Source organism: Pelmatolapia mariae, linkage group LG16_19, assembly GCF_036321145.2.
Source record: "Pelmatolapia mariae isolate MD_Pm_ZW linkage group LG16_19, Pm_UMD_F_2, whole genome shotgun sequence".
NCBI classification, from domain to species: Eukaryota; Metazoa; Chordata; class Actinopteri; order Cichliformes; family Cichlidae; genus Pelmatolapia; species Pelmatolapia mariae.
In genome coordinates, this window is record NC_086241.1 from 66165501 (window position 1) to 66237589 (window position 72089).

A 72089-nucleotide genomic window follows, 5' to 3' on the forward strand; every position below is an offset into this window, starting at 1 on the left:
CCAGGTCCTGCAGGACTGTAGTAATGCACAGAAAGTATGATGCCAGAATATAAAATATGCAGAAGTGATGGATATAAAGGCGCATGAATGTGGATTAATCTATTCTGCATGAGCTCCCTTGACTAGGATTCTTTATTAATATGCAGAATGACAGTGTAATGCTTTTGTCAGTGTTTCTTACTCGCTGCCATGTGTTGGTTATATGAACCAGACAAAAATAATCTGAGGGAGGAAAGTATTTCAGCAGAGAAATTGGTGGATTTGATATTGATTTGGGTTTTTCTGGAGTCAGCAGTCATCAGAGGATTTTCCTCCTTAAAGCACTTCTCCACTGGCTCTCGTATTGAGCCTGCTGTTCGATGGGTGTGAATACAATTCCACTTCAGTTGTTTATCATTTATAAAACTCGCCAGTGAAACACTCATGCATCCACAAGACAGGCTGAAGGAGTGGAAAAAGAAGTATGCTGTTATTTAGCGAGTGATTGATGGTTTGGTCTGTGTTTTCATGTGTCAGTGTGTGATTCTGTAGTTTGGTATGTTGGGGGTTTCTAAGAAGGAGAATTCACACATTTCTGGCTCCCTTCACTCTCTGTCTTTAACCCAAACTTTATCTTCTTCCATGAAATGTCACCACTTTGAGGATAGCATGAGCCTCTTTGAGGAAATACAATAAGTTGATGTGCACATCTGGAACCCAGGAATGCATGAAGTCTCTCCTTGCCCATGCCTCTAACGCAGCAGGAATCTAACGCCTAACTTATGACTTAGTCCATCTGCGATGTAATGTGGTTTAATTTTAAGCTGCCAGAGGAAGGAAGTCGATCTCACTGCTAACTCTTCACATACGGACACTTTGTCAGGACACCTTGGTGCCACAGAGTACCCATTTATTTGGTTTAACATTACAAATAGGCATATTCTAAACCTTTACAATATGTTCACTGCCTTGGTTGCATTGCACACCAGCCGTGGCATCACTACAGCCTCATCACTGCTTATAAATGGTGCTTGTAGGAGCGCTAGACTCCACCAGACTGGCAGAGTGCTGCCACTTGCAAATGTTTTCTTCAGAAAATCTTTTCAAGCTGTTCCAGCCTCTCCATCTTTATATGCTGATAGTCTCTGAGATCCTATATCAATATATCATTAAAATGGCAGCAAACAGTGACACATTTCATCGGGTACACTTCACCTAGTGGCACGCACTAGGTTACAAAAATCAAAATGTTCATGACAAGCCGTAATGACACGAAAGAACTGCATTTTAGTTTTATTTATAATGCCCAAGTTCACAACAGTCTTTACAGTATTCAGCTGGCTGAAGACCCTACAGTATCAGAGAGAAATGCCTGATGATCAGATAAGCAAGAACTCCTTATTTACAGGAGGAGGCCTCTGGCAGACCCAGAATTCTGGCTGTGGGAAAGAAACACTTAGAAATAAGTCAATAGTTTCTGATAATAGTTTCTGTGATGAAAGCAACTAGATTTTGTACACATGCTGTGGTCAGCTGACCTGTGCTATATGGCTGATTTCCCACTCCTAGACAGTTTAAAGCTGGTATAAAGGTGGAATTCACTGAGTCAATCGAATCAGCATCATCACATTAAATACAATGTGATATCTGCTGCCCTTGAAGTAACCTCAAACTGACTATGAACACCACAGCTGCTGCGCACCAGTCCAGGATAGTGCATTACTGTATATTTGTCACAGTACTGCAAACAACCCTGAAATGAATGAGGTTTGTCACATGTCACTGAATAAACCTTACCTCTTGTCCACTCTCTTGCTTCTTTCTCCATCTCTGAGTTATCTCACAAATACGCACAAATACACAGAAAAACTGTGTGTGTTTGCAGATATTTGTCAAGCTGTTTGAAATGTAGCATTTGAAATTAGCTGCCACTTACGCACTCCTTTTCAGTGGCACTTGCTAGATGCTAAAATAATGTGACCGCAGCTAATAGACGTCTTGATTTGATGTCTGAAGGCGCGCAGTGACGTGAACTAATAAATCCCCTCAAATGTCTGACCTTAAAGTGATGAGCCTGTTTTAAAATGTGGAGAATGTCGAGTTGTAGATATTTGTGTTAAAATGTAGGGAGTAAAAGTAAAATTTGTCAGACTGATAAATACTGACGTAAAGTGCAGATAACAAAGTATTTGTATACTATATAAAAACAGTGGGTTCACAACACATTCCAGTGAGCACATCAGACACGCTGGAGAGGTGCGTAGGTGGGTGGAGGAAGAGTGTGACAGAAAAATGCAAAAAGAAAGGTCACATTTCACGCCTTCATCCATCATTTTTACGGTTGGGGTTGCAGACTTTGGGTTTTGCACGTTTTTGCAGTGTGGAGTGGGCGCAAGGGGCGGTAGAGGAGCCAGGCGAGCGTGTCGGTGGGGGAGTGTGCACTTTTAAGGTGAACTGGTCTGACGAAAGAGGAGCCCTCGGCCTTGCAGTGGCCCCCATCATCCATCTGGTGATGTCACCTGCAAGCGTCTGTGCCTGCAGTTCGTTGAAATGTAGTCTATTAAGTGACCCTGCAGTAAGGCCTTTGGGGAGAGAGGAGGGTGGTTATGGGTTGTCAGGCTGGAAGGATGATGCTTCTCAGCTCTCCTCGGTCTAAAGTACATTTGTGTGCATATGCGTGTGTGTTTGTTGTAAGTGTATTAAAGCTCTACGCTAAGTTGTACTTTTTTAGAGACTCCACCCATGTTCAGCTGGAACCTGAAACCTCTCAGAACATGGCAGGACGAAAGGAGGGGAAAAGAAGAAAAATACTGAAGTAGACATTTAAAGCCCCAAAGTGCCAGAGGTATCATTACCTTTCCATTTCACTTGATGAAATCCATTTGGCTGGATTAGTTTCACACTCTCAATGGGACCCTGAGGTGAAGGGAGCCTCTGAACAGGATTAGTGAGCTGCAGAGGGCTGCAGATAGCGGGGTGATGAAGAAGAAGGAGAACCTCTGTGCACTGACTTCACCTTCCTCCACAACAAAGAGGCGCCACTTGTTTCAGTACTGGACTGGAGATGATTTATCTGAGTTTCACGAGCGAGACCACACCTTCATACACGCCCCTTCCGGTTCTCTATCTATGTATGACCCCACCGGCTTTAAAGGCTGTTCGTTCTTGTTTTCATGCCCCAGCCTCTTTCCCCTTTTTCAGTTCATTCACTTCTCATTAGTTTAAGGGGATCTTTCCCCTCTGAGGCCTTCCTGAAGCCGCAGCCTCAAATTGTGCTCAAGCTATCTGCCTTTACATACTAGAAATGCGTCAAAACTAAAATGAGGATGCTCTCCCAGCTAGTGCAATGGAGACATGGCTTCATGCTTGGCAAGTGGCATACATTTGTGTACAGTGTGAGAAAGAGTATCTGCAGTGAGAGTCAGCCAAGTTGCCACTCTGAATGAGAATGACGGACGGTGATTGGAGCTGCCAAATTAGAGGGGATATTAAATCTGGGAAGCAAAAACCACTCGATAATGAGATTTTGTAGCAGCGCGTGAAAGCGCAAGTATACGGCATATGCATATGTTTGTGCATAAGTATGAATGAGTGTTTGTGTGTTTGTGTTCACACCTGTGGGCTCTGTCATCTTTGCTCCTAATTATCTGCAGCATAAATCAACAGCGGGAGTGTTGCCATAGCAGCCAGACGTAGGCCGGGTGCCGATAATGGCAGTGGGAGACCGCCAGAGCTATTTCATTAACCTTTAAAGGACTTGGTATTTATTTTCGTAGCAGCACTATGAATATAAATTTGTCATTCCGAAAAGGGAAATGACCAGGTAATAAAACGTCTGAGGATCCGTCTCCTTCTCTCTCTCTCACTCGTATCTCTTTCTTCTCCTCTATCCTTCACTTCTAGTTCCAAGCCAGATATTCTCTATGAAAGGCAACGCTGGGGCAGTGAGTCTACTACTATAGCCCAGACTGAACTATGGCATATTACTATTGAATGGATTTTCAGAAATTCCGTACATTCATTTGTGGTAAATTTTGTACAGACTTAGTAAAAATATTTTAGCAACTACAGGCTGGGTAATGAGGAAAATTTCGTACAGATATTGATTGTATAAGATCGATGAGAAGCAATATTGATGAGAGAATAAATCCTCTGGACATAAACACTCTGGTGATTTCCATCTGGTGCCACATTTTTGTTAAATTTCTAATACGCATCTATTTACTACTTTGATTAGTACAAAACAGTTATGCAGAAACACGTTGACACAGTATTAATCTGAATGTCAGGGACTTCTCTAGAAACGCAGTGAGCTTTCTGATAAAACTGTCAGTCTGTTGTTTAAACACACTTTAATATCGTACAAGACTTTTAATGCTTTGGCTTCTCGTGACATACCTGCAAAATGAAATACATTCTTCAAAAGTGTGTTTAATCTCCACTGTCCTCCATGATAAAATATCCAAACTGAGACAAGCTGCCAGCCTCATACTGTTATGGTTCCACTAGCTTCCTGTGCTGGCTCCTCTTTTCTGTGCTCGCTCTCTCTCTCTTTCTTCACCTCCCCTCTAATGTGAGTGAGTGAGCAGTGCTGGGGGGGGGGGCGTGGCATCCTACCACTGTCTGCTGTCGGTTGACTGGCACACCTGTTTCCCATCACTCATCAGACCTCCTAGTATTTAAGGATTGGGTCTACTGCCACTCATCTGCATGTCTCAGACTCCGTCTTTCAGTATACTGCACAGCTGTTTGTTACAGCTGTGCAGTAACGGTCTAGGCTCAGTGCTCAAGTTTTGTTTGTTTCCAAGTCAGTGTTTCCAATACTTGCCTGCCATGTTTGCTGTCTTACATCCTGTTCACTACCTCCCCCAGTTTTACTTTACCTGGATCAGAACACCGGAGCAACTATTCCCCTGCTTGCTTGACCCCTTACCAAAAGTCTTTCCTACATAATTATTTGGATGAATCCACAGTTCTGGTACAAATATGATGACTTATATACAGTCGTGTGAAAAAAGTCAGTTTTCCAAGGTTTCTAGGCAGTATTGTGAAAAAAAATGCACTTTAATAACTGATCATCAGCAAGTATGAGTATCAAAACCTCTATGATAGCAGAAGTGTTGTCAGCTTGCTGTTCTTAAGCATTCGGGTGTGTGCTAACATAATGCCACAAAATTCCCAGGAGTGGACATTCCAGCAAATTCACCCCAAGGTTAGGCCATACAATGCCCCCCCCCCCCACCGACCTCCATAAGTCTGTACAGGCCTCATTAAGCATGTTAAAGTGCATGACAGTACAATTAGAAAAATACTGAGCAAGTATGTCCGGTTTGGAAAAGTTTGCATAAGAACATGGTAGCAAGGCTTAAATTGACTGAACAACCACCAGGCACGGTGGTGGAGGTGTGATGATTTGGGCTGGCTGGGAGCCGACCATAAACTCCTCTGTATACCAGAGTTTTCTAGAGTCAAATGTGAGGCCATCTGTCCCACAGCTGAAGATTGGCTCAAATTAGTTTACGCAACAGAACAATGATCCCAAGCACAGCAACAAATCTATAACAGCATGGCTGAAAAAGAAAAGACTCAGTGTGCAGCAATGGCCCATTTAAATGCTGTGGTGGAATCTAAGAGAGCTGTGCATAAACAAATGCCCAGAAACTTCAATGAACCGGGGCCCACAATTCCTCCACAACTATCCGAGAGACTGATAAAGTCATACAGAAAACAATTATTTCAAGTTACTGCTGCTGAAGGTGGTTCTATAGACTATTGAATCATGGGGTGTACCTGGTGTTTTTTACAGGACTGCACAGAGTCTTATGAAGACTTCCTTTTCCACATGACTGTATATAATTTAAATGGTAAAGAAAACCAAAGTATACTTGAAAAAAAAAAGGCGTTGATACTTTTCTCCTGACATGAAGACATCAGTTGTTAGTTATATGTACCAGCAGTCAGAGCTGTCTATGAAATCTTTATGGTGGATTCCTTTGGACTGAACATCTACAGCTGTGGATCGAGGCCAGTCAGCAACCGCTACACCCTGTGCTGGAAAGAAAAAGGGGAATAGTCACAGAAAACACAGGCAGGGAGACAGCTGCCCTGTAAAACACACCTGAGATTTATAACTAAAAGTGCAGAAGTGAAAATGTATTATCAGAAAATATATAACACAAGCTGTAACCTATTTTCTGTGCCCTTTGCAGTGTTCTGTTATGCCTGTATTAAATTGCATGTATTAATTTGCAGTAGTGCCTCAGGGCCAACGAGGGCAACAGAGAAGGGTCCCTTTGTGTGCTGGGATCGTGGATGCTTTGGCGGCAATTGGCTGGTTAAAAGGAGCATTCTCCAGATGCCTCAGCAGTAATAGAGGCCTCTGTAAGCAGTGGTAATTCAATTGTACCACATGATTTCTTGGTGAGTAATCTATAAATGGGCACTCAGAGAAAACAGCTTGGCATCGAGACCTAAAGAGCCAGAGGTAATGTAGTGGGGAGAGGGACCGGATGAAGGGGTGTGAACGAAGAGTAAAAATGCGATGTACAGCAAGATAAAAGTCCAGAAAAATATGCAAAGCAGAACAAAAACATCATTCATGCCCGGGGAAGAAACCACAATAATAATAATAATAACAAAAAAACTTAGAGGATAAAACTTTTCCATTGTTTTTGTGATGTGATGCATAGCATTAGCTTTGCAAATCAGAGCGGTCTCACTCACTCACCAGGCATGAGACATTAAAAAGGATGCGTGCACTCACACTGCTTTGCATTGCATTTGCATTGCTCTGACCCCGATCGTGTGTCGAGCCGTAGGGCTCCGACTGTGAGGGTTATGGTTGTGTGGATCTGTATTGTTCCAAGCGAAGTGAAGAAAGCTCGTTCTCAGGCAGCCAAAAGACGCCTCCCACAACCCTCTTTCTCCAGGCACATTCAGAGTTTGACGAGGTTGTTCATTCATACAGCAAAGAGGAAAAACACAAACGGCGGTTGTGGAATTCTTTGCAAGTGAGCTATAGTGATGGCTCTTTGGACTTCCTGCAAGGGGTCTCATAACTGGGACTGTAATACTGATTATGGAACAGGATTTTTTTTCCTACTAAATGAGGCTGGCATATCTAACATTTACAGTATATAACAACTACGGCAACACCAACAGGATTGCAGACTACAGGAGGATGGGTGGTGCTAATTTGCACCCAGTGTTAAACAAAAATGTGCGACTCCAAATGGACCAGGGGAGAGGAAAGAAAGGCACAGTTTCTATAGTAACCATTTTCAGGCAAAGTGGTTGTCTTTTCTTGCTCTCAGTTGTCTCTTGATTTGTTTTCTTTTTTCTCTCTCTCTCAGCTTCCATTTCTGGGGGAAATTAACCACCAACAACTTTAGCAAATAAACAGCACAAAGGTGGACTGCATTTATTAGAATTTAAAAACAGGAGACGAGAGGTTCAGGTGTGAATTTAGATACACACACACACACACACACAATGACACACAAAAATACTGAAAGACTGAGGTGGAGACATGAATAAAAGTGTTTTAATAGCACCATCATGGACGTGGTACAACTAAATCTAGACATGCAGCAGCACAACTATTCCTGCCCTATATTTCATATTTAATCTGCTGTGCTGGCGGATTTCTTGGCCCAGTGCACTGTGTAATCTTGTCGAAGGGCAGATGGCACTCTCACAGTGTCTGTCAGATCCCCTGGATTGGGATTGGGACAGAGGAGGAGGAAGAGGGTCCTCCAGGGGCCACCGGCCGCAGCACTAGGATCAGCAGGTTTGGCGGGCCAGCAGCAGCTTCGGCAGCATGCAAACTGACAGTTTCTCCTCCTTTTTTTAAAAAAAAAAAAAAAAAAATCTTTTTCAAGGCTAAGCCCAGACCTAGAAATGACTTTTGCCACAGGACTTGACATTGGACACAACAGCAGGCTAGGATTAGGATTATCTGAGGATGCTATATAACAGGCTTGTCGTGTTCCTTCTTACTTTACACACAAAAAGCGCATACCTCTGAGATTGTCTCTATTTCTACACATCTCTGCTATTTCCCAAGTGTTAAACTTGCATTTGGTAGCTGTTCACAGGACTTCTCTGTAGGAAGTCCAAAGTTCAAGTCAGTACAAGTGAAAGGCTGAAAACCTAAATAAAGAGCTCAGAGAGACAGAAAGCATGCATGGCTTAGGCACATCAGCTATCTGACATGGAAGACTGTGAGTCCAATAAAATGGATAAGGAACCAAAACATATTGTAAAAGCATCTTTTGTTTTTGCCTTTCTCAAGGCAAAGAAATTGAAAGTATTAAATTTACATTTTAACATTTTTTTACAATATCAAACAGAGCAAGAATTTCCTGTGCATAAATGTTTGTTTGGACTCCTCAAAATGTATCAAGGGTTTTAACCTGTAAGACTAAATCTGAGTAAAACCAGAAGTGGTCAAATCGACAGCAACGTCCATTCTGACCAGCTCAGCAACACCACAAGGCCTGAAAGATCACAGAAGAGAACTAAGGTGCATGACGACAGATGTATTTCCATGGTTAAGCACATTCATTGTCAAGGTCCAACATCAAGAGATGTCTTCATACAGAGGTGACACAGACAAACGAGCCACAGCAGGCGAAACACAAGAGAAACTGATGACAGGCACAAAAGGGATAGGATGGAGTTGATCAGTTTGTTCTGCCTTATTCAGTTACCACACTGCACAAACATTAGTGCTGAGAAACATCACTGACAAATACACAAACTGCATAAAAACGAAAGTGCAAACTGCGGAAGAAACTGTGATCAGCATAAAGTTTCACCCACAAGCTCAGCCCACCCTCACGTTCGCTAAAACCTGGTGAAATGAACAGGTTGGTGTAAATACTTCTAATCTTTTTTTTAATCAAGTGTCACACCTCACAACCGAGAACCAGTGCAGTGTGTTTCTACAAACCAAACCTCTTAAACCTGCAGGAGGGTTTACAACAAGGTGCAAACCCCCGGTTACACACAAGAACGACCATAAAACATCTAACAGTCTGCTCGGCCGTGAAAAACATCCTCTGGACAGAAACAAAACTTGTACCAAGAGAAGGAGCAGCTCATGATCCAGAGCATACCACATAAACTGGCAAACATTGCAGAGGCAATGTTATGGCATGTGCATGTATGGCTGCTAGTGGAACCGGGCCACTGGTGTTTATTGATGATGTGACTGCTGATAGAAGCAGAAGCATGAACTGTGAAGTGTTCAGGGCTGGTCGGATTCAACCAAATCCTGCAAAAATGATTGGCCAGCGCTTCAGAGTGCAAATGGAAAATGACCCAAAGCAAGCTGCGAAAGGAACCCAAGAGTTTCTCGAGGCAGAGAAATGGGAAATTGTTCAATGGCCACCTGACCTGAACCCAACAGAGCAGCTTTTCAAAAACTGAAGGCAGAGGCCCACAAACAAGATGCAACAAAAAGGTGGCTGCACTGAAGGCCTGGCAGAGCATTTCCACGAGGAAACACAGCATTCGGTGATCTCCATGGTTATGGATATCAGGCACTCATAATCACAAAGGATTATTACCCGAGTATTAAAAAGAACTCTTATATTTAGGATTATTTTCGTTTGTCCAGTTACGTTTGAGCCTCTGAAAATGAAGGACTGTGTATAGAAATAGCTGTAATCCTGAAACAGTTAGATTACAGCTGAAAGTTTGCACTTCCATCTTTATTGTTTGATTTAAAATTCACTGTACTGGCAAAATTAGAAAAACTGTTGATTATCCAAAAACTTACAGACTTACTGTAACTGTATGTTTCCTGGTTTTGACACTTCATATGTGCTCATATGAATAGTCTGACTTACCAAACACAAAAAACCTGATTAACCAACCGGTTTCACCGCCTCTAAAGGCATGTTGGTTGAATCTGCAAACAGTAAAGGATAAAAAACATTAATATCACTGTTCTGTTTATTATAAGGGTGAAGTTTAGGACCAGCAGGAGTCCTTATGAGTCCTCAGTTTGTCTTATCTCAAGAGAACACTGTGCACCAGCTTCCCTCCTGGTTTCAGCAATTTACAAGGCAGATTTATGTAACAGCCTAGCTAGTGCCGGCTTATATTCATAGAATAATGGAGACTTCCGTGAAGTTTTGACAGTCTAATTTGCATGGTGCAGACAGTCAAATTCGGCTGCGCCTCAACTCTCCTCCACCACAAAAACAATCTCACCTTCAATTACCAGACATCAGATGAGATGAGGGAGTGTGTGGTCCTGTGATTAGACCAGGGATGGTGGGAGGCAGGGAGGAAAGGAGAGAGACAGTGAGAGAAAGATGAATGGGTCCGTTGGTGTCCCGGAGCAGTGGAGAAGCCTGAGAATAAAACGGATGACTGAATGAATGGGACAGTAATGAAAAGAGGAGGAGGTGGTGGAGGGCAGAATGGAGGGGAAGGAACAGGACATTCAGAGTGGTTGGTCTGGTTGTTAAAAAGAATTGGAGAAGAGGATAAAATGAGCACAGTTGAGTCACAGGTGGAGACTTGTGGGCTATTGTGTCTACCCGGCTCAGCAGGGAACAGATGGGTTTTAAAGGATTTTTAAAACTTTCATAAAAGTCTCACTCTGCTGTAAAATGACTCACACATTATACACTGTGCTCAGTAATCCGTTAAACAAAGAATAGGTTTTTAACTCACCGAGTAGATGACAGTGTAAGAAAAGACTCTGAGAACAGATTATACTGATAAGATATTACTGTGATCATTCAAGCAGGTTCACATGCCCACTCAAAGGGACACGCTAACCTCAGCTTACTTGTCACTGAGATGGACCTGAGGATGGAGAAGAAACAGGAGCGCTGTCAGGTCTGAGAAATAAATCCTCATAGAGTGAAGCAAGAAGTAGTTTGTCTACTGGGTTTTGGTAGATTTCAGAAATTGCACATTTTCTTCTACCAAATACAATATGCATATTTATGTAGTAAAACAATAAAGCAGGCATGGATGTAAGAATCATTTGAGCTGTGAAAGCATTCAGCAGAGTCAGTGGTTCTCCAAACACTTAATTTCCTGTGCTCTGAATATTTCTGAATCAGTCTGTCTCTATTTCTGCATCGTTTTATTATGAAAATGTCTTTATTTGAGGAAAACACACAGAAGGTAAATCAGGCTCCAGTTCAACATTTGCAGGAATATAGTGCAGCGAGGCCCACATTTAAATATTTATTCCCAACCTTGTTTGTAATCTGTGGCTTTCAGAGGCTGGATGATTGTTAACCTTAAAATTCCAAAGAGTTCATGCAGTTCCCCCAGTGTATTTCCCATCTTCCAGCCTTCAAGCTACACTGAGCTAACTCACTGCTGCCTGTAGCTCAGTTTTTGGCATACAGATATGAAGATATCTGCACCAAAACTAAAGAGCCAGTATCCTAAATATCAAACTAATACTGGAAATGAAAATCACCTTTAAAAGGTAAAGGTCTTTTAGAAACCTGAATCCTCTTGAACTGCAAGATTATGTGTGCAGAACTGTGCAGACTCCACATTTAAAAAAAAAAATCATATCCAAATCTGACGTATACTCAGGTTTCAAAGCTCCTGCTCACACAAAGTGTGCAGAATAAAACCTTTACAGGAAAACTGCTGTTAACCTTCCCATATTGTGGCAGAGAGAGGGAGAGAAAGACAGCAGAGGATGTAAAGAATAGCCAGGGGGTTTCGACTAAACATTTGCTTTGGCAGGCCGGGAGAAGAGGGGCGGTGTGCTGCTGGTCCCCTGACATGCATCCAGAGGAGCCCCTCTGTCTTCACCATAAATCTGAATGGAGTGGGAGTTATCATACTTTCCCCCAACTGTCCCCTCCCGGACTAAACACTGCATTCCTCCCAGACACCGCTTTGCACAAACAAAGTAGCCAGTTCCCACCGCTCAGCATTGGGAAAGGCGATGGTTTGTCATGGAAAAATCTAGAGGCATCTCAAGAGTCCTTTAGAAGCCTTTTTTTCTCCTTCTTCTTTTCCCCCCACAAGACTCAGGGATGGATCAGATTTTTGCATGGTGGCTGCATTTTCTCTGTTTTTGGAAGGGAGGAGACTAATGTATGTTAGACATGTAGTTCGCAGAGTTACTGTGAAAGGGAAGGTGAATCACACGTGCATCAAAGCTTATATAACGCTAGTTTTGAACCATAATGGACGTAGAATTTAATCAAACCTTCAAAACACGCACATCCTGCATGACAGCACAAAGATGCAGGGGTGATCGGGTGTGAATCTGGAGGCCGGACGTTATAGAAAACCCTGGTAACACATTCCATATGGCCTCCTCCCTCAAAGGGAGTCTTTTGTGCTTTCTGAAAGGCAGAGGGGGTTACAGGGTTTCTCCCTTTAGGGTGTCGAGAATAATACTCGCTCTCAAGACAATGACCTCACCCTGACTCTCTATGCATTTTTCTGCTGGAGACTCGAGGTCTACGTGCGGGACCCGGTTAGTGTCTATGTGGCCATGGATGGGAGCAAGAGAAAGTCAAAGAGCCAGAAAGAGAAGCAGGAAGAGTTTGGTGAAGGATGGATTACCGGGGGGGAGGCGCTGCAGAGATCCTCAGGAGGGGAATATTTCTTTCTCCACTCTGATTGCCTCCCAACCCCTCTCTCCCCCCCACACTATTAAAATGATCTTTACATGACACTGTTGAAAGGCGGCGTTAATGTAAAGCACACACGCATGCAACTCCAGGCGCAGGGAGCGGTGGGCTTCCACAGGAAATTCTTTTACAGCCTTTCTGCTGACTAAGGCCTCCGAGTGGGAACAGGGTACGAAAGAATGTGATGTATATGGACTCTGTGTTATTTGAGGTCCAGTTAGGGCAGCATATGCACAAACCATTACCACAGTGCTGTGAGTCTGCTGGTTTCAGCATAAAACAGCATTATTATTATTAATAATATAGAAGAAATAGGCAGGTAAACATGTTCAAGTCTTTTAGGTGACTCTGTCCTTGGGAGCCAGCTGTGAGCACCACAAACACACCTCTAGGGTCATTCATGTACGGCCCCTCCTGCTATAAAGAGCTGAATGTGATTTGCCTAATCTTTCTTTATTATATCCATCAACACAGCCGCAGGAGACCAAGGTTCAAGGTTGTGTTTATCCATGCTTAAAATATGAAAATCTGAAATGGAGATTCATCACCAGTCACCCTTCATGACCACACCCACCATACAGACACAGGCAGACAGTAGCCATCTTTTCAGACAGCATCCATGTTGCAGAGGCAGCACGCTGTACAGGTGTCCCTCCACTGTGACCTACATTAGCCCAACAGATGCCACCACAAGCACCCACCAAAGCGTTTCACTGACTGCCCCCTCGGGGCATCCGGGGAGGGGGAGGGTGTTAAATTAGGTGAGACAGTGTGTGAAAAATGCAAGAAGGAAAACTACTAATGCAACTGATGATAAAAACATCGGTGTGTGTCTGAAACGTGGCTGATCCGTGTGTGAGATGGATGCTGCAGCTGAAAGGAGTGGCAGCTTGTGAATAAAACTGTCTAAATGGAGCAACAGCGCCATCAGGTGGCAGGGCTGGTCAGTGCAAACATATGCTCTCGCTGTAGCATATGCCAGAACTGAAGGTTTTCCAACCCTAAAGGCTAAATATGAAATAATTTACCAGCCACATTCAAATTTGTGATCATTTTTCACCCGTTTTCCTCCAAATTTTAGACATCTTTGAGTTCACATTCAGTCATTTGTATTCTTATTTTCACATCATAGCAGCGTCTTCTGTAAAGTCCACAGATGGCTCCGTTATTCCTCAGAGTAAGAACACCTGCTCGAACGTACCTGCAACTCTCAGGTGTTATTAGGAAGCTTTAATTATTTCTCCATTCCTCTGTACGTCTTAATATTACACATTTATTTTAATTACGGCCAAAGAACTTGGAGCAAAAAAGATTAGAAAAAAGTACAGTGAAAGAGGTCAAACCTATCTGCTGATGTGCTGGGATTTTCCCACACAACCAACTCTGGGGTTGGTCTGAAAACAGAGAAAATATCAGAGGTCAGAGGCCTTGAGCTGATAGGAAGGTAACAGTAACTCAAATAACCACTCGTTACACCCAAGGTCTGCATACGAGTATCACTGGTTGCCAGTCCTGTCAGCTCTGAGCAGGAAAGTGACGTTAAAATTCACAGACTCACCAAAACTGGACCACGGATTAGAAAAATGTTGCGTGGTCTGATGAGTCTCAATTTCTGCTGTGAATTTCAGATGGTAGGGTCACAATTTGGTGTAAACGTCCATCCTGCCTGCTATTAACAACTCAGGCTTCTGATGTTGGTTTAACGCTGTAGGGATTTTGGCGCGCTTGGTACCAAACATCATTTGAACACCACAGCCTGCCTCTACCAGCAAAGTGCACCTAATTATGTAGGCAGTGAATGTATGAACAGACGTACATTTAAATCTCTAGAAGTAGTTTCACAGCTTTTCGCATCATTTTTGATTTTTTCATCTTAAATCCAAATTTGTCCTGACAAAGACACTAATATAAGTACTTTTGTAGTAGCCAAGTTTTTACAAATTAAACTGTAAAATTCTAGTGGAAACTTAAAAGTATCTCCACATATTGTGCAGTTTTCTTGTCGTCCTGCAGAACGCCGTTAAGCAAGACACGGAACTCGTTAGCCATGAATCCTTTAATGACAGAGATCACCTGGAAAATAAAGTGAAATAACTGACGTTAAACAAAAAGAAGTCGACAGCTCTGATTAGTTCAACATGTGATTCTGAAGGGAACACGCAGCCGAGAGTTATATACATGCAACACATCGTCAAAACCTGAAGAACAGCCAAAACGAAACTAAACATACAACTCAACAGTGACCATCTGCACAATGTTTTGCATAATGTTATTGCACAGACATGCAATCTAAAGCACATAATACAATAATTAAGCATTTCTTGTAGTATAAATATTACACCTCTAGGCTTATTTTTCCTCAATACGTTACAGATGATGGATAAGGAAATCTGAAAAGCATGGAGCGTGCTCACTTCACCCTTTCTTCTACTTGGCACACTGCCTGCTGAGCCATTTTGTTCTGACGATGGACCAACGAAGACAAATGAAAAAAAAAAGAAAAAAAAAATCATAGGATTGTTGTTCTGACTGAACCTGCGAGCTTTCCTCAAATTCAAACCAAAGCATCTGGAATCACAATACCAGAACCGGGCTGAACTCTCTTTATTGGGTCAACTGTGACTGTTCTCTTAACAAACTCCCTCTATCTACATATGACAAACAGATAAACAACTTATAATTACTTGAAAATGACAGACACCAACACGAATCTTGTATATCTGAATCAATCACGCGACGAGGAGAGAGGGAAGAACGAATAACGACACGTCAGCTGGTTGTGTTTCAGATGGTGTCACAAAAACATTTGGATTACATCGTCACACTACTGTGTGTTTTACAAGGCCGTACAGCAAGCGTCGGGAGTGAATCCAAAATGAAAAGCAATCTGAAGGAAAAGAAAAAAGGCCAAAATATTTTTTTCCATTTTGAAGATTCACTTGCATAAAACAGATGAGAAAGAAAAGTGTCATCATTCATGATCACTCAAACAGGAAAAAAAAAGAAGAAAAAGTCACGTTTAAAGTATTTCATCTTAGAAAGGAGACAAGCAGCATTACAGTTTATGGCTATTTCGCAGCCAGCATTTAAGTCATCGCCTGGAAATACACTCGCAACATATACAAGATGAATTTTATGTGATAAAGACAAAGTAAAGAGAAACAGCTCCTCCCCGGCTGCTGCAGTGAAACCCTTCACATTCCGACTCGCCCTCGAGCTTTAAGGTCAGAATGATTACAACCTGTCCTACGCTAGTGTCATACGCTCTCTAAAGTGAGAAGTTACTCCAAGAAATAGCCAAGAGTCATTTCCCTCGCTAGAGGCCTACAGCTGACAGAGCACTCTAATTCTTATTGCCTTGGTCTTCCCGTTGCGCTTTTCAACAGGTTTACCAATATGGTCCAAACCCGCCAGAAAAAAAAATCCCCCACTGACAATCATGACATGGTGACAGAGTGGACAAAGAGTTAAAACACATTAAGCATGGTCCGTCTGCAGAGAACTAGCTTTAATGGCGGGACGGGGTTCGTGTAGCCGAGGCACTCAGTCCCAGTTCTCCCAGTCTTCATCCAGCTGGAGAGAGGAGGAGGGGAAAAAGTGAGCAGAATGTACACAACATGAATTATTCATATATATCCCCCCATAAAAAAACTCCACAAACCTCTCCAGATGCTTCGATTTTAGAGAGAGCCATCTGGACCTCTTCTTCCGTCATGTCCAGGTCAAAGTCTTTCTCCCAGTCCTCGCTCACATCGGTGCTCGAGCCTGGAGAGGGAGGAGAGAGACACAACAACTTGGGACTTTATGACCTTGACTCTGCGGCTTCTTCTAAGCCTATTAAGTGGAAAACTCATAAACACATCCCTGAACCTAATCCTGTTTCGATTCAACTGGAACAGTAAGACCAACTGCCTCAGGTCATCTCACCTTTCTTGCCGTTCTTGGAGGGCGTAGACTTCCCGCTGTCAGAGTTGAGCTCAAAAACTCTCAGGTCCTGCGGTCCATCTTCTTTTGAGTTTTCCGGTTTTGAGGCCGGGGCTCGCGCTGACACCCCGTCAGCTGTGACCTCGGGCTGGGTAACGGCCTCCACTTGAGCTTCAGGAAGTAAGTCACTGTTTCCGGGCCTCTGCTCGTCTTGCGTCTTGTTTACAACATCCTCCAAGCTGGCCTCTGTCAGTTTCTCTGCCAGCTCTGTGGTTACAGGCTCTGGCCGCACTTCTACCTGAGTTGGCAGACTGACGCTGTCGCTGCTGACCGAGTAGGTGGTTTCACGCTCTTCGCTCGGAGACAGGACGGGACTCAGCACAGCGGCCCCTGTAGGAACTGTTAGGTTGCTGCTGTCCAACGGGGGCGTGAGGTTGAGTTGAGATGACGACGTGGCACCAAGGAAGTCATCTGACAATAAATGCAGGAGCCAGTGTGAGTGAAAGCGTTTCAAAGCAAAGCTGGCAGATAACCATTAAATCTCCCGAACATACCCTCCTCTTCTTCCTCCCAGCCCAGCGTCTCTGTGTGTGCACTTTGCTCTGCTCTCTGCTTCAGCGCCAACCTCCTCGCCTCCTCCTAGATAACACAGAAAAACAAAAGCTTCTATAGTCTCAATATCTGTGAATCATCAACCCATTAAAAATTCAACAAGTCTTTGTATGTCTGTCCCAAGCAGCATCCATCCATCCCGAAAAACAGCCAGTGCCAAGTGCCACCATCTACAGTTCTTCTAATCGCCATCTGAGGCTCCAAAAGTACGTTGGCCCCCGAAGCGTCTCAGCTTTAGAGCATTAAAAAGCAGCATTTAGAGGCTGGCACAAAAAATCGTTTTGGGCCTCTTAAAAGTTCCCTTCATTAAAAAAAAAAGAAAGAACAGAAAAGAAAAGAGGAAAGCCGCTTTGATCGACAGCTAACCCCTAACCCTTTTTAGATCTTTTTAATGGACGTATCTGATTAATCTTACAGCTGTGCAGTTCAGACCATACAAGAAGTTTGTGCTTCAGGTGCTATTTGCTAAGTTAAATTCTAGTAATTACTTAGCGCTAATTAGCCGATATCGGTCTGATGCGACCATTCAGTTTATTAATGCAGCGTAGCTAACTGAGGTTGCTAGCATCAGCTGAGTTTGGGGTTGTTCAGATGAGCAGTTCTCATGTTTCACCATGAGTGACATACACTGAGGACATTCAATCACACGAACACAGCCGAGTACCAGTTCTTTAGTTTAACCTTAAACTCAACTTTAACCTAATAAACCTCAAACAGGACTTTTATTTAGTGTAAAACTGTGACCCAGCTTAAAGTTTGTATTGCTCTGATGATTTTAAACTCACACTGGCTCCTACATAATCAGACATGATTTAATTTTTAATGTACTGATTGTATTTGCCTTCATTTTGCAAATGTCTTCAAATTGATGTGCAATTTTTGAGAAAACTGCAATCAACAATCTGCTCTAATGTTAGTGACTTTCATAAATAAATTACTGTGTTTTATACATAAAAGTACTCTTTACTGCCGCAGCCTTTATTTCCATAATAATGTGTTGAATAACAACTTTAATGGGAACAGGAGAACGTCTTCTCCGTTTGGGGAAAAAAAACATCATAATAGAAATGTACACGGGGTAATTAGGCGTTAAAAGCATAATTCCTATTCCACACTGAGAGCAACGTGCAGAAAGAATACAAAGAGGCACCAACGGGAGTGCTGCTGTTATTCAGTAAATCTCGTCTCCTGTGAGTTAGTGTCAGTGTGAAGAAATCATAATGACAAGAAAACACCACAAATATCCTCCCGCTGAAACACAGACCGTGTTACTGGATTAGCTTTCACATTTGGAAAAGAAAATTTCATTCAATAGTTCTTTGTGTACGTGGCTCATTTTAAGGTTGCCGTTTGAGCACGTTGGTAAACCTCCTAGAAAAGTCTAAAAGCTGGCCAGCAGGTGGCACCCAAGACAAAATATTTAAGTTGCATGAAAGATGTGTATATAGGAAAAAAGAAAATTATATGAAACGGCAGGTTTACCTGATCCAGCTGGAAGACTTTGTAGAAATATCTCTGCCAGAACTCCGAATGTGCTACAGCTGCTGGCACCTGCACAAAACAGACAAAGTTCTTATCTTCTTTATTTATTCAAAAGGAGACGAGGAGCAAATGTTCGAAGAGAGCAACAAGTGATACCATTTTGGTATAAAGCGCTCGTATAGAGGGACTGTTGACCAAAAGCTCAGAGATTTCGCCTTTCTTATCTTCCAGGCTGAAGGTGGACAGCCAGCTCTCAAACTGTTCAGGGGGGCCTGACAAAGAAAAAACAACATTTCATTATTTAGATGATTTTAAGGAGGAGGACTCCAGTAAATCTGATCAAAAGATTGCAATATATGGCCTAAAGATTTTATTGACCCCGCAAAAGGTAAATACAGGTCTCTCAGAGGTATAGGAGAATACAAAACACACATTCAGAGTAACCAAAAGACTACATCAATACGTCTGCCAACAAATAAAACACACTCAGCAGCCAATTTGTTAGGCAAATCTGTTCAAATGCTTCTTACTACAAATATGTAATCAGCCAATGACGTGGATGGGGATCAAAGGTGATTTAAGTGACTTTAAATGTGGCATGTTTGTTGGTGCCAGATGGGCTGGTATAAATATTTCAGAATACGCTGATCTGTGGGGATTTTCCAATCCAACCATCTCTGAAGTTTACAGAGAATGGCCCAAAAAAAGAGAAAAGATCCAATAAGTGTAATTTCTCTGGGAGAGAACGCCCTGTTGATGCCAGGGGTAAGAGAAGAATGGTCAGACTGCTTTGAGCTGATAATAACTCATTACAAAAAAATATCTACAGAACAGCATCTCAGGACCACGCTGATGTGATGCTATTACATCAATATGGACCAAAGCGTCCGAGGAATGTTTACAGCACTTTTTTGAATCTATGCTCCAAAGAGTTCTGAAGGCAAAAGAGGCTCCAACCCAATAGCAAGGTGTACCTAATGAAGTGTTGACTGTAAATGTCTGCAACAGAACACTGGTTGCAGACCTTCACAGATCAACCAGTTGATCATGATTTTTCTTACCATCTGGCTCGTTGCAGTATGTTGCTGGGTCAGCCTGCAAACTGTAGAGACGTGCCTGCAGGAAACAACAAACGCTGAGTGGAGATCGTTTCGTTTCCACATGCACATCATGTGCTCACTTTTGCAGTTTGATAACACAACAAAGACTAAAACTGGAGGCGGACTCTGTACTTGATAAACGCACCGTGAAGCATTTTCTTCAAAGATATTCAGCAAAAAGGTTTTCGCTCTCTCTTCGTCTCACACAAAATTCTGTGCTCCAGCTTTAACAAGTTAATTTACCAGGTCTATCTGTATCATGCAACCTTAGCCTGTCCTTATTCACCACATATGGTAACTTCTATTTCCAAAACAACCCTATGACAGTGACCAAAACATTATCAGGAGCAAAGCTTGTTGCAAAATTTAGAAAAATGTTTTAGAAAATGGGCAAAAGGCAGAGGAGAGGGTGGAAATGTAGATACATAGCAGGAATTGGAAAATGGCAAGAAAGAGGTCAATATTCAGAGGATTTGTTTGAGGCAGAGGATCTCTCCCCTCCACAATCCCTTGAAGGGAATAATATCATGATGGTGTTCCAATCAATTTACGCCACTCTATGCAGCTCCAGTAATACTTGTACCCGGAGCATTTAAGAACAGAGGCAATGCAACTGCAGGAGAGGATTTAGGGAGTCTCTCGGTGTTAATATAATTTAGTCTGAAGGAGAACGACTCAGTCTGTTAGTGATCCGCCATCTGAGCTAGAGACCAAAATTAAGACTACTAAGTTCAGTCTCAGCAAAAACGATAGTGTAAACTCAACTGCACCCACCGCTTGTGGAGCTGGGCCTCCATAAGGATAATTAACAGCTGGGTGAGTCAGGTCAGGATGTTGTCCAAAATCGTTCCTCACATGTATCATGTCCTGTTCTCATTGTTAGATCTTCAAAACCTGTTGTTTTATTCTCAGAGCTAATGTCACAAAAAAGTTTCCTTTGACTGTACTGTGAGCATCAGATTTAGGAAACAATAATGAGGCCCTGTGAAGAACTGAAACTGCAGATTTCAACCGAAATCTCAACTGTTACCGAAACCATTAAACAGCCTTTGATGCTTAGACCTAAACAAGTGAGAAAAGGTGCAAACAGCGTGATGCATTCAGACCTCATGTGTGTTTAGCCATTTTTAACTAATGAATTAACGGGTGTGCTAATACAAACACTTTAATACTCACCTTTGAACTGTCGTAAACTTCTGTGGTTCCTGCTGGTGTTGCCACCAGCGTGATTACATCACAGTCAATAGTTTTATCAGGAGGTGGAGCAAGCGTGTCTGATATTACACCTAAGAAACTAGAGAGGCTTTTCTTCACTTTTTCTGTAGTCTCAGAGGAACTTTCCACCTAAAAAGCAGAATAAATACACAGTGGGATAAATACACAATCGATCTGCATGTAAGCAGGCATTTGGGAGATATTCATAAAAGACACGACGCAGTTAAAGCCTAACACTTACTGCAAGTTTGTTTCTGACGGCAGTGGCCGTAGCTGCAATTGAGCAGGCTGTATCATGCTGCACCACAGTGGAGAACTCAGTCAGGTCTCGCTTTATGAATTCTAAGGCTTCAGATGACTGTAAAGAAAAGGACAAAGATCAAAATCCAGATTCAACCTTATCATATCTCTCAGGAAATTGTTGCTTCAGCCTATCAAAGTCACAAGCAGCGATTCACCAAGACGGTGCCAAAATTCTGAAAAATATGAGTTGGTCTTTTGTTTAATTACTTTAAAGAAATCCTTTATTTGGAACCATTTCATCTTTTGTATCTGAGTTGATCTAAACAGAGTGGTGGTACAATGCTACCGAGTATGAAATTTAAAGTAAAAGATCATATGTTTCTTTCTTCAGCTTTTACAGCAAACATTTTTTATTAAGGAAAAAGGAGAAACTGTTGAAACTGTTGCAGTAAAGTGAGTTTTTAAACGTATACTGATATGACATTCAAATGCTGGCTGACACAACCATGTTGCTTTATATAACTCATTTCTTCTATAAAACCGTGCCCGTCTTCATCTCTCCTCTCACATCCTGTCCAACAGGGAATGTTGACAACAGTTTGGTTTTTTTGTGAAGCACCATAATAAAAGTACTGCTGAGTGTCTCCTTGTCCACTTACAGTACAGATGCTAGAAGGAGCCAAAATGGATGGTTACAGACTGAAAACATGTTACATCCATCGGTGGTTCTGAAACTGTGGAGCACAGAACTACAACTGGTAAAGGTGTGAACAACATCCACTCATGACAGGAATGAATGTCAAGGGAATTTGGGACTTTAATGATTTCTTTGAACTGTTCATTTTCCAGGCTGGAACGATTGTACACCATACAGCTTTAATGACTTTGAATTTATTTTGGGGCTTTCTCTAATCCACACAGGGCCAAAAGTATCCATATAGGCTAAAAGATTTAAGTGACTGTTTGTATATATTTAAATAAATGGTGCCGAAGGTTCTATAATATCTTTAAACTTGACAAGTCCTATGCATGTTTAACTTCATTAGTCATCATTATTGTTTCTCTTTGCCTTCATAAGGATTGTTTGGCAGCTGTCACTGGAAAGGCCAATACTCAGAAGAATGGGAAAGTCCAAAGAACTCAGTGAAGATCTAAGAAGAATTGTAGATTCACACAAATCGGGAAGATCTCTTGGAGACATTTCTAATCAACTGCAGACTCCAAGATCATCAGTTCAAACAACTGTACTTAAGTAAAAGCAATTCCTTTGTGTCCAGAAGACCCAAACTGTCACCTTCAGGTGAGTGAAAATTGATTAGCATATTCAAGAACAACCCAGAACCACCAAGACTCAGATGCTCAAACCTGCCATGAACTGGGAACTGCTGGAACCTCAGTGTCACTGTCCATCGTGAAGCTAGTTTTACATCGCCATAGACTGAGGTACCAAGAAAAGAGCCCCACCTCCAAAACCTATACCTTCAAGCGTGTCAAAACAAAGATTGAGCTGTTCAGTCACAATGACAAGAGGTATGTTTGGAGAAGTAACAATGAGGTATTCAACCGGAACAGCCTGTCAAGCGTGGTGGTAGCATTGCAGATGGAATAATGAAGACGTAGAACTACTTCCAAATTCTCCAAATCAGCAGCTTGATGGTTGAAGCTTGGACACAACTGGTTGTTCCAACAGAAAAAATGATCCAAACACACAACAAAACAGTCTTTGAAATAGCTAAAACAGACTAACTTTGAGCTTCCAAAATTCCTCACCATGTTGAAAATTTGTGGACTGTGGTTAAAAGCCAGATCTACGCCAAGAAACCAACCAATTTACACTAAATCCACCAAGAAGAGTGGTTAAATATCCACCTGGAATTATCACAAGCTTGTTTATGTGTGCCAAAAGCATCTGGTCAAGGTGTAACTTTCTAAGTGACATTTAACCAACTATTGGGTTAAATGTGGATTACAGAAAATCCCAAATAAATTCAAACTTGTGCATCCAACACTTGTTTGCTGTACAATCACTCCACTCCACTCAACAGTTTAAAGAAGTCGTTATAAGCCTAAAATTACCAAAATATTCATGATAAATGGATGGAAATTCTGACCACAACTGTCTATTCTGCTAAAAACTCAACTTTGAATCCTTTTTTATAACAAATAACTGATCATTAAATTGTGAGGCATGACTTTGAATGGGTTTCTGGAGGAGAATTTGCCAGAGAAACTGCAAAAGCAACAGGTTTACACAATTCTTCTGAAAATTGCAGTAGTACTAAGAAACCACATGCTTTGCCCAAAATCTGGTTTAGAGCAGATGCTTGTGACATGCGTATTTCTCTGCCACACAGCTCCACATTTATACCACTGAGATTTATTTTGTGGATCAGCATCCAACCTCAAAACACTTTAAGACTGTGCCCTGTGAAGGCACTAGGAAAGACTGGGAAACAGCTGGCACTGTTACTCAGCAATGACTCTATGAAAATGTGTTGTCTGGTGTATTTTGGCTCTTCCTCTTTATTAAAACCTCAAAGTATTTCATAATATTCCTGAGCATTAACATAAACAAAGGCTTACTAACTGTCATAATGTGGAAGTCTTTTGGTTTGAGATCATTACCTTTTCTTTGACGGCCTGGAAGCTCTGCTGCAGCCAGCCTCCCCACCAGCCTTCTCTGTGACCACGCACATAAATCCAGGAAGAGAAGAGGAAATATTAACAATCAGCACCAAAGCTTTTCATTTACAGTCTGTTCGTAATCGATCAAAGGATCTGAGTTTGAGATTCTCAAGGATTCCAGGAACACACGCAGCTTTGACAGATAACGAGTTAGCTAACGTCAGCTCTGCTAGATTAAATGTTCAAATAAGTCACGAAGTGATTTTCAAAGCTAAATATGATCACCGAGTGTAAAAATGATGAGTCAACACAGTCCGGAGTTTCTCACTGCGTGATATAAAAAGATAAACAGCAAAAGCTAACTAGCATATGCTAACGCTAGCCAGGCTGTGTTTTGGTAAACAAACGCACTTCCTGAAAAGATTCCGGGAGCTTTACATGCTAGAGTTAACGCAAAGTAAACACACTATATCTGGTTAGATACACGACACAATGAGACACAAAACACATGCATGACACCGTCGCTCTTTGTAAGATTAAAGTGTAAAAGTTAAAATAATTTGCGACTTCACTCTCACCCTTCAGCCATCTTCACACGATGACATCATCAGTATTTACTGAACTCTCACCCCGACAGCGTGGCTTAAAAAAAAAAAAAAAAAAAAAAAAAGAGTAGAAGAAAACACAGACTTTAATGACTTATCATCTACAGCATACCAATGTCCAGATCACATTCTCAATTAAATAAACCCATTAAAAACCAATGTTTGGTTTTATAAACAACTATTTTAGTTTCTGTGTCCTGTCTACGGTGGCTGCAGAGGACCAAACAGTTCGGGAGCGCGTATGATCAGTTTCTCTTCGCAGGTTTTTCGGCGTACCCGCATTAATAAGGTAAAAACAGTAGCACAGAATCAAATCACAAGTTGACAGAAACTGTTTAACGTAAATTACCGTTACTATAAATGTTTTGAGCAGTGTTTTACAGTAAAAAGCATCGTCAAATGTTAATTAAACCAAATTATTATTTTCAAAAGTGGAAAGTGCTAATATTGTTGCCAGCACCACGTTTGAAAAAATAAAACAAAAAACAAAACAGGACTAGCACTTCAGAGTTTGGGATTTGAGTAATACAGTTATGTTTCATAAAGTTTGCTGCATTTTTTTAAATTAGATTGTTTTTATTTGCTTCTATGATAGAAGAACAATCATAACAGTTTCTTAAGTAACTTCTGAAATTCTTTGTGGCATCTTGGATAGCATAGTCTGGGCCAAACCCTGATTCATTGAAATCCATTCTTGCCTCATCATTTGATATCACTTCATCACATTTTGTGGGCTACTGTCATTGCCCTGGGTGTTTCCCAGCTTTTTGTGTTTAAATTAATTTCCTGATTATTGGTTATTCATTGTTTTTTTCTCTTGATGTTATTTGTTTTTCTGGTTTCTAGTTTAAGTCACTGTCTTCCTTGTGTCCCATGTGTCATATTCTTTCAGTCTGTCTCTCAGTGTCTAGTCCGCGTCTTTGTGAATTGTCTCTTGTTTCCTGTTTTATTTTGATATTCCCAGTCCTACGTGCAGTGAGTCTCATTTTGCTTCCCCTTGTCTCGTTATGTATAATTTACCCCAGCTGTGTCTCCCTCCTGTTTCTCATTCCCTGATTGCTCCTGTGTGTATATAAGCCCTGTGTTTTCTCCTGCTTGTTACTGGTCCATCTGTGTTCTTCCATGCTATGTTACAGCCCTGAGTTTCTCTCTTTGTGTCCTCCTGGGGATTCAGGTTTCAGTTTTGTTTTATTAGTTTTCCCAGTTTAGAGTCTTTCTTAGTTCTCTTTCTTACTGCCCTCACTCTTGTTTGTATGTCACTCTCCATAATAAAGCTCACTCACATCAGCAGTGCCTGCGTGTTGAGTCCTTATCTTACCTCCACACGGCCTGCCACCGCAGCTGTGACAGCTTCTGCTTGTACACCTGCCTTTCTTTTTTGACTAAACTAAAAACATCCTGAGAGATCAACTTCTTTCAGTTTGGTGACAATTTATGCATTATGAAACATGGTGGATCACCGTGGCACAGGGCAAAAGTAATAATTTGTGACAAGTACATTTTGAAACCGTGGCCAGAAAACTCCCCGGATCTTAATCTGACTGGGAATCTATGCTCAGTCCTTTAAATGCAGGTGGGCAATCAGAAGCCAACAAACTGTGATCAGCCAAGCCTCTTTTACCATGGGCCCACAGTGTTGATGAAATATGCACTTTCCATGGATGGCAGATCACTCAAACCTGTATGTAATGTTCAACATTAATGTGAACAAATGCACCAAAACACCATCATGGATGCTGCTTTTAAACAGTCTTCAAGATTTATTATTCATGATGTACATTCCTGATTTCTGCAATTTAAGTTTGCTGAGAACACTGGACAGATTTCCACTTAATTCATCTTCACTGAGCTTTGGCTTGGACAAGTCTGCTTTGTTTCTGGATCTTTATTTATTTTTATTTTTTTTGCCTTTTTAATATTTTTCCTAACATGGTAAAGTGTTGATGTGCTTTTTTGGATGCTGCAAAAACTTGTATGTTCTTATTGGTGTTCCTGAGCCTATGGAGTGATTTCCAAGTCTGTCTGTCCTTAGTTCACCACCCAAAAGCCAACGCCATTCAGTAGTGGTTATTGCCTTGCCCCTTGCATGCAGGCAAGAGTGCTTAGCTTTCCTCATCTTTACTTCTGGAAATTTCTGCTTTTTTTGGATGGTATTTTTTAAATAATAGCCTAATATCCTACTGACTAGTTTAAAGATGTTCCACCAGTTATTTTCCTAAGTATTAACACAATCTTTCCATTTTAAATTTTCAGATTAAGGGAGGGCTTAATTGACCTACAAATAATTTTTATTGACATTTACATGGTCTCACCACTCATTTTTGGAAACAATATTCTACAGTCTTGCTGTTGTGACCAAAAGCAGCCAACCAATCTTACAGCATAGCTTGGAGAAGTGCATCAGAGAGACAATGAGAAACTATAACCCAGATCTTTCATGGGGGAAAGTAATAATTTAAAAACATGCTGATTTTTCTCTTTTAATTAACACTAATTTAACCAATAAGCTGTTTATGAAACCCATCAAATCCAGACCGGTGCGTTCCTTCTTCAGACATTATGTTGACTAATCAGCATTAAGCAGTTCCAGCCTGAGTCCCCCCATCAATCTCCCTCCTCTGTACATCTGTGTACATACATGTGAGCGTATGTGCACACCATACTGCATATGTGTGTTGACCCCCAGCAGCTGTCCTTTCCCCTCATCAGTATTCTGAGTGAAAAAGGGTGGCGGTGGGGAGCTGGGCTTTACTAAGCATAAAATGTAAAAAGAACAGGCATCAAGCTTCTGGAAGTGTGCTCTCCCCTAATTGAAGTTCTCTTTTATCTAGACTCTGCACAATGTGTGCGTATGTCCTCCAATACATGTCCCCCGTCCGGCCCCTCATTCCTCTTAATTGGGTCTTTCAGTCCCCTAATTAACTCTGTCAGTGCAGGTTGGCCTGAGCCAAGTTGGAATAAGCACTCCACTATTGATCAGTATCTGAAGCGGTTAACTTATCCATCTGTCTACATTTCATCTACAAAAGGTCATGGTGTAATAACATCAGTGCATCCTTTGTGCTGTTAAAAGATATTTCTGTCTTTTGACTTTTTTGACTCCAGCATATGTCTTTGCCAGATTATAAACTGTGCTTATAATCAAAATTTACATTCAGTTCAAGGCTTCCAAAATAGCTTCATGGCTAATATTATATAATAAAATCCAGACATGAGAGTAACTAAATACAGTCACTCGTGTATTGTTCTTAAAAAGTTAATGATGTTTATAAGTCAATTTTTATTGCTCTGCCTCTCTGAATTCATCAGATACATTTAAGTATTCTGTATTTTTCATATAAAGTAAGGATCTTCTTATAGTAGATGTGAAAGAAAATCACCTTATGATCACATTTTATGCCTATAAATGAATCTTTTAAAAAAAAGTACAAATAAAAAGAAAAGCTGGGTACTGACTGATTCTGTTTTTATTCGCCTGTTTTCAGTGCAGTGAGTTTGTTTCAGAGATTTACCTGCTTTGTTCATCTTAAGTGACATGTGCTGTATTTTTAACATTTTCAGTGCAGAGCAGAGTTTACAGCTTCAATTATTGCTTGAAACATCCATTTAAACATTTATTTGGATCAACTACACCAAATAAAATGCATTAACTGGTGTAACAGTCTACAGCTACATCAAAGGATGATGTAATACTTTTGTGTGTTTATTTGTTATATATTTAACAGCTTCAAAATACAAATTAATATCAGTTAGAAGTAATTTAAGTGATGGCACTGAACTGAGGGGAAAAAGTGAAGAGAAATCATTTTATCTTTCTTTCAAAAATAGATGATTATAATTTTTTTCTTATCGGCAGTAATTCTAAGTGTTGTTTTGCAAAATATATTATACAGTTTTGCATCCCTGGAGCAAATTACTTTCTATATCTTAACTTTTTATAGTCTACAAAAAGACAGCTGAGGTCAAATTAGTTGGGGTTGCCAGACTAACAGGGCTCTAATTAAACATTTAAAGGCTGCTGCTCTAAGCACCGTGCCTCGGTTAATTGTTGCTGTAACAGTAATGAAATTAGTGTTCTTGGGCTTGTCCAGAGTGCATGAAAACAATGTTTTTAACCTGGTAGAATAAATAAATGCATGTCAAATACCTTTCTGCCAGTACCTTTTGCTTTCAGCCTCCTAAAATCGTGTCTTTTGGACATATTTGATGCAATATTTTAAGATAGATATCTTTAAAGTTGCTTGGAATAAACCATGCCTTGGGCGATGCACATAAATCAGCAAATGTATGTAAAATGAGAATTAATCGTATATTCTCAGATGTATTCTCAGGGGCATTCAGCAGAGCAGCTACTTTTGTTTAGGCGATATTTTAAATGCATAACTTTCACTCACTGTTGAATATTTTTAGTGCAGAAAATGGACACATAAAGGATTTGAATACTTGTTCCACCCTTGCTAATATAGACCAGCGTGTGTAATTTTCAGAGTTAATTGTGCACAACATTGTGACTGAAACCAGTGCTGCCACTGCTGGTTAGCGTATGCTAAAGAGCACTGTGGTGACAGCAGCGGCTGACCATAATGGTGCACAGAGGACATGTCCATATTGTATGATTTAAGAGGTATATCCATTACACACCGCAGTCATCACACCCACACTTGCACGCACTCTGCAGACCGCTGATGCCGTACTGTGGGTTAACACCATCTGGTGCCAATCAGGAAACACCAGCTTTGCACAAGTCACTGTCTCTAATTATCTACCTAGAGCAAAGGGAGGCCGATCCCCACTAATCTCTACAATGTGTTCTGCTTCCCATTCCCACCTGTGCCCCAATAAAGGGGGGTCTTGTGGGAGGACCAGGGGTCTCTGTGTCAAGGGACTGGGGACCAGGTGACGCTGCAGCGCCAGTCCCCACGACAGAAGCTTCATCGCTTGGTTTGGCTGGCAGCTGCTTCCCCCCACTGAGACATCCCACAGCTGACAATCCCCCAGTACTGACAGGGGCTCTTTACAGTGTCAATAGCCTCATATATTAGAGCTAACCGCCTTTGTGGTGAGCGAGGGTGTCAGGCCTTTTGGCCCGACAGCGCTTGTTACCATGATGAAATGTAGATTGAATGGAGGGGGTCTGTGTCCCAGGCACGAGAGCTCGGACTCCCCCGGCCTTTGTGTCCCACGCATGGCTATTGTTCGAACCTATTCAGCACTTTCAAGAGCAGAAGGAGGGGTAAAAGTGAGAGGTGGGTGAGAATGATTTACATCTCTTCATCTCTCCCCTGGTCTCCAACTCATCTGTCAGCCGTGGGAGGATAAGCATGTATTTTACACGCCTGATTTGTTGCTAAGTGAAGGCCAGTCCTTGTTGAGCTGTTTGACTAAATCATGTTCATGGCAGTGCGCGTGTGTAAAGTGTACGTATGCTTGTTCAGTTTTTTATTTTTAGAAGAAAGCTGGAACTTGATTTGAGTTTTTAAACATCTGATTGCAAATATGTGCTGATAGAAATATTCATCCTGTATGAATTAAAAGGACCTCTTTTTTTTTTTTTTCTTTTTTTTAATACAGACGCCATTATGTCCTTTGCTTAAAATCTGCCCTTTGTGTTCCTATATCCATGTTCTTATGAGACAGTGACAAATGGCTGGCCTAGAGCTGAGGACATGGCTATGTCCCTTGCCTGTGTCAGACAAAAGTGACGCGCCTTCCCGGCGCCTGTGTCGTCCTTTCATCTCCTACACCCTGTTGAGGTGAAGATGGATGGTCCCCAGGCTCAAGAACACCACATTCAGCTTCTGTTCTGGTGTATTGTCTCGCCCTTCTGTCCCTTTTTAGCTCTTCAGAGGTTAGGCTGTCTGAAACTGGTTAGCAACAAATGACAACCTTTTTTCCTGAATGTCAGCTTTAGCACTTCTAAGATTGTCCTTTAAAGCACCAATAAATGCTCTTGTAGTATTGTTGTGATATCACTGTGTAGTTGTACATGTCCAGAACGTTTCTAAAATAGTGACACTGAGAAAGAAGAGACATTTTTCACAAACTAAAAATCAACTGCACATTTAAAAGAAGACGCCCAGAAGTAGTTATTATCAAAACAACATTTTAATTTAGGAAAATAGCATTTGTGCCAATCAGACACAACAGTTCCATTTTGACAGTGTTTCATCACCACTTATTTCACATAAGCTACTCTGATAAAAATCCCCAGAACATTTAGAATACTTCTGTAAAAAAAAAAGAAGAAGAAAAGAAAAAGAGGCAATTAATAAAAAATAGCAGCAGTTTGTATCCCAAAGATAGCTATATGTGTATATACAGTATGTACAAGGTTTTGCCCAAGCCATCATTTTATAATTTTTTTTTTCCATCAGTCTCCTGTTTGTGGTCCGGACAGTCTATTTTAAGAAAGACCTGCTCACTTGCTCATAGACAGGCTGTGTAATGTGGAGGTAGTGGTGGGCAGAGGCTGGCAGAGTGAGCAAGGGCAGGGCATGCCAGGGAAGTGTCTGTAGGAGCTGCTCAGGTGGAGAGGGTCCTTCAGGAGGCTCTGGACTGGAGCGTGAAAACCCAGGAAGCCGGCTGATGGAGGGGAGTGTGGAGCTGGGGCTGAGGAGGCAGAAGATGAGTGATGCTGAAGAGCTGAAGGTGTGCTGCCCACCAGAGAGTGAAGGGACTGGGCCAGAGGATGCAGAGGGAGGTGGGCGGTCGTGGCCGCAGGGGTAATGGTGGGATGGGGAGCTGTGCGGCTCTGGACGGCGGCATTGCCGCCATAAACGTCCCCAACCAGTTTCTTCATCTCCTCCAAAGAGCTGGAAAGCATGAGGATGTAGTTGCGAGCCAAGAGCAAGGTGGAGATCTTTGACAGCTTGCGGACCGAGGGTCCATGTGCGTATGGCATGACCTCTCTGAGGCCATCCATCGCCTGGTTCAGATCATGCATCCTCTTCCTTTCTCGACTGTTAACTTTCAGCCTCTGATCTTGCATCTCTTCCTTGCTGAGCTCAGATCTGGATTTGCTCTTACCGCCCCCGCTGCAGCGCTCCGTCCTGCCTTGGCCGGCCTCGCTGTCTGCTCTGTTCTCTTGGCAGTACTTCTGGAACATCTTATTGGAGAAGAAGCTCCCTGCAGAGTCATCCACCACCAGGTCTGGAGACGAGGAGCGACTGCAGGTGGAGCCAGCATCGGAATCCATTTCAGCTGAGGGAGAAAATTCAGGAACAAAAACAAGGATCCAAAAAAAAACAAAAAAACCTCTTAAACTGTGACAGCTTGAGCTTAGGGCCTGAACTCTCGGTTTCCAAACTCTTTCAGTTCCTTGCAGTTTTTGTACAGCCTCACTTTTCCCAGAGTTTGTGCTGTGCGGCCTGATGCTCAGCCTCTCCCCAGGAGTGAGTGTGTCTAAACTGTCACCCCATGGGCCTGCTGGGGTGTATTTATACCACCGACACAACAAAGGAACAATACACGGCATAATGAGACACTTATGGCCCCAGCCAATTGCAGAAGGGACACACTTTTACCCCCCTCTCTTAACAACTCCTTCCTGCGTCCCCCAGTCCACCTCCCCACAACCACATTAATTCTCCCACTTGCTGATGAACCCCCTTGCACGTTAACCAAACAGAGGTATGATCCCATGTTGTGTAAAGCTGAGTTAACCAGAGCTTTGTTAAAACTTTAGTTAAAGACTGGCAGTATTTGCATATTTTTTTATGTTTCAGCACAGATTTTAAAGTAATCCTGGAACAGGGGAGAGGTAATCTAATAATAATAGAACAAATCCAAGAAAGAAAAGATGAATAAACATAAATTTATGACTTTATGATGTCAAATTTTTAAATTCTTATCTTATTAATCTACCTCTATAATCTGCAAAAGCTTCTTCCTCAGGTGTAAAAACATGTTTACTTTACTTTGAAAGTTCTCTACTCGGATGTTAAAGTGAAAGTGAGCAGGCCACCGTTTTTATTACCCCCTTCCATAACACCAGATAGATGATGCCTTTAAGGCCTTATTTACATATGGTATCCATGAGATACTTTGGAGGAAGGTATGAGGCACCATATGAGGCTCTTAAACATGTAAAGGGCAGCGTTAATGGCAGACTAGATACAATTCAACCAGAAGCTCAAAACAAAAGGGGTCAGATAAATTTGACTTGGTTCCCCAAACAGTCTGTGAAATCGCATCACTATCACTGGAAGGGGGTCTTTCAGTCCAGGGGGAGGTAGTTAAAAAGATACTAAATGAGTGGGCGCAGCATTGTCTCCCTATAATTCAACCGTAAAGCTACTGGCACTTATTTTTCTTTGTTTTTTTACTTTATCTTGCTAACTATCAGGAACACAAGGAAAACTTTCTTCCTCGTTTAAATTTATGGCATTAAAATTCCTTCCAGGCTTCGCGTCCAACATATATCTGCTGCTTTAATGTTGTGGCGCTGTGACCAAGCCGACTTCTCCACGTGGTGTTCAGAGGCTGGCTTTCACCACGCAGCTCAGGAATTTCCTGCCTTCCTTGTGCCAAGCAAAGCACCAAGTGAAGCAGTGCTGGAGGGCCGGGACTTTGAGAACATAACGCTGTTCTCAGAATGGCAAAAACAGCAGTTTTGTGAATTGATTCGTTGCATTGATTCTTGCCTGGAGCACAACAACTGAAAAGCCATCATAGAAAAGTATATTCTGTTCATTTCACAGGCATCAGGTCTGGATTTTTGTGTTCATCTGGCTGCTCAGCTAAGAAAATATTTGCCTTTCTCTGTGTTGTAAGCAGCTGGATGAATCTTTTGATGAATCTAAATCTTTTACTCGCTGTAGTATGAACCTACTGCAACATTTATGACATATATCTCATGCTCTTTGCTTTTAAATTTGTTTTTGTTGTTGCTTAATGCTCTCATGTTGAGTCTTTTGATATCCTGCTAATGCCACTGCTGATGCATATGCGTGCAAAGTTAGACTGATCTCACCAGTCCTCTGATTATCTGATGAGATGACAGACCAAAGTATGGTTTAATAAATATTTCAGCAGTCAGCAAGAGAGTGTGCGAGAGTCCCATTGAATTGTTCCAACCATTAAATTGTCTTTTCAAAGCAGTGCAAAATCACATCTCTTCTTTTACAAGAATATTTGTAAGTGCTCTACCAAATAGTAACCAAGTCAAACTAATTACAGAGTCAACCAGATTGTCCTCATCAAAAGCTTCTAACTGTTCTCAGATAACTAATGTGAGGGCAGTTAAAATCCAGTTGAGGTTCTCAGAAGAGTTTTGAATAATATAAATATATTTGAATTCCAAGTCAAGTCAAGTGGCTTTATTGTCATTCCAACCATGTGCAGTGGTACAGTACACAGTGAAACGAGACAATGTGCAAGACCATGGTGATACATATAGCATATCACAAACCAGCAACACAGGACTACATAAAGTGCAATATGCAAAAATTGCAAAAATTGCAAAAAAAAAAACTAAGACAGTGCAACACCAGACAGAAAAGTGCAACAATGACAGTGGGTTGTGCAACAGACTGAGCATTGTGCAAAAAATAACTTGGTGTATGAAGGAGTGTGTCTGCATGTGTGTGTGTGTGTAAGATTGTTTTTGCATTAGTGGGATTTTTGTATGAATAGAAAAAAGGCCCATGTAAAGGGCTGCAGCACAGCACTGCACCATCAGTATTTGATTTATTAAAGCCACATTTCCAATGTTTAATATGACTAAATACGCACGTTTTTGTGATCATGCAGCGATGCTAAGATGACCTTGTACTTTCATTTAACCTGGTTTTTCTCGTATGTTCCTCGGTGAGGGATTAGTGAGGAGGTCGTGTTCGTGTTCAAACAGTTTTTCTTTGCTTTGTTTTGTGGTTGAATTGCTGCAGCATTTCAACCACAAAAACCAGTTTTCTTGATTTTTGTCTATTATTAATAATCTTAAAATTGGCCTCCCTCCGGCAGTGAGCTTAACTGTGTTTGCTGCTTTTTGTGTCGGTGAGGTTTTATGGAAGCTGACTACAAAGTGGTTTATTTAATTTTCTTTATCCTACTTATTATAGTGGATTTTTTTTCCCCAGGAGTTGTGCATGACTCATATGTATCATTTAAAGTACCCCCCATTTGAGAATAGACGACACAAAAATGTTTGAAAGGTTTAAGCCCATCAGGCTTGAGGTAATCAGGTTAGAAATTCAGAATGTCTCTCTCTGACGATGCGGTTCTTCTGATCATCTTCCTTTATCTGATAAAGTCAGGTCCCTTATAGTAAACAGACGACGTGGAATCAGTCATTTCCAGGGAAGTGTGCTTATAAGCTTCTAATAATCTGTGCCTAAATTCTCCTTCTTCCTACAGGGGCACACTGAGGAAATACAGACACTGTTTGTGCCTCACCACTTCACTCGAGCTTGAATCTAAAGAACCACTAATTTCAAAATATGTGCAGATTTACAAGACTTTGATAAATCTATTGCTGGTCTCCGTGTCAGTGGGCGTGTGATCCCTTACACTCACGAACCCACACAAAGTTAGAACCGAGAATCAAGAGGGCTCTCGAGACCCCCCACCACAGCTCCGTCGGGGGGCCCTGCAGGGTGCTTTGGCTCGGCCACCATTCAGTGATATTATAATTGGGGAACTTTGAGAGCCAGCATGGGCCAGATATTTGGAGCATATGGATTTTCCCATCGTTAGGCTTGGAGCCAACATGGCTGCTGGACTCTCCTTTGCTAATTGGGTCAGTTCCTAATTAACTGAGTTGAACACAATGCTCCAGATTTCATTCTTTTTTTCCAGCCTTTCAGGCCTTTTAATGGCTGGTTCTGTGCCACAGTTTTCATTGTGTTTTACACACAAGGAAAGGGATTTATAGTGGGTCATAAATAGTCTTAATAAATTATCTATAAATACAGGAAAATGTGCCAAGCTACTTATTAACCATACACGAAGTTAGATTAGCGAGAATGTCACTTATATGAAACGAATGAGGAATAGCACATCAGTGGAATAGAGCTGAAACCAGGAGCTGTGTATTAGCAAAAGTACAGAATGTATATCGGGATCACTGACAGGAACTTTATCCAAGTAACGAGTGTAATCAGTCCTCCTTTTACTCCATTATTTTTTGCATGAGCCCGACAAATCCCATTCTTGGCCTCAATCTTATTCTTATTCATGTGTTTACAGAGGCAACGGGCCACACAGAGAGACTCAAGGATCTCTGCATTTTACAAATGAAAGCGTAGCCACCCTTCATGTGTCCACATAATCCTTCAATTTTTAACCCTGCATTAGAGTGTTTGACTTTCTTCTCTGGGTGCCACCTTTCAGGGCCCTTTATCCAATTCTGAGCTCTGCGACAGACTTTTTTTAGGCTATAGAGACCCCCTCACTGCTGCCCTTTCTGGTGCACTCCAGTGAAAGTGCTCAGGTGACCAGAAAATGAGGGCATTATCACAGGCATATGCTTGTAGTGACAGAGGATCAGGCAAGATTAGGGCCTATCATGGCTCAATAAAGCGCTAAGCTGGAGAGCAAACCTGCGCTGTGTACCATAAGGCTTCCTTCACTCTCTGCTGGTCATTGTTCAACAGGATCAGTGGCTCGATCTTCTGTACACACACACACACTGGGGTTTAATCTGCCGCTTGAGAGCCTGTAGAGGACATACAGCTGCCTTTAGTTTCCACCGTTTGTCTCAGTGTTGCTTCCACATCAGGACTCTGAGATCACAGCGGGGCGAGTGTTCAGCAGGAGCTGATACGAGGAATCAGGTTGTTTTGATTCATCTGTGGATCTAAACATTTCCCTCTCAGTACCGGTGTCTGTGCAGAGAGATATAAAGTTGTTTCATGAAGTGACTGAACAGGCAGACAAGTGTTTCTGAGAAGGGGGAGTGCTGCCCTCTGTTATCTCTCACCGCTGGGACAAACTGCTCGGTGATTTATTCATTTACACTGCCTGAAACAATTGCATTATCTCGGCTGCAACACAAAGACACAAAGGCACTATGAAAATCCCCTAGGATGTTTATGAGTCACTAAAGAGTCCAATAACTTTCCCCTTCATCTTTAAGCGGCCATGAAGGATTGCATGCTGAGGAGGACTGCAGGGCGAGAGGAGTGAGGATGGGGATTCGGGCTGAGGGAGAGGTGCTGATTATGAGCAGGATGAAAGGAGCGCAGGCCCTCTCCTCTGGAGCTGAATGGAGCTCGGTCAGCAGGCTGTCCCATACACCGGCCTGCTCCATGCTGCTAGAACTTCATAAATTACCCCACTATTACCCTGGGGGGACACCGAGGGAGGACAGACAGGCGAGAGGGGGAGAGAGTGAAAGGGGACAGAGCAGAACCGGTTGCTGAGCAGACCATCATCAGGAGTTGTAGGCATCGGGTCCAGATGTTGGCCTTCAGGTTGCTGGGACTCAAATGACGGCGACCTCCTTTGACTTTTCAGAGTAGAAACCACAAATTATTCTTTTAAATTGGAAAAAAGCTGTTGTTTTTTTAGTTAACAGGAGTTTGATGGCTCACGGTAGTTTTATTTTTACATTTTAGGTTATATTGCTGCCTTTATTACTCTTTTCTACTAATGTGTTTAACATGATCCTAGAATTCCTCTTGGTGCTTCCTTCTGCACAGCGATATTTTGGTATGTTACGTCTGGTGAAAGAGGAAAATAGTGAAACACATTAAAAATGCTCATAACAGTATTTGTGGAGCATGTTGATAAACCGAGCCATGAAAGGAGAGACTGCTGCTGAGTCTTTTAAATTAAACTTTTGGTGTGTCGAGCACCTCAAGGCGCGTGCCATTTGGTTCCGTTCTCTTAAAGAGAAGGCTGAATTTCTGTATTGATGTTGATTTCTCCAAAACTGTGAAACTTGCAGTCGGGGTGTAAACACACTAGAGGAACTGCACTGTGCAAGAGCACTTTTGATCACAACATTTCTGTTGGTTTAACTCCTATGATCACTGCATGCTGTGTGTTATTAGTTTATTTCATTTTGGGATTATAGAGTTATGAATCACCCACTCTGCTTTCTAATTTTGAATATTTGGTTTCTGTTATATTCAGCCTATTTTTGCTTTATTCCCATCTTACCCAGTGCCTAACAGTCATCAAAAAAGACTCTTTCCTCCTGTCTGTCCTGAAATTTCATGCTGAATTTGGAAAAACTGTGCAGCCCTCGACTCGGGGAATCAGCTGTTAAATCTTAAGCAGCCGGTCTCACTGAATGAATTTAATGTGATTTTTGGTTGTATTTTTTGTATTTTACTTGTTCTGTGTATTTGTACTAATCTGTGCAGCTAGTAGTGATTGTACTGTTGTCTGTCTTAGCCTAAAAACTCTTGCAAACAACATTTTATTTATTTTAAGAGTCATGAATAAAAAATAAAGTAATTGCACTGGGTTTAATGTTTTGTATCTTCTTTATTACTAAGGCTGACAGGTCTCAGGATTAGCAGTGAGGGACTTGGACATGTGTCATTAGAATTTCCTGCAAGCGTTTACATTCTATGTAATTTGTGAATGTAAATATTTATGATAAATATGCCGATGTTTCAGGTCTCTGCCTTAGAAATCAGGTCAAATGTGTATTTCTTTATTTAGTAATACATTTTATTACCTGGCCAGGTGGTGCAGCCAATATAGGTGAGGCTTAATAGGCAGAAGGTATTCTTTAAGAGGGGGTGACAGCTTTCTGCAAGTCTTCCTTTTTGCACCCATTTTCACTCCTTTAACATACATACATACATAAAACTTTCTGGTTCCCAAAAAATGGTCCTTTACAAGGTAACTAAACAACAGATTTAACAAATAAATAAATAAATAAACTTTATATTGTTTAAAGCAGAAGGCACCTCTACGTGCCCTCTGCTTTAAAGGGTTGATCCAAAAATTATATATATTAATTCAAATTATGATTTAAAGTGTCTCAGAAAACATTTCTGCAGCAAGCCCCACAAGTGAAACTGAACCTGAGTAGCTTAATTATTTTTTTCCTTTCTGTTCCTCTAATGTGAAACCAAGCTTTGATAACCGTGTCATGGCTCAAAAGGACATAAAATCAAGTAAACATGAAAATTGGCTTCAAGTTGTCCGAATGAGCTTAAAACATTTAAATACATTCCAATCAGTCAAAAAAGTCACACGCATGCTTACAAGCCTATACAGATGCTCACAAAGTGTATCTGTTTGCCATTGTGTTGGTCACACTTTTGAACAGTTGGCCGCTCACTGATGCATGGGGGTGGCTTTGTGTCAGCGATCTGCGCCCCCCTCCCGTCCTGTCTCCTCCATCCCCCTCGTCTCTGCGTTATCCATCCTGATAAAACTGGGGACCTGCTTTCCCAATAATCTCCCTCCCCGAAGCCCAGGCACGACTCCTGCCTTTCATCAGCACCATTGTTTCAGTGCGTTACCGCCGCTTGTGCTCCCTCACCACGGTAACACACTCACGCACCCCCTCTTCATCGCCATCCCATCTGTGGATAGGCCTGCCATGTGTCTATTCATAAGGGTGCCGGCGGCAACGCCACTGTATGCAGAGAGTACATGATGCCGTCCTTTTGTGTGGGTCTCAGTCCTCAGCTACTTACCGCTGACCCCAGGGTCACTGCACACAATAACCTGAGTGTTGGTGGCCACTGGCTATCCTCATTGGCCAGTGATTGACGAGCCAATCAATGGGGTGTGAGTGTGCGTTGTGTGTCTGCGCGTGCACATGTGTGTAGTTGCTATACAGCCTCTGTAGGTCAGCTGAATGAAGCGTGTCTGTTTTGTAAGTATTGCTCTGTTGAAGGCATCAGACTAGTTAGTGACACACAATTGACTTCTTTTGGCTTTTAGCTTGATGTGGTGACATGAATAACTGCAATTTAACTCAATGAGCACACGCCTTGTCTGGACATTAAAAACTGTGAGCCCAGTGGAGTTGTGCTGCTATAACGTTAAACATCCTTGGGTCCAGGTTTATGTGTAGAAATTGTATCTTAGACCGCTTAATATTCTGGCATATGCTCCCAGGCTATCATTTCGATCTCATCAGTCACTCTTTTTACCCCCTGCCTCTTCCCTCCTTTCACGGCACACACACACATTCCCTCCAGAACCCACTCAAGGGGCTCAGGTGGGCGATTATTAAACCTCAATTCACATATAGCTGGTTGTGAATGCTGATGAGGAGATCTGCTGCCGTTTCCAAAGTGGCTGAAACATGGACAGTTTCCACTCCACTGTCTGATGTGTAACTGTGTCCTGGAAAAACACATGCTGACTGGCAGACACGTGATATGAAGGACTTGCGCTGCTTGGCGATGATGATCTGTGCTCTGCTGATTAAAAACCAGGCCGTGACCCTGCAGTTTATGGACCTCCTGTTGTTTAACCAGTAGCGGGATGAAAAGGGGTGGCGCTGTTGACCTGTCTCGATGATCTGAGAACCGTGTCATGCTGCTGTCGCTGAATAGAGATGTTTCATATTCTGGCGTGGATGTCACTGTCCTCGTGAAATCATGTAAATGGGTCTCAACATTTTTTTCATCTATTGAAGACACAACAGGTTTTCTTTGATAAGGACTGAACAGGAGTCAGTATTAAATGAGATGCCATGAGAACCTTATTACTTTACTGCCCATCGTGAGCTATAAGATCAGGAATCTAAATAACAACATGGCTGATGAATAAACAGAGAATTGAATGAGAGGCATACAGTGAGAGTAGACGCTGGATGGTGAGAGACTGATTACACCCCATGATCCAATAGTTTATAGAATCACCTGTAGCAGTAAAGTTACTCATCACTGTGGAGGAATCGTGTTTTGGTGCCTCATCGAGATTTGTGCTCTTTAATTTCTGTCCTTTAAGTCCTGCCACAGCATTCAAATCAGGTCGAGCTCTGGACTTTGCTTTTTTTATGCTTTAATATACAGAGCAGCACAATGTTAACTCAATGACTGCAAGGTGCTCAGGTCCTGAGTCTAAATCATCAGCCCTCCACCACCATGCTGACAGCTGTGTGCCGATGTGCTGTGTTTAGTTTTCTTCACATGTGGCAAACGATGACCAAACACCTCCTCATGGTCTCATCTGTCCAAATGACATTTTTCCTGTGGTTAGTCCAAATTCAATTTTGCAGCCTAAGCCACGCTGCCATGTTCTTTTTAGAGAGAGCAGGCTTCCTTCTGCCAATCCTTTTAAATAAGCCATACTTGTTCAGTCTTTTTCTGTTTTTTGCAGTTTGTCTGAGCAATGCACTATCTGACTTTGAGGTCCATTAGCTGGGATGCACTGTGTTAACATTCACCTGAATGCTCAAGACCAGCAAACTGCCAAAACCTCTGCTTTTATAGAGCTGCTCGGGCTGATGACTCAAGTTCATTTCATAGCAAGCAGCAAATGGCTGCTAATTACTTTTTGAATTCCTCTGGAAACATGTGTCTACATGTTTTGGCTTATTTTTAGGACGTTTTCTCATGTGGACAGTGGATACAAATGCAGACTTTAAGATGGAGTGGCATTTAAAAAACAACAAAAAAAACCTAACCTTTATTTAGTGAAAGTTGAATCCAACATCAGACAAAAATAAAGTTCTTAAAGAAAGCAGGGAACAAACCGTGTGACACAAAAAAGGAAAAAAACAGTGAGCAGCTTGGTTTAACTTCACTTTTTTTATATATCAGTGCAACATGTCGGTGTACTATACCAGTTCCTCACAGAAAAGACATCTTGCAGCTTTAGGGCCCTATATTTATTTGAAAGGGAAAGTACACTCTCTGATATCTCCCTCACCGCTAACAGCAACAAGTCTGTTTCTCAGCTGTCACGCCAGCTCGCTGTCATATGGCCGCGTCGCCTCTCAGCAGCATGAGGGTGAGTGTAGGTTTACAGCATCTTTGTTATTGATATCATTCTTTGTCTCGCTTTTCCTGTCTCAGAGAGGAACAGGCCTCTAAGTTTGGCCCTGCTGAGGGCAGCATTAAATATCAATACATGTTTACGAGGGCCCATAAATACTCGATACAGAGAAGAAGCGGTTAAAGAGGGAGAACCGAGAACAGCATTTCTCCCATGTGGATGAAGATGGGGAACAGGGGTGGAGAAGGAAAGAAGAAGAAATGGAAATGAGGCATAAATGTAAAGGAATGTAAAAAGAGCCCTACAGGGTGTCAGATAGCTACCCACCTGCTGCAGCAGCTGCTGGTTGTTCCTGTCAGCTCTCGCCATGTTCAGTTTCATAATCTTTTATGCAGTCTTTGATTTTTAGCAGTCATTAATTAATGATTTTATTTATGTTTACCAAGAAAGAGCACTGAGGAGTACAAAGTAGCCTTTTAAGTCTTCACTCTGCACCACTTTCCAAGTAATCTATTATTCATGATGTGTTAATTTCTAAAAAGATTTAAGGATTAGAGCGCTTGAATTGCTGTAGACTTAAAGGCAGAGTACATAGCAAGCAAACAAAAGGTCCCATAAAAGTACAGCTCTAGTGACTGCGTGGCAGTATATTTGAAGGACAGTGGGCAGGAGGGGGTGCGCCCCAGCTCCGGCCTTTAAAAGATTAACCCTGAGCCCACAAAGGCGCAGGGGGCTGTGGGGCCAGGCAGGGCATGAGTGGGCTGCTCACTGGTTAAATATTGGCCCTCTTGGATCCCCAATCATTGTCTAGTTTGGAGCTTTACCCAAGCCCCTGTTAGCAGTGCAGACACATATCTTGGCAGCCGGAGTGAGCCGATACAAAGGCCGTCGGTGCCCAAAAGGCAGAGATGGAGATGTATGGGTCCGGGGTGGGGTACTCGCCACGTGGGGCCCGTGGTCGTAAAGCCCAAAGCAGGACAGATTGGACAGCGGAGCCCCCCCCCCCTCGATCCTCCTCTTTCTGTGTGTTTCTGTGATGTGACAGTGATAAACGGGACACGCAGCCTTCCAGAACAACAAACAGACACTGCCTCATTTCCCCAATGTGGGCGAGGGCAGGCATAAAGGAGGTGCCATCCCATTAGAGCCTGGACTCAATGCTGCTGAGGCTGAGGCAGCGAGGGAGGGGTTTTACTAGTGCACCGGACCACTCGACCACGGGCCTCCAGCTGAGAGGAGACAGCTCTGCTTTTTTGTTTTCTCAGAAAAGTGTCATAAAAAACTCGCCTTAATTGGTGCTCTATAAAATTTGCATCTCCAAGCTGATTAGATTTCCTCTCTCCTCGGTCGCTATTGTGCCTCTGAGTGACCCCATCCTTGCCATTCACTTTTAGTCCTTTTCACAATTTTATTGGGCATCGGAGAAGAAGGAAACCCTTGTAAGTTTGAGCCCTTTGCCCTCCACTTCTCCCCTGCCTTTTGAGTTGACCGAGTCCCTTTTGAAACAGCTGCCTTCTGCTCGGCCGCCGAAAAGTAAACTCGTAGTTATACATTAAATTTTGTTAAACTGACCGGGAAGAATGGAACCGGTGTCAGTTTGTAACTATGTATCATTTTTGGTTCAAACTGCAGTTTTTTTGCCCTCTTAGGGCCAAAGTGAGTGACTGAAAAAGCCTCTGAATAGATTAACCACACTTCCTGAATGTAGCGCCATTGTGTCTTGCAAAATTTAGAGTGCAAAAAAGTTTCCCCTTCAGCAAAAACCCTGTTTATAGACATGTCAGAGCAGCACAGACTGAAATATAATCCCATTAGCTTTGAATGGCAAGTCTATTACTCTATTGCATAATGTGTCTGGCTCGGCATGGATAATCGCCATCTCAGTGGAAATGGCGGCGAGATAAAGGGATTTGGGATGCTTTGACGTCTTTATGGATGGAGTAATACGACTGCTGGGATCATCAGCTTGCCCAGAAAAAGTTCGGGCTGTCTTCATTTTTCCATCTAAAATATCATCTTGTGCGAGTGATTCTTGACAAAAGAGCATCGCTGTGGGCCCTAATCACTTTACGTCATTTTAGTGGTTGAATACGCATTGTTTGTTGGGTTTGAAAAAAGGGCTACATTTTAAATTGCTAAACAGCAAGCAGTGCCCTTTTTATTAAAGCTTTAAAGATGTACTGAAATAAGCTTGTAGCCACAGGAAGATTAGGATAGATTATTTAATGCGTGCACACTCACAGCAAAGTGGACTTATTTCTGCCATAACTATTATCCAGATAAGTGCTTTAAAGGGGAATTAATAGCAGTTTAGTTAGTTTTCCCCCCATTTTCTTTTAACCAAGGTTGGATTTCCAAGCCAATATATAACCTGAGCAATGGGTGGGGCACATGAAATAGTTAAAGGGTTACAATCTTATATGCATATCACGGAGAAAGTGAGGGTTAGAGAGTGGGAACGTATCCAGACATTGTGATGCAAAGGGCACAGGGGGGTTAAACCAGGTTCTACTCGGCCCCCTGACCCAACACCTCTTTGATGCTGCAGCCCTCAGGACATGGGCCCCTGAGGGGGCTCAGCGTGGCGCAGCCCTGGGACCGGGCCGCTGCCACTGAGCCAGCGGGGTCCGGGGACAAGCCTTTGTCCCCAAAGAAAATGTACGTGGCTTTGGGTGGGGCTGGGGGAAAGGTCACATACTGGGAACACGGGGAAGGAGAGGTGAGATCAAAACAAACAGACTGGGGAAACGCATCAGATCACTTTCTCAGCCACTGGGTGGATGATACACGAACATTAACCTGCCAAAGGAGTTTGCTAGTTTATCATTAAATCTGCCTGCGTGAGGCTGCAGTACATCTACTGGCACCAGCTGACATACTTAATAACATTTTTTTTTAAAGGTGGAAACACATAAAAATGAGAAATCACCTCCTGAAGAATATTATGTTTAATACAATATTCACTGAACTGCATCTGCAGCTCAGAGAGTCACTCGCTTCATCATCTCCTTCAGCACAATTTAGTGCAAATCCTGCACTGAGTAAATATCACACGCTCAACACTTGAAATTGATCAGAACCATTCAGATCAATACTGGCAGCTGCGTAGAAGTGGTTACTCACAGGAGGAGAGTTCTGGGAAAAGAAAGAAACTGCCAGACCTCCATCTTATTTAGTTACTTAAAAATCTTCCTTGTTTCTTGCTTTTCTGTTTATTTGTCAGGAAATCTCCTAAAAAATTATACATGGTAGATCTTTTATAACAGTGGGATTTTTGTGACCTGATCATTGCAGCCCCTCAGTAGAAACACTGGTCTGTTAATGAACTGGTAAACTGTTGTTTCTGAGATGTTACAGCCTGCAACAGCACCACTTTCTCTTTGCTGCACAAAGTAAAGTTGTAAAATAAGAAGGAAGACTGCATTTTTCTCTCTCATTTAAACAATAAAGTAAATAAGTCATCAGGAGCATGTTATCTTGTTGGAAGCAGCCCTCAGAACATAGGCACCCTGTGGGATCAATACTCAGGAAGACTGTGATATTTAAACGATGCTCAGGTGGCACAAGGAGCCCAAAGTGTGCCGGGAAAATCCCCCACACCATTTCACCACCAACAGTTTAAACCATTGTTACCAGGCAGGTTAGTTTCGTTAGTTTCATGCTTTCATGAATCATGACGCCAAATTCTGACATCTGAACGTCACCCCTCATCAGATATTGGGGTGCCTGTGTGAATTATAACTTCAGTTTCTTACTCTTACCTCACATGAGTGGCACTCAGTGTGGTCTTCTGCTGCTGCAGCCCATTTGCTTCAAGGCTCAGAGATGCTCTTCTGCAGACCTTGGTAGTAACGTGGTTATCTGAGTATCTGCTGCATCCCCTCAGCATGAAGCAGTCTGGATATTTTCTCCTTTTCACATCATTCTCTGTAAACCAAAGAGATGGTTGTGTGGGAATAATCACGACCTTCCATTTAAAAGTTACTTTAGGCAACTCCTGTTATGACAAAAACTGCAGTTCCTTATTTGGCCACTTGAGAACGACTCCAAAGCTCCTTTATGACAAATGTCTGCTGTTCCGTTTCTCCAGTGAGTCTTTTCCAACCAAAGCTACCCTATTTGATATTACAGTGAATTAGAATGCACCTTACTAACCAGATCAGCTTCCAGCATCCTCTGGTCTGCATTTTACTCATGCACAAAGCAAAATAGCGGTAGTCCACAACCCAATGTGAGCGGTCACAGGGGTTTTATTTACAGTCTGTGGTTGAGGTGGACATAGAAATAATTTATAGTCACGTTTAATAGGTGATAATCAAATGTGTCCATGACCCATCTTTCAAAGAACATATCTAAATGTTTGGTGCTTTGCTGTATTTGGTAAGGATATCTTTACAATGAGTTTCACAGTTAGAAGTAAAAGTCACATTAAAAATAAGAACTGACATGCAAAACAAAAGAAATTATAAAACAATAAGTTTTTTGGCCAAAACCAGTTAATTAATACATTTTTCAGTTGTTGGAATTTAATTGCTGAGTACTTTCATCATTCTTTAAGTCGTTTTCCACATAATGAGGATAAATATGTAATTCCATGTAATAATTCCTTGTAATTTAAATAATTAACATTTATAGTTTTGTTTGTTGAATAGTTTCAGTTATAACTGTCGAGAGCATTTTATCATGTCTGCACAATAGCACAGATAAATAATAAAACAATAATCATACACTCTAATATACCTTCAAGCTTGTACCACACTTGGATTTTCAGCGCTTACAGTGGTTATTCTGAATCCCCTGTCACATCTCTTTTGCATTTTGAATCAGCACTTCCTTTTTTTTTTACCAACAGACACAAAGCACAGACTGTAGAATTTATTGGAAGCACACATCACCTATATTCTGGGCCTTCTAGCTTGAGCGGGCACTTCCACTGTGAATGCTGATCTCTGCATCCTGGCTGCTACACTGCTGCCTGCAGCAGGAAATTAGCATTTAGTTTGGCCATGAATTTTAAATGTGTTGAAATTAATGGTTAAAGCTTTCAGTGAGTGTTCTGAGTGACATACGATCATTGCTGTGTTTTGAGAACTCTGTTTAATACCTGCCAGTAGACTTAATGATCTTCATAATTACAGATTTACAGCTTCTAAGAAAACAAAACTTTAATAAATTTGAAGATATTTGTATCGGTTTGGGCAACTATTTCATTTGCTTGCAGATAAAGTCCTCAAGAAGTTTCTGATTGCTGTGATCAGTTGCAGGAGAGGAATCAGTTGACAGATAAATGAAAAAGCTACAGCCGGTATATTCTGTAATCCTTTAATAAATCAGCACACTGTGATTGTGCGATAAAGAAATCTCTGCTTTGGATGATTTTCATCCCCCCCTAATCTTTCTAATTATCATCACTGTCAGTATACTCATCTCAACTTGAAGGGAACAAACTCAACATAAGCTGTTAAAATTTTAATCTGATTCAGATTCTGTGCCTGTTTGGCACATTTCAGAGGCAGTAAGCGCCTTCAGGGGCAGAATTTTAAAGAATTTATGCGCCCTCTAGTGTTAATACTCAAGCTGCTTGAAGCACCCTTAAGTGCTCCATATTGACATTTCATCACATGGGGCTTAAATAAGACAAGGCTCAAATATAAAGGTGTTATATCATAATACAATGCAATGTTCTTTTTCTTCAACAGGCCATTTTATAATAATAATAATAATAACACTCAATTTAAGGTTTATCAGATTCATGATTTGAACACACACACACACTCATGCGCACACTCCCATCTCAGACGTCTCAGTGCTCCGCTGAAGGCTAAGGCAGTCATGTAGGATAGATTGAGTGCATTCACGTCACTCATTTCCACTCGCTCCATGAATATTGCAGTGGTGGAGACAGCTGATGAGGCACATTTGGTTGTCAAGCTGAGAGGCAGGCACATGGTTACATAAGAGCGCTGTGGATGAGGATGTCTGACAAGCCTGCCTTTGAAGAAAGTACTCTATCTCCATCGGCAGCTTCACCCACTGCTCGAGTTAATCGACGTCCTGAATTCATCACCTTGGCAGAGCCCTGCTATAAAGATGATGTGCAGGTATAATGGAAAAAATAGCACGTTAAAGATCATTCTGGGGCCCCAAGGTTTAATATTGAAAGTGTTGTAACCTGTATGCATTTTACATGTTTATTTTTTTATGTAAAGTTTGTGCAGCTTTGCAACAGTTTCAGCCAACTAAAAAATCACATGGTTACTTATAGCAGTGATTTCCAACCATGGGAGGGTCAAAGGAGATAATACAACAGGTGCCATGGAGGGCTTGGGTAGCTTAGCTCAACTAATCTGAAAATAATAATAATAATAAAAATAAAGAACTGAATTTTGTTTTTCTATTTTTGCTCTCTTTATTCTGATCTTTTCTATTTTCTCTGCCTTTCTCTTTTTTTCCTGCCTGTCAGCTCTGTTATCGCTAAATTGTACATGTGCTCACGTAAATAATAATAGAAATGAATAAAGAAAGAACATTAAAGAAAAAACACTTATATAAGGAGCTACAGAGAGTTTATGCGGCTCCTCGTGGAAAAGCAAAGACAGTTGGCACAACAGTGGTTGCATTCAGATGGACAAAAGAGACTAAAAATAAAAAACAACTGAATGGACCTCTGTAAGTTTCAGTAAAACGTTATTGTTAAACACATGAAGCTGTATAAAATGATAAAAACATAATGGATTGATGTGTGATGATACAAGGATGGATGAAAATGTTCAAAACCACTGATTTATGGGAAGATAAAAGTTAACATTGTTGAGATACTGGCTCTTCCTTTAATTTCTGTTTTTGCATTTACATGTCACCCTCTTTTTTCTGATATTTCTACAGCTAATATGTGCCTTTTCTATATTTAATAGGATTGGTGTGCCCCGAGAAGTGGTCCTGACCGAGGCCGACATGTGCCTCCTTAATCATTTATGAGAGTTAATGCAGAGAGTGAGCGCGAGCAGCAAAAGCTGCTCCCCCAGGAGACCTGCGGGCACAAGGAAATTACAAATCAGCCGCACTATAAACCACGCTGCCAGCAGGGACGAGCGGTGGACTGCGCCGGCGTGCCTGCCTGCTTCCTCTTGTGCACATATTAAAGAAACGCTGTTAAACCTTGATAGGCTGAACCTCCTGTTTGTGCGCTAACAGGCCCACAGCAGGCTTTCCAGGTGCTAATGACTTGCATTTCTGATTACAGAACACCGGCTGAAAGTTCTCTGTAAACAACCCGACTTCCCCTCGGAGTTGTTTTTATTCCACGTCTCTCAGTGTTACTTTTATTTATGTAAGACGAGTTAAAACAGCAAATAAGTTTCAAGAAGTCCTTCAGCATCATTCAGCCAAGTTCATTTTTCTTCCATATCAGATCACAGTCACACATCCATAACATCCACCTTCACAGTGAGAGTACATCCCTGACAAAACCTGAGCCGCTCTTCCTGGTGAGAGCAGTAGTGGATAATAGGCTCACACTCATATTTAGGTGGTAAATTGTCATATTATCACCCACCATTTTCCTCAAAATCTCTAAAAATCCTTAACTTTGGGGAAAGCAGAGGCAGAGGAAGCCCCTTATTCTCCTTTTCCACCTCACATACCTCGCCTCCTCCTCTTGCTCTCTGAGAAGTAATTTAATGCTGCTGCCAGTTTATTCTGTGAATAAAAGAGACGAGGAGGAGGACAGGAAGAGCTCGAGGGGGCTCATGATTGTGTTAACTTTGTCCTTCCTTTTTATTTTTTAAGCATCTTTTGTGCTAAATTACAAAAGCCCGGAGCTATTGAGGACATCGTGATCACAGCTGTGGGTGTTGCCAAACAACAAATCCACATTACTCTTGACCTTCAGCGGCCAAAATGGAACTCATCTCAGAAACCCTTAAAAGATCCTTAAAATTACACCGAATAAAACGGACAGACAAGGACAGAGGGTGTAAAACGCTCTAGTATCAGTCATCACTCCCTGACCTTAGCCTGAGTCTGTCTGGGGCTGTCTGAACACAGCCTGACAGAAAAGGTAAGTTACTGATTAATGATATTTCTCAGCCTCAGTGGAATATTCATCTGTGTACAATCTTGTGCTTCCATCAGCACTCTCGCCCTGGCTCAGCAATGTCCCCATGACTTTGCAGAACCCTTCCAGACTTCAGGATCATCTATTTTATGGTGCGTTTTGGCTGAACAAACATTACACACAGTTTCATTGACCTCAAGGAAAAAGGACCAGAGGGAGGTGGAGATATTTTACTGGAGCAGCCGTAGCTTGTGTGTGTTTTTTGCGTATTTGTTTTGCACACGTGCATGCCCGGTTTACATGCACACTCATTCCAGGCTTTTGCAGTGCAATAAAACACACCGCTCCTGTGAAATGTCTCCCCTGTATTATCCACAGTTACTGCCAGGGGGAGCTGTGGCTCTCCAATCCAACACAGTATGAGCAGCATGTGGTACTGTGAGCAGATCAAGAATCAGCATCAACCCTACAGAGTTACATCCTTTTCTGTGTACTTTACATTCAAGCAACAATCAAGTATTTGATTACAGCATGGATTATTCTCATTTCTTACTGCGTTAATTGGTAGGATGACAGAGAAGTGCATGGAGAGCGAGAGAGAGGAAGCTTCCAAATCAAGTATGTCTCTGTGGGAGAGTTAAATGCCTGAAAAACACCCAGTGGTGCAGCAAAGCCACGGGGCGTCCCTAGAGACCGTTTAACCTGCAGCGTGTGTAGAAGGAAGTTGTCAACATACCTATGAGAACAAAATAAAGTGTTTCACAAATTCATCAGATCACCTGTCAGAAAGTTGTTTAAAACTAATATATATATGTGTGTGTGTGTTTATTTGTAAGGCAAATAACAAGCTGGATTTGTGTTTTTATACCCACATTTGGGCCGGCACACTGGACTTCTCTGAGTAGTCAGAATTGAATCAGGCATAACATTCAACCACGCCTTTATCAAGGAAAAAACACGATGTGCTTTAATTTTTTCTGTTTTTCTGTAAAGCAGTACATTAGAATATTTATCGACAACAAAATGAGATTTTAGCATTAAAAATATAATTGTAATTAAAAAAAAACCTGCACATATTGATGGATTAACAATTACAGAAACAGAAAAAATCATCTTGGAAATTTATTTAGAGCAGCTGTGGCATAAACCTTACACTAGATCGCATGGGTCGTACTATAAAACCTTTGTAGTTTTACAAAACGATTATGAAAGAAAAAAGAAATGGGAAAATGTTACAAGGTATAATTAATTCCTTGGGGAAATTAAATTTGGGGAAAATTACCAAATAAAAGAGACAACAGATTTTGCTTTTTATTTATTTATTTAATTTTTTTCTCTTTTTTCTTTCTTTCTTCTTTTTTTTTCACTACAGTATTTTCTGTACACTAACACAGGGTTGGATATGTTACCATAAAGACTTTTTCCAAATCATCTCCACTCACTCGCTCACTCACTAATTAACATATGTTTTTTAGATGTCTGCATGTGTAAAGGAGATAAGTCCAGCTTTGATTGACAGCGATGTCATCTGCATGGTGGAGGCTTTTATAGCCAGACGTCTTCTGTATGGACAGCTTGTGCACAGCAAAAGACACCAGGACTGGCTAAAGAAACGCTCCAAAGACTCGGTCAACGCCGACGTCCACTGGTGCATTATCCATCCAAAGCAGCTAGAGAAGTATCCCAGGGATAGACCATGCTGGGGAGCTGCAGTTCAACAAGCTACCACCCACTGTGAGAAGAACCTGTGCCAAACACGCCACAGTGCAGCACAGGCAGCAACATGATCACAACCACTGACTTCCAATGGTCTTACTCTTCCAGACTACGTGCTGCGAGACTGGGGCTGCAGAGGCACGTCACAGCTCACAGACAAACCATATAAATGACCTAAAGGAGAACTGCATCCATATGAATGAATAATATTGCATGGTTTTATAGGAGTCAACAGTTTTTCTACACACCCAGTGGATTTCATCAATAATGAATGAGCATATATTTTGCTCCCTTTCTATAATTTCTTCTACTTCCTGGTTGTTATTTCAGATCCTCCACTTCCTGCTCTTTTTTGTTTCCCATCAGTGTGGTTTCTTGCTTAAGGGGCCTCACCATGAAAACATTTATACTGGATCTAATAGCATAGCAAGTCATCAAAGATGGCCAGTACCAGAGCTAGCCATGAGCGTCCCTTCGCCCCTCAGGGATGAGTTTGCCACTTGTAACAAGTATGCCACAGTTACTGTAATCTAAGATAGGTCTCAGAGAGATTGTGTGTAAGATGAAGCTGCCTTGATTCTTTTTCTTCTTCTTTTACACCAGCAGACCAAAAATGCACAAAAACACAATGAACCAGAAACATGTGATCCTGTGCAGCTAAGAAATCGTCCTACTACTGTGTGTATTTAGTGCCAGAGCATTTTTGTATCACAAATCGAATGTTCCAGCATCTTTTCCCTTCCTGTGCGCATGACCCTGACCTTTGACTCTGATGCCTGATGAGCAGTTCACTGCAACCTTTTGCTGCAAACACACTTTGGATTTCTGAATTTGCACCTTGTCTCTGAAATTGTGCATTAGAGTTCTCTGGGTGCAGGTTGATGCCCATCTGCTGTATGGTTTTCCAGACATCAGCACATGTAGTCCGTGACCACAGGTGGTTGTTACAAAGGGCAGGTGTTCCTACAGTTTCTTCACGACTAAGAACATCCAACATATTGAAATGTGAGTCTGGAAGTACTGCTTGGGATATTAGCTCAGTTACCCATTTACCCCATATTCCTGTCTTTGTGTAATGAGTCTGTTTTCAACAGTTTGGGGTTACAGGCTTAAAAAGATTTCCAGTCACCAAAGTAGAAACGATTCATATGAATGAGCGTAGATAAAATTATTTATAACTGTATGACACTAAATGAAGAGTCCTATAGTTATGGGAAGAAGATATATAAGGCCCCCTGTACACAACTTTTCCACTTTTATACAAGTTTAATGTGTCACATGGTGAGCTTTACAGGAGCTGGCAGGCAGATCAGATCTGTGTGTTTATATTTAGACAGCAACAGAGTGAATAAGCTTATTTCCCAAAATGTAAAATGAGTTTAAAACTGTACTCTCATACAGCAGAAGGTCAGATGTATTGCACAGCTGTTGTGTTAGATCACATTACTTGTAGGCAGTAGTAGATTTTCTAGCCCGCACAGCTTTTGGTCAAAGCAGCGTATACGTTTATTAAAGTTTCTGTGGCTCTGAAGCGCAGCACAGATATCTCTTTGAGGATTAAACAGATTCAGCTCCCTTGGCGTGAGCTGCTTTCAGTGCCTGCAGTGGCTCTTGGCATTGTTCTGTATGTTCCCCAGCTTTACACGGGGCCGCTCAAGCCTCATAAAAATCCTCCTCACGTTCTCGTAATGTAAGCAGCCGACTACGCTGTAGCTCTGTTTTTATGAGCCTGTTAAAGAGAGGGCTTTTACGCCTTCCCTGCACCAGCACTTCACATTCACTGAAAGACAACAAAGAGCAGATTTTGGAGGGTAAATTGAATCACAGTTTAATGGAAATATTTTTATTTAAGGTTGAAAACAGCAGGGTAGGAGCTGAGGGAATCAAGAGAGGGTTTGTAGATTGTCCAAAGATTAATGTATTCAAAGCCTGTTTAACGTTTCATGTATCACAGATATCTAGTCAAAAATTCAATTTCATATATTCGTAAAAGCATTCTTCCGACAACAAGCATGCATGGCATTCCTGATTACAGATATCCACAGTTATGTTGGAGATATCGGCAATGTGAGTTGTGCCTTGTTTCAATTCCACTTCCAGATATCTACAATTATTTCCTCACTGCTCAAAATTCCAATTCACAGTGTCTTTATTCACCCCAGTTCAAGATTGCATTGCCTATCTGAGACATCTTAAATGAGCTTTAAATAGTCTGAATGTTTTCGATAGCAGCTTATGGCAATTTGTTTTTTGCATTTTCACCCGTTGGAACATTTCTGTTACATCTGTGTATTAATATTCAACGTTACATCATATTCACAAAGCAAAACAAACTCAGTTGTAACATTTTTGTAGGTTCTCAAACCCACGTGGAGAAGAAGTCAAAAACTTAGGTCTCCTTCACCCCAAATTCCTTGATGATGAGCTTTTTCTCAATATTTTGAGGTGAAATTGGGCTATGGAGCCGTCTGCACACAAAGCAGGTGATCCTGTCGATAACTGGATTACTCATATGCAGACGCGTTACTGTAATCTGATTACTTTTTTCAAGTAACGAGTAATGTAAGGGATTACTATTGCAAAAACGGTAATTAGATTACTGTTACTTTCACGTAGGAACGCTGCGTTACTGCGTTACTGCAGCCGTGATTTTTTGCGAGAATGTCTCATGACAGTGACGTAAGCGAGTTCGTGACAACAGCTGTGTGCAGATCATAATATATCGAGTGCAGGAGAGAGTATAGCATGCAGCGTTCAAAGCCTAAACTTCCAAGCAAGCAGCGAGTGCGCTACGACGTAATGTGAAATTCACAGAGAAACTCGCGGAGTCTTCAACTGACCGCTGCGGCACACCTGCACCAGGGTAAACCTCCGCCTACCCCACTCCTGCTTTATAGGTGAAAATAGAGCAACAGGACCGCTAGTCTTTGATTTTATTTATTTTCTGCTGTGTTTTACTTGCATTTATTTGAAAGAGTGAGTGTAAATACAAAAAAATATTTTATTTTATATGCTGGAATGTGCAGAAAATAGGTTTAAATGTTAAACAAATTTCTTCCAGTCAGAGAATGTTGCATATAATTAAATTTTTGCTTGATGCATAAAGTTAAAAGATTTAAAGTTTAAAGTTTTAAAAAGAGACGTTTCCATTTGATTACATTTTGTATGATGGATTATGCAGAAAAAGTAGAATTGGGCTGAAAGATCTATTGCTTTATCACCTATTCAGGTTGTAAATCGTGTTTTTAAAAAGTAACCAAGTAACTAAGTAACTAAGTAATTAATTACTTTTGAAAATAAGTAATCAGTAGGGTAACGGGATTACTTTTTGGGGGAAGTAATCAGTAATTAGTAACTGATTACTTTTTTCAAGTAACTTGACCAACACTGCTCATATGTATTCCTCTTTGTATCAGCTCTATAGTGCAGTGTGAGCAGTGGTTTTAGCAAAGACAGAAGTATACTGGGCATCTGATCTTATCAGGATTCTTTCTTTTTGGCACCCCTTCAGGAGGCAGTGATCTACAGCTCCAAAAACTTGCCAACAATGCCAGAACTTCTACCAGATGTCAGGGTGACTGCGGCTCAGGATGTAGAGCAGGTCAGCTATTAATCCTCGGCATGCAGAATGGGTTTGAGCGTGATACTAAACTTTGAGTTGCTCCTGATGTGTTCAGTGGAGTGTGAATGTGTGACTGTGATATACAAAGCACTTAGACATAAAAAAGTGCTTCTATGAATCTGTGTATGAATGGGTGAATGATGTATAAAGCACGAGTGCTTAAGCAGAAAAGCACCATATAAGGACCAGTCCATTTACCTCGTTATTACTGTGCTCAGTTGGCCAACCAACTCTTCCAACCTGAACCCCGCAGAGAATAAACACCCGCCCCAAAATACAGATGAGCTGAAGGCCTCCATCAGTAACACCTCTGTGCCGCATTGATGCAGTGATTCATGTCAAGCAAGCCCCAACAAACTACCGAGTATATAAGTAATCTGTTTTTAGAAGTGCATCTTTTTTTGACTGATCTTATGAAATACTCTAATAATTTAATATACTGAATTTCTGGTTTTCATGAACTATCATAATCAAAATTAACGCAAAACAAAGGCTTGAAATTTTTCACTTCACATATACTAAAAAAACAAACCAACTGTTTGCCCTTAAAAAACAGGAAGCAATCATTTTAAAATGCAACTGGAAAAAAAAAAAGGTTTATTTATTAAATTATTCATTATTCAAGGAAATGCTGGAAAGAAACTGATCAAATTCTATTAAATATCAAGTTTTACATTGTACTTTTGTAATAAAATTACATGGAAAACATCAAATTACTTGAAATCATCATATTAGATGTAAATAGTTTTTGAGTGTAGAGTAAATACAGAATATACAAATGTTTCCCTTTTGAATTATATTTTTAAAAAAAATTAAAAAAAATAATTTCTTCATCATATTTTATGTTTTTGAGATGCACTAACAGATGCACCAGAACTTTATGGATTTTAGGACTCATTCCTTCAACTGACACATGCTGTGCTAAGCTAATATCAATTATGATATGCATGAGAAATAATTAAAAACCAATCAAGATGTTGTTTATCTGATTTTATCTGATTATACAAACTGTTTTGACTGGTCAAAACTAGATTACAGATATATATAGATATTTAAACAGTAAGTTTAAATAGTCAAAATGATGTTATTATAAATATCCTGAATACAATCTGCGACTGGGCAGAACGTAATTACAGCTGGTGAAAAGGACATTGTTGATATCTGTAATGTAAATTACAGACTGACTCATAAACGACTTGCATAAGACAGAGGAGCTGAGCCATTGTAATATTAGGCTGCGAGTTAGTGCAGCCATGCGTGTCTTGCAGTGGCCTCGTGCCAGCCGGCCAGAAAAAGAAACAGTGTGCTCTGCTCTCATCTTCTGTTGTTATGGTTCAGTAATTCTCTGTCATGCTCCATATGTGCTCACAGAAGCCTTAAACTATAAATCATGGATGTCTGCACAGCAACCGTTAAAAGGAAAGTGTCTTATGCAATCCATTACAGTACAGAAAAACATTTCTCTGCATTAATGTTTTCATGATAAACAGGCATGTGCTCAGATCAGGCACCAGCAAATGGGCCCCAGGCTTTGAATACACTTCAGCTGCTGCGGCTCATATCACAGGGCGGAGTGTAACGTATGAGCTCATCATGGCAGCTTCAGAAAAATGTCATTTATATCAGAGTGCATGGAAAGCAGACATTAACAGCAAGATTTCTGACTTTGTTTGTCCAAAGTAGATACAGAGGGATTACTCGTGTCACTATTAAGGAATGAGCGATTTGATGAACTGGGAAATATGATAATCCCTTTGCCACCCCAAAGATAGGATAAAATGATTTCCAGCATATTTTTGTCCTCAACATGGTTACATCTATAGAAAAATACAATATGTAGATGGGATGCAGTGTAACTGTTTCAATGTGAACCGAATGAACGGTACCCAAACTGGCGTGAAATCATGAAATGAAAAATGCAGTCCTCCACCAAGGTTAATGCCTAGTCTTTGAATTTTTAAGCCAGTGACCCATGACAATTTCAAGGGGTTCTGCCTTTGACCATGCTTCATCTCTCCACCATGTTTCATGAAATTCATGAAACTAGGCATGGCAGACTGACTGCACTGAACACAAACTTGAAGGGAAGGATTTTTCCTCTGCGATTATTAATTGGAGCTATAAAACATCAGAATCCACTTTAAAACCATTTTATTTACATAGCATAGTAGCTATTTCTGATGTTTAAGGGGACCTAATCCACACGAGCCACAAGCTCAGGCTTCAAAGTATTTCTCTTGGATATTTGTATAGTTATACAGAATATAGCCTTAATGTGGTCATTGAAGCCCCACCCACATGCTGTTCAAACAGTCTGTTTATAAGAGACAGCAAATCAGAAAAAAGCTAAAACATTTAAAAGTTGAGTCCATGATTAAAAATTTGCAGCAGGAACTTCACAGCCTCCTTTAATATCTCATTATATGATTTGATTTGGTGCAAATACAAACATTAAGGTAAAAAGTGAATTAACTGAAAGGTGAGTGGTAACAAGTATTGGCAAATAAAGTTATTTTATTGGACAGTTCCACACTTACATCAATAGATTTACATGTTATTATTGTTTTTAAAAAAAAAAGGAAAAAAAGGGCAAAAACAGTCCAGGCTCCCCTGTGCTGTGTAAGAGTACCAAGTGCACAAATATGTAGACACTGCACACATACTGCAATATGAAACATGTTATTCAAGTGGGCCAGAATGTAGTGAAATAAAACCATGCACAGAACCAGTTAAGTGCGCAGGATTTAATTTCATAGTAACCCCATCATTTATCCTCATGCCATATTGAATTGTGATTAATTCAGAATTTTTCTGTTATGGTTTAGCAATCAGTACCCAGACACTAGACCACCAACGGTGTGCCTTGGACCACCACCCAATCCACTGGACTCCTACAGCTGTAGGAGCCACTTATCTGGGACCAGTTTTCCTTTAGAGACCCTATCAGGGGCATTTACCCCAGACAACATACCCCAGGTTCGCTAGAGCACACAAACACCCACGACAGTAAGGTGGTGATTCATGGTGATTCTAAAGTGAGGGGCTTCAGGCATGAACAACTGGGAGCAGACCTCAGGGCAGACTCGGGACATGCTGGTGAGATTATGTCTCTCTGCTCGCTTGGGAACACCTCAGTGTCCCACCAGCAGAGCTGGAGGAGGTGGACGGGGAGGGCGAGGTCTAGACACTTCAGCGTACACTGTTGCTCCCACAACCCAGACGCCGGGATGAATGGATGAAAGCCATTCATTTCCTCAATAACACACAAAATAAACAATCAAACTCTCCCAAAGTGGCAATAAAACACTAGAAATGCTGACCATGCAATGCCCAATAAACAGTAATGCTAACATCAATCATCAGCCCTCAAATGCTTCAAAATCATTCATGTCAGGCACATTAAAGAATTCTAGAAACCAAAAAGTTGTACACACAGGCAGCTCCAGTGCAGAGAACTGTGGCATCTTCAGCTCTGTTTGTGTGAGAGCGAGATTCTTATACTAGTATAAGTTTAAGAAGGATAGCAGCACTTGGGGGAAGAGCTCTAGAGCTTATGAGCAAAGTGTCCCAGGAGAAAATTGCTTGTATGTGTGGACATGAGTAGCCCATACAAAATGTTAAAGTTTTGTGGGGTTAAATATTCCTCAGTAGAAGATTACTGAGGCTTACGGAGAAATGCAAGGATTTTGTAGTACAACCGTGACCTTGTGTCTTTGCAAAATGAACTGTTAAAACAGGACTTAATAATTTCAGGGTTTATTTAGAGCAGGTGGCATGCAGGGAAACCCACTTTTTATTTGTACATTACATACGTTTCCAATAAATAAGAAGCCCACGGTGATGCTACAGATTTATAAGGCAGTAGTGGGTGGAGGTGAGAAAACCAATGGAGAATCACACACAACAGAATGTCCCACAGGTGAGTGGGTTAATTGAATAAATCTTTTGCAGACAGCACTGCCTACCAGGATGAGAAAGAAACTTCTAAGTTCTGTTTCAGCAAAGGAGGCAACAAATCCCAGCAAGCCTCAGAGAAAGGTGGAAATATTCCCTTTTGGTTTTCTTCCTTTTTCTTGTAACATTGAACATTTTGGTTGCTGCGAATATAACAGAAACAAGTGTCAAAGCTGAATATATGATCAAACAATACAACCTGCCTCTTTTAAGTTACTGGTGATAGTGTGGAGATTTCAAATAGGATGCTAATTAGGAGGTCGGTAACACTGCAAACCCATGCTCACTAATGATATAAGGTACTAATAAAGTGTGACTAAAAACACTGAACCTGGGAGCCATTCAAGGCTTTTGTCAGTGCAGGGACATATTAGGCGTTCAAAGGAATGTGAAGCAGCTAAATTACTCTATTAGGCAAAGTGATAACAGAGTGTTGTTGGTGGATTCGCTCACTGGACCAATGCCTGCGGGGAGTGAACGCCTTGCTGGGTCTCCACGGTGATGAGAGGAAGAGTTGAGGTATCCATGGGAGACGGTGGGTGTGAAGGGATCCCCGGGGAGTGCGGAGGAGGAGGAGGTGAAGGAGACCTTAATATCTTTACTGCTACATTTTCAAAAACCCAAAGGAGAAAACAAAACCATGGGAAGAAAAAAAAACGTCACACCATTTCTGTTTCACATTTTAATTGAAAGAGTACAAATGAGAAATGAATGCTTTGGAATTCTTTGCAGGCACTGAAAGTCATTAAAACTGTTGAACTTCATTATAATACATCATGTAAGGTGGCCATGTCGAGTTGATATGACCGGAGACCTTGTACAGATAGCCTGCTCACTTCCATTATATCCACAGGGTCCTCATGCTACCGCCACTAACCTCCTGACCTCGCAACCGATGTTTCCAAATATTTAATCTGGAAACAAAAATGGGAAAATGCCTTGCATGCTCAGAAGTTAGCAACTTGTCAGTCACCCTAAAGCTTAACATCATTTTAATTCCAGTCAGGACCACAGTTTACAAAATGAACTTCATGTTCATAATGTATGTAATCCATTTTCTTCTGCTTATCCAATTCAGGATCACTGCAGGATCACAGAACTGTCACAGGTTGAGAGGTGAGGTACTTCCTTGGCAGGTCACTAGCCTTTTACAGGGCTAATGCTGAGAGACAGACAAAACCATTGAAATTAACATTTCACCTATGGACAATTTAGAATCACCAATTAACTTAACATGCAGGGATTTGGACAGTTTTAACCCCAAGTACCTGGAGACGACCCACACAGCCACAGGGAGAAAATGCAAACTCCTCAAGGCTCCAGCCAGCTGGTGGACTCAAACCCAGGGCCTTCTTGCTGTGAGGTGGCATTGCTAGTCACCGCTATGCTACCCAACATCATGCTGTACTCAATAAAAATTGAAACTACCAATTGAGACCATGAACTCATGGTCATAACTCAAAGGAGCCAAGGGCAATTTCCCCTTACATTACCATTCTTTTACAAACAAAGCACTTCTATCAAACCTGCAGTTCCTTGAGTGGCCACCTGAGGCTAGTTCCACAAGCAGATCAGTTCCCATAGACTCTCATGTTAATTGGCCACATTTACAGCATTAAAAAGCATATTTACAGGTTGGTACAAAAGTGGTTTTAGCATCTGTGGATGGTTTACATGTTCGTAAAAACTTTGAGAGGGGTGAATTTTTTAACAGCTCATCTACATCCACAGTATCACCAATGATAAATGAGTTAGGGGTGTGGCTCAACGATCAATAGGTATCTGGACGCAGGAAGCTGGAACTTCTGCTCATCCACATCTTCAAGTCATTAAACTGTCTCAGCTGTCCCATGTCACGCTGGCTATGCCCATGTTTTATACAGTCTGTTTGAAACCAGGGGAATTGCCCCCTGCTGGCCATTAGAAAGAATCACTTCACTTTTCAGACCAGGATGTAACATCAGTGTTTTATACAGAATCTGTAGCATTAATAAACTGTTAAAGAATTGTCAACATTTTTTGTAATTTCTCAAATTGGATTTCATTATTTAAGCCTCATTTTTTCATATCTGATGTTTAGCACAGGATATGCATTGTGCAGTTTAACAAAGAGTTGTGTTTTGTTTCTAAAAATCGCTGTCTAAGACCTCCTGATGGGAGCAAAGAGAGTAAACGGTAAGGTTTTAGTTAGCTAAATATACTGAGAGCACTGCAGAGCTTTAAATACTGTCTGTGTTTATTTACATGTTCACATTAAGCTTTATTTATCCTCTGACTCATCACAATACCATCCCTTCTTATAGCACACACACTCATCAGCGGTTTTGTCCCACTCTCCCTTGTAGTCTTGTGTGTCTGTGTGTCTGTAGTGGTCTGGGTATAATTGGCTGCACTGTGTGTGTGTGTGTGTGTGTGTGTGTGTGTGTGTGTGTGTGTGTGTGTGTGTGTGTGTGTGTGTGTGTGTGTGTGTGTGTGTGTGTGTGTGGGTTCTAAAGCTCTCTGGAGCACTGAGAGGTCAGCTAAGTCAGGGTTCATTAGTGAAGCAGTGGATCCACCATATTCCCTCAAGCATCTGCAACTTCTTCTACTTTGCTCTGTTTCTGTCTTTCCCAGAGTTATTATGGCGTTGTGTTTTTCTTCCACTTTAGTTTTTATTTTGTTGCATTATTTTCATTAGTTCTTTTGATTTTGTAGTTTTGCTTTCAATTGAGTTTGGTTTCATTTGAATATGTTGCCAGAAGTGGGGCTTACTTCAGCTTAGAACTAATTAACCTTTGAATTCAATCCAGATCTGGATCCGGGAAGCTTTGTAAGGATTCTTTATCACTGAAAGATACTATAGCACAAAATTCAATTTGAGTCATATCTTCACAAATACAATACTGTGCAAAAAGCCTTGAGCCAACTCTCAATTCTTTATATTTTCTAGGAAAATGGGAAATAGGTGGAGCTATTTATTGAAATGTGCATATACATGGAAAAACAGGAAATAAGGCAACAACGGAGGTTTTGCGGTTGTAACAAGCTTGAAAGTCAATATTTGGTATGACCTTTATTGTTCAACACAGCCTGAACTCTGTTGGGCACTTTCTTGTAATTTCTTTAAGTCGTCTTTAGGAATAGTTCTCCAGACTCCCTGAAAGATATTCAAAGCTCTTCTTGGGATGTTTCTGCTTTTTGCTTTGTTCCCTGTCAAAATGATCCGATATGAGCTAATCTATGACTGACTGTGTTATATTGTGTGCTTTTCTATCCAGGTTTGCTTGTAATGTATTGACAGTGTGTTTGGATCATCAGTTCTCATGTAATTTGGCAAAGCTCAGCAAATTCTCACATTTCCCTTTATTTCCTTTTTTACGACAGCTTATTGACAGTCATCCTTCCATTGAGAACATTTCAAATGAGTCTTCAGCGAACAGTAGATGGATCAGCTGAGTTTCCTCACACTCCATGAGGTGTGGATCGAGACTTGTTTACAGTATTGCAGATTACACACATTCAGATCCAACTGTTTGTGTCCACATTACTCTGACTGGATTCTAAAAAACAGTTTCAGTTGGATGTGTGGATCCTGACCTTTTATTAAACCACTTCTGATCCCTTAAACACACCATATCTTGCTCCAGCAGGGCCAAATCAGGGTCATTGCAATTTTTTCCCCCAGCCTACTAAAAGCAGTAAATACTGCTTTCTGTGGTAATGCCCACCTATGTCCTATTACTACTTCCTCATTTTCAGAGATAAGGATGAGATGGAGAGAGTCCCAGAGGCTCCGCTCTTTTCCCACCACCTCTCTGTGATGTGCTCCGGGTGATGGATGAAGTGAGCCCCATCCAAAAGCAGAGAAAATGAAGCCTTCATTAGACAACATAACCAAGCAGTTGTGAGCCATCTCCTGAGTCCTTCTCTCCCAGCCAGCACTCAGACACATTACCTGCACCCAGACAACACAGCCTTTTAGATGGAATCAATGTGTTGTTCTCTCGCAGCCACCTCTGCACTTTCACACACTGAACCTCGACTCAATTTCCAGGACTGTCTGCAAGTGGGAAGGAAGTGACTGTTAAAGTAGCTGCTCACTGGTTTCTCCTGTGAGAGGGGCTTTGATGTCCTTCCGCTGCCTATTTTAGGAAAGAAAAAGATGTAGAGGAGAAAAGACACCAGGGAAATGAAACCTAACTGCATATATGGTCAATGATTATTGATTTATCTCTTGAGATCACTTGAATCAAGAGAAGAATGGGTTGGAGTTTACGTAGAAAACAGACACAGCTGGCTGTAAATCTGAAGAGCATAAAAGGCTCAGCTTCTGTGGCTAAAATCTTCTGTCCATGCAGCAATTATGTAACCTGATTTGGAGCATTGACACAGAAATTTCTGGGAAATCCATCCCCCTGGGCCATTTCTGTAGCTCGGTTTTAGGCACAGACAGTTCCTCTCTTGTGTCTGAGCAGTTTGGGGTCATGTTGTACCGCCTCCTAACATGTTATAAATGAAATTTTAATGTAATTTTCTTTTGACAGACAGCCACATCGAGCCCTAGTCCCTACACGCCTGCAATCTGTAAGAGCACGGCTAGTTCAAGGTGAATGAAGGGTTGGACTGCATTCCCTAAGAAGTTGGAGGAAAGACCTACCTCTAAATATTGAGTTTACCTCTTTGACGAAGAGAAGAGAAGAGAAGAGAAGAGAAGAGAAGAGAAGAGAAGAGAAGAGAAGAGAAGAGAAGAGAAGAGAAGAGGACCCTGAATTGCAGCAGACGGAAAATTATAGCAGTTTAATTGCTACAGCTGTGATAAAATATTCAGTGTATTATAAAAAGGTTGAAACTACATTTAGAGAATCTCGGTACTATTCTGTCTCGCTCGCTCCTCACTCTATCTTCTCACTGTCAGACAGCCAATAAGCCGTGCTTAAATATTGATGGAAATTTTCAGTGATTTTTCCCAGTTTAAAAACACCTTTGATCTTCATTCATCCGCCCTTTCTTGTGTTTTTCTCTAATTTATTTTTCCTCTAGAGCCCGGCATTTCCCAAGCACTCCATCGAAGATGAGGGGTATATCTCGCTCATGCATGAAAAGCAAAGCATCTGTAGGTCATGATGACATTTTTCACACTTTCCTGTGGGCTATTCTTGTAAAATACTGCTTTGTGTACAGTAGATGTGTGTCTGCATGTGTGTGTGTGTGTTGGGTTACGCGTTAAATTACGATGGCTGCTGCAGAAGCAATGAGGCAGTGTGGCCCTCCTGGTTCTTTATGGGTCAAGCCCATTTCAGTCAGCCATTTAATTAGTGCAAACTCACAAGCAAAAACAAATGGAGGAAAGATATCTCACGGCACACTCACTCCACACACAACCGTGGTTTACAACAGCAGGCATGCACATCTGACTCCACAGACATAAACTTTAGTAGACGCACAGAGAGCAATGCATGCTCCAGAGTAAGGCATCGCACTTAGCAGTAATGAAATTAAAAAAACAGCTGTAATCCGTGTTTCCGTAATAACGTGTATTTTATGTTGAATTTAGGTCACCTTGTACATGTGCATATAAATGCATCCATTTCAGTAATTGCCTGAGAGAAGATGAAAAACTGGAGGCTGTAAGAAAACAAGCATAAGGACACAGACACAGGTGCACTGTTCAAAAAGTGGGTTTGACTGTACCAACATTTATATCAAAAAAGGAATGAAAACAAGATATTTTAAGAGTTAAGTAGGACAATAAAAAAAATGCCAAGAAATATTAAGAAATACTGCTCAACAGATGGGAGATGGGAAAACTTAATAAACTGACCCACACAAAAAGGGTAACTCAGAGCAAACCATTATAAACACAAAGGCAGGGAAACCACAATACAGAAAACATTCCCCCTCCTGCTGTCAGTAGATGGTTTGGTCCACCTGTTTAGTCAGGAGTATTTTACCCAGCTCCACCCTCTGCATCCTCTTCAGTTCAACCAGGAAGGAGCATAGCAGCAAATAGGTAAGCAAAAAAGCCACGTGCAACATCACTTAGAATACATCACAGACAACAACAAAAACAAAAACACTTTCAAAATACATGAAAAGCACAGTAATTTAGTAATCATTACAATGTGTTTAAAATGTGCAAATTGATGAGGAGTCATTTCAGAAATCATGACACACTGCTCTCCCTAATATAAGCTGTTTATGAGATAGAAGTGTCGGTATCAGGGCAATAACGCTGCAATAACAACACAGAAGTGTTGCACAGGCTAATTCTGACCAGTCACCAAAGTCCATTTCACATTGATCAATACCATTTTAAATGTGAGCAAACGCATGGTTCAGAGGTTGCTCATGGGAAGATGAAGAAACTTTCCTTAACTTTATTTGCAACATACTGCTGTGGATGCCATATGTTGTGACACGGGGATGATGAGTCATTCAGTCCAAGTCTGAGGTTTTGATTATAGTGAACACGTGTGCCTTTCTCCTGCTGTTCATGAGATATTTACACCAGAAGTATCAGTATAAGTATAAGAAAAAAGAGGGAGACAACCTCATTTATCGTGAGAATTGTTAACAAATGGGTCACCTGTAATTAACAGATGTTTTTTCTTGCATTTTTATTTAGGCTTTTAACAGGTTAGTGTGAGGATGAAGTCACTTAATGCAGTCAACAGCATTTTCTGTTGAAAGCAGAAAAAAGTGAATAGATGGGAGTCAGAGCTGCCTGTTTTTTTTTTCTCTTTGAAAGCACATAGTTTGTCCTTACAATTTAATTAATCTAAAGCACCGTGCCTCTCGCTCTGCTGGTATGAGTCAATGGAGCTCACCCCACAGTCTTTCTTTCTCTTTCTTTCTTTCATGTCTAAAATAGTCTTTGAATAAAATGGTATTTATTTAATTAAACTTTGGATCTCTGTGTTAAATCAGATGGACAGCCTACATTGGTCTTCACAATCCACAGCAAAATAATACTGAGACACTGGGTTTTTGTTTTATACAAAGCCTGTTCTTGTTTGTAACAAATAACAAGTGATGGTATCAAAAACATGAATCCAAAAATAAAAGTTCCACTGGTCCAGCCCATCTGGAAATGCTGGCTCTTCGCCTGCTAAGAAGCAGCAGGTAAGCCACTGCTTGCATTTGGGGTGAAGCATAGCAAAACCTCAGTGGTCATGTGATGTGGGTGTTTTAAAGCACACATAACTGCCTTCCTATAAGCGTAGACTGTAAAAGATGGCAAAAGTTCCATGAGATCACCCACTGGTTTCTAAAATCTCATCTTGAAGCCTTGAGATGGCAATTTTTATTGTTAAATTAAGTTTTTCATTTACCTTTTACCTTTTCTTTTCTTAGAAGTCTTCTTAGAAGTGTTTTTATAACCACAGCTAACTTAATTTTTCTCACACAGAAGCTATGTCCGTGATGTATACTGTCTCTTGTGGCTGTAGTTGGCTATTGTCTCTGGAGGCAGGATTGATTCTGCTTGACAATGGGCCTCTGGAAATGTGCATTGTTCTTGCTGACATGTCTTTGTCCAAAGCCAACTGTGTTTTTTTTTTTTTTTTTTAATTAGTATTTCGAGTACCCCAGTAGATATTGGCAGTTCACACAGTGCTCAAGTCTTTTAAATCCTGTGATATTAATAAAACAGCACTTTAATCACACTTCAGATCTGGATGAACAAAATGAAAATCTTTATTGACATGCATGTAAGGTGTTCAGAACAAAATGGCACAACACTGTTCATCAACAATTTCAAAACTGGATTCTCTTAGGCTGATCCATTTTTGTATGACTCAGTAGTATGTATGGCCACCTTATTGCCTGCATGCACACCCAACAAATTTCATTTTGTGGAGGGGCTGTTCCTGCCCCTGTTTTCATCGCTGACAGGGATCTGGTATATGAAGTCTTTGGGACAGTCCATCAAGTTTTGGATGGAGCTCTGAGTTTGGAATGTCTTCCTACCTTCATAGACTGACAGGCTGTCCCAGAAGGCCTTCATCATACGTATCTGAGAGAGAGAGAGAGAGACTGTTAACTCAGGTAGACCGTCATGGCCCTAGGTCTTACTTTCAACCGTGTAGATTCAGACATTCAATAGAGTCACTGCAGTCAATTGTACCATATCAAGTTTTTGTTTCTGTTTTTTTTTTGTTTTTTTAATGAGCTTGAATATTTTCCATAATGATCAATGATAATGCTGTAGGACTATTAGATCTTCAATGTAGGCATGCACTATATTTGATACTGTCTAAAAGAAAATTGCCCCGTGAGGACATAAAAGTCACCTTTTCAGTTCTGACTGTGGACCAAAAAAAGCCCAAACTTAAAGGCCCCCATCACTCACCTAAAATCTGAGGCTAAGGTTTGGACCGTATATAATATTTAAGACATCCTCACTCTGGATAATAATCCCTGTCCAAAAGGCAACTTGCACCAGTGATGTAGAAACTTAAAGCTTTGTAAAGTATTCTTAACGAGGTTGTTGAGGGAATTATATTTGAAAAACACGATCGCACACAGATTCATCTTGAAGTCTGAAACTAAACCTGCACCCTGACATGTCTGATGCCGTGGTACCAGAGCACCTGACCTGTCTTTGGACTGAGGTCTCCGTAGTCGAGCACACAGTCACTGTTGTCACCCTTGTAAGCAAACTTCAGCCATTTAGTGGGGACAGTTGAAACCACCTGACAAAAGGACAAAATTACAGCTATCAGACAACAGCAACACATCGTGTACCTCCACACATCCTCAACATGAAGGTGTACTGCGACCACCTGAAGGTTTGTTGTCTTTTGATGATCAGCTGTAAAGAGACCCATGTCATTATTCTTATTTTTCTCATTAATCAAGTATTTTGGTAGGAAGCATTTTCTGATCTGCTGTTTACGGTGTTCTTTATGACTTGCCTTGTTGACTAATAAACCACCTTCTGGTGGAAAGCGCAACAAAAGCTATATTTTAGTTTCATAACTTCATATCTGACCTGTGCCCACAGGAGGGTCCCAAAGCCCAAGAGGGTGCACTACAGCCACTGGTAGATATTTAGTGCCACACAGCTAAATGGTCTTCCTCCAAAATGTACAATTAGAATCTACAGGAGGACAAAGTGACAACAAATTATTATTTTTCAATAGCTTATTACACCTGATCACACTCTATCTGGCCATTGAGTGCTACCTGTGCGATGTAGGTTCCTAAGATGATTGAGCAGAAGATGGGGTTCCTGAAGACACCCTCAAAAACATTTCTCTCTCCGTTGATGTTGCGGGCATTGAATTCGTTCAAGATCTGCATGAGAACAAACGTGTTGAACACCATTGTGTAGTGTTCAGACGGGGGAGCCTCAATGGGGGCGTTCCTGCCACTCTCAATGTTAAATAGCTTGTCACCTATAAGAAGGATGATTAAAATAATGACTAATTAGTGCACTTCAGTATATGTAGATAATCATTTTCAGCACCTAGTGACAACCCAAACACAGCAGGCTAGAACTGGCCCTGTGTGATGCGGTCACTGACCAGCAAAAAGTAAGGTGAAGGTAACAGTGAGCTGGTAGATGGCCTGTCCCAGAATGTTTCTCATGATAGTACGGGAGATGAGCGGCCTTGTGCGGCCGTATGGCTTCCTGAGCAGCGGTGCCTCAGTCGGTGGTTCTGTGGTGAGAGCCAGCGAAGCAAAGGTATCTATAATGAGGTTGACCCATAACATGTGGACTTTTAGAGGTGCATCCTGGAAACATTTTGTTTCTTTGTTTGTTTTTGCATGTTAGATCAATAAGTTCATCAATTTAAAAACAAGAACAAATATTTACAACCAGAATTTGCAATTCTGAGTTTGATGTTGCTGAGGAAGAATTTTGGTTGTGGTTTTCTCTTCAACATTTAAGAGGTTACACTGATCATAAGTCATCTGTCATCTTGCCTGTCTTGAAAAAGATAAAGACTGGAGTCATTTGGCCACTGTTTTCCACTTTGCATTAATGATATTGCTTATATTGATATATTCTTTAACTCCATTAATGTATTTCAACATTAGATCAATATCAGTGTAAATGGAGAAATTTGGTAATTTATGATCATGTAATTGGTTTTCTTTTGTTGGCAAATCCTTTGAATCTACTATCGAACTCATTGCCAGACAGCAGTAATGGCAGAAACAGTTTCAGTCTTGGAAAAAGCTACGATCTTGCGTTCTACTGCTTAGAAACTGTTATCCACACAGCCATAGTGCAGTACAAGACAGCCAAAAGGCATAAAGTATTTGTATTAATTTGTCATTCAGAATAAAGCAATCCATACAAAATTCAGAGTGGGTAATGAACTTTACTCTGTTAAAATCCACCGCCATTTTTTGTATTTTATTAAATCCACAAGGAGAGAACTTGATAAATACAAACAGTAACACTTGTTTGTGTAATGCGTTACATATGGCAGTGTTTCCCAACCACTGTGCTGCAGCACATAGGTGTGCCGTGGAAGATTATCTGGTTCCACCTGATTAGTACTCTTAGCCAGCGGTCCCCAAACCTTTATTGCTCCATTCTTTTTACATGAAAACTGCACTTTAGTATGTAGCTGGTTAAATGTACAGCAGCTGTGATTTAAATCTCATACAGACAGTAGAGGCAGCTCTCACCTGGGTGATGCAGGCTCCGGTGAAGGCCACAATGACAGCGACCACGTTGACGGCGAGCTGGAACTGCAAGAATTTAGAGATGCTATCGTAGACATTTCTGCCCCACATAACAGCCTTGACTATGCTGCTGAAATTGTCATCTGTTAGGATGATGTCAGATGCCTCTTTGACTACATTAGTGCCTGCGATGCCCTGTACACCATCACATGTAGGTTAGCTTATGAACCTGCCATTATTCTCAGTGTTTTGCAAAACAGAACTTCTGATGTGCTTAAAATGTTGTAACAAAGTATAAATAATTCCTAGAATGCATTTACATCTACTGCAGTTACCATAGCAAAGCCAGCATCTGCTTTTTTGAGGGCAGGACCATCGTTTGTACCGCGACAACCTGCCTCCGCTCAAAAACTGTGCTGTCAATGATTCCTGGAAAGACACGCGTGAGGACCACTAGAAGCTCTAAAACGGCTCCTAAAAGGTACAATTTTAACACCTGAATTTCTATTCCCATTTATCTTATATTCATTTTTTCAAAATTTCCCTTTGACGTTCATGTAATTTACAATGTAACTTCCTTTGTATAAAGTGTATTTGTCTGTTGGAGACGATCTGGCAAGGACTCTCAGCTTGGGCCAAATTTTATCAAGACGCTCCTGTTCAATCTGCAAAAATTACAGAACACCAGAAAATACATTTTATTTGCAAAATATTCATTTAAAACACTTTGTCAGTCTGATAAATGAATGTACTTCCCCATTTGTTTGTAGACTATGCCTACACCTCCCTAAGCCTGGGTCTGCAGGAGGATTCTTCCTGTTAAAAGGAAGTTCTTCTTCCCCACCTCTGTCAAGTACTTGTTCATATGGGATTCCAAGATCATTCAGTTTTGATCATACTATAAAGGCCTTTACATTCTTATTCAGCTAACTGTTGCTGTGAACTTGCACAATATAAATAAAACTGAGCCACGCTGTGACCTGCGGCTCATTTGGGCAGTGTTCGTTGGCTTCTGATCCTCAAAGATGTCTGCTTAGGACGATCACTCATCAGTGATTCTTGTCACATCAGTGATCACACTCCACCCAGCCTATTTCAACAAGTATAAATGCCCACATAAATATCACACAGCATTATCATATTTGTTTTTTCACTTTTTCACACTGCTTGTTCTCACATTCACATTCAAGTGTTGGTCTTTTTGTTTCTCCAACCTGTCCAAGTGATTTGCGGATCAGTTGGTTGAACTCTTTGCCTTCCAAACACAAGACGTTGTCTTCAGTATCCAGGATGCCACATTTACTGCCGATGGCCCGGGCAGGACTGATGTTGTCTCGGGTCACCATGCGGACCGTAATTCCAGCCTGCTGGCACTTTTTGATAGCTTCTGGTACCTACGGGGAAAACGAAAGGAAAAACTATGCATAGTGTAGCATATGGTGGTTCATGGGATACCATGGACTGATGACAGACCACTGATTTGTAGCTGTTCAAAAAGAAATGCTGAAGACAAAATGGCTCCATGGTGTCTATAGCGTTTGTAGAATAATGTTACCAGAGATGCATTCCTTCTTGCATCTGTACATGAGATTAATCATTCCACACAGTCACACTGAAATACATATTTTGCTCTAAATTGCTCATAATCAATAGCTTATTGGTTATCTTATTCTGAAGGCTGTGATTGGTCCGCTGGCTCAGTGCTGGCGTACCTCAGGTCAAACTGGGTCCTCGATGCCAACCACAGCAATGCATGTCAGCCCAGTTAGGATGAGGGCCTCATTCTCCCAGTCAGGCTCTCCATCAGACACAGGGAAATCTTTGTAGGCGAGGCAGATGGTCCTCAGTCCTTTTGATGCCATTGGCTCAACCACAACCTTCTCCACTTTAAGTCTGTTCTCATCTTTGAAGCCTCTCGCCCTACCACTAGTTACCAGGATCTTACTGCACCTGGAACCAGATACATGACATGCATTTAATCATTAGTTATTATTACTCTCTGGCTCTTTTTCACTGCGTGTCTTTTGTCCCATCTTCCTCTCCTTAGCCCAACTGGTCACAACAGATGACTGCCCTTCCTGAGGCAGGTTCTGCTGGAGGTTTCCTGTTAAAGGGGAGTTTTCCTTCCCATTGCCACCAAGTGGCTGCTCAAAGTGAGTCATTTGATTGTTGGGGTTTCTCACTATTGTTGTAGAGTCTTTCCCTTCAAATATAAACTGTATGTGTGTGGGTGCATGTTTTCTTTTTCTAAATAATACTGAAGTGAACTGATAGGAATACAATCATCATCTGACAGTGCACAGAGCTGTGTAAGCAGAACCAGGAAACTTACTTCTCTAGCAGGATCTCAGAGGCACCCTTGGTGAACATTCGGTAGCTGCCGTCAGGATTCTTTAGCACGGTGCTCATGGATTTTCTCATGGAATTAAATGTGTAGACTTTAAATAGTTGCTCCTCTGGGATTTCATTGCGAATGGCCTGGTAATCTTGAAGCAGGTCAAGGGTGAATCCCAATAAGGCACATTCAGTCTTGTTTCCCACCTGGCGAGGAAGCCCACCAACCCTCTCAGGAGTTCTGGAAGAAGCAGCACCAGAAACATGTTTTATCAACTTGCATTTATTTGTTACATAAAAGCAAATTGAAAAAACGAGAAAAAAATTCTAGTATGTCTTTATTATGACCTTTCAAAATAATATAAAATACTGGAGTGTGATTAAGGCTGAGTTTAGGAAAATGTGGAATGAAATAATTGCCACCAGATACATTTCAATGCACTCTTACAATGCAGCCTTAGAGCTCTGAAAATTTGTGCACAGTGTTTGGTGCATGATTACTTCCTGACC

At 41.3% G+C, this 72089-nt stretch overlaps 2 protein-coding genes and 1 pseudogene across 2 annotated transcripts; all 3 read right to left on the minus strand.

The window, feature by feature from the left end:
• Nucleotides 1-14652: 14652 nt before the first annotated feature.
• On the minus strand, nucleotides 14653-24442 carry bsdc1 (BSD domain containing 1). The gene is made up of 11 exons (XM_063499490.1): nucleotides 24394-24442; nucleotides 23816-23870; nucleotides 21189-21305; nucleotides 20909-21076; nucleotides 19694-19748; nucleotides 18789-18904; nucleotides 18633-18701; nucleotides 17093-17177; nucleotides 16542-17009; nucleotides 16276-16379; nucleotides 14653-16187 (listed from the first exon to the last, which is right to left on the minus strand). Exons 1-11 carry the CDS (start codon nucleotides 24402-24404, stop codon nucleotides 16158-16160), a joined length of 1278 nt encoding a protein of 425 aa, XP_063355560.1. The 5' UTR covers nucleotides 24405-24442; the 3' UTR covers nucleotides 14653-16157.
• A 6396-nt stretch (nucleotides 24443-30838) lies between these two features.
• Nucleotides 30839-31615, minus strand: olig4 (oligodendrocyte transcription factor 4). Its single transcript, XM_063500114.1, has one exon. It carries the CDS (start codon nucleotides 31613-31615, stop codon nucleotides 30839-30841), a length of 777 nt encoding a protein of 258 aa, XP_063356184.1.
• Nucleotides 31616-66533: 34918 nt separating this feature from the next.
• The window catches only part of LOC134644440 (plasma membrane calcium-transporting ATPase 1-like), a 12635-nt pseudogene continuing 7079 nt past the window's right edge, over nucleotides 66534-72089 (minus strand).

Bases quoted from the DNA above. Each gene is read 5' to 3' on its own strand.
- bsdc1 (XM_063499490.1), bottom strand. The intron at 21,306-23,815 runs GTAATGATCTCA...TTTTCTTTACAG, and splicing joins TCCAGGCCGTCAAAGAAAAG to TCATCTGAAGCCTTAGAATT. The intron at 17,010-17,092 runs GTATGTTCGGGA...ATTTATTGTCAG, and splicing joins CTGGGAGGAAGAAGAGGAGG to ATGACTTCCTTGGTGCCACG.
- olig4 (XM_063500114.1), bottom strand. From the start codon at position 31,615: ATGGATTCCGATGCTGGCTCCACCTGCAGTCGCTCCTCGTCTCCAGAC.